Source organism: Bubalus bubalis, chromosome 16 (assembly GCF_019923935.1).
Source record: "Bubalus bubalis isolate 160015118507 breed Murrah chromosome 16, NDDB_SH_1, whole genome shotgun sequence".
NCBI lineage: Eukaryota > Metazoa > Chordata > Mammalia > Artiodactyla > Bovidae > Bubalus > Bubalus bubalis.
In genome coordinates this window covers 56,688,949-56,760,681 of record NC_059172.1, presented here as the reverse complement: position 1 = coordinate 56,760,681, position 71,733 = coordinate 56,688,949, and the positions used below count along the sequence as shown (strand labels likewise).

The 71,733-nt window shown below is 45.8% G+C and overlaps 2 protein-coding genes and 1 non-coding gene across 5 annotated transcripts in view; 2 read left to right on the top strand and 1 right to left on the bottom strand.

The window, feature by feature from the left end:
* Positions 1-1,390, top strand: part of IL10RA (interleukin 10 receptor subunit alpha) — a 13,462-nt gene extending 12,072 nt beyond the window's left edge. For all 3 annotated transcript variants that reach the window (XM_025266827.2, XM_025266826.2, XM_006044713.3), the window contains one exon: positions 1-1,390. This exon is cut by the window's left edge and continues 1,334 nt beyond it. The gene's annotated coding sequence lies outside the window, so the exon portion shown is untranslated.
* Positions 1,391-12,956: 11,566 nt separating this feature from the next.
* SMIM35 (small integral membrane protein 35) lies at positions 12,957-67,715 on the bottom strand. The gene is made up of 5 exons (XM_044929032.2): positions 67,666-67,715; positions 18,672-18,982; positions 17,385-17,418; positions 16,542-16,676; positions 12,957-15,680 (listed from the first exon to the last, which is right to left on the bottom strand). The coding sequence occupies exons 1-4, from the start codon at positions 67,713-67,715 to the stop codon at positions 16,577-16,579; spliced, it is 495 nt and encodes a 164-aa protein (XP_044784967.1). The 3' UTR covers positions 12,957-15,680; positions 16,542-16,576.
* LOC112579749 lies at positions 36,854-36,980 on the top strand. Its single transcript, XR_003104085.1, has one exon. It is a non-coding gene; the product is annotated as a small nucleolar RNA SNORA40 (small nucleolar RNA).
* Positions 67,716-71,733: the final 4,018 nt, after the last annotated feature.

Sequence of the window (71,733 nt, the reverse complement as noted above, 5' to 3'; positions counted from 1 at the left end):
GGGGCCACTTCCAGGGGAGGAAGGAGGAAACAGGAGCCAAAGGGAGCTGAGATCCAAAAGGGGGCTTCTGACTCAGAACCCTGGGGATGTTGCGTCTATCTGCAGACAGTGCCCTCTTTCGAGCAAATAGAGCAGCAGCCCCCTGGGGCACTTGGAGTGGCCATGTCACACACTGCCCTCATCCTGCTGCTCCCACCACCTTGCTGACAGAACCAGAGAAACCATGGGTGTTTGTCCTGGTCCAGACACAGCCCTTCAGTGGCTCTCTGGGCTTGGACATCACCTTATCTGCCCAGGAAGGTCAGGGTTAGGACCTGTACTTGTGTTGCTGCTGATGTCCAGCTACAGGACAGGGCACTGGGCTGGGACCTCTGTCCTCTCAGTGATCAGATGTGGTGAGCTTGGACCAGCAGCCACTTCTCAGAAGTGGACGTCGCTCAGTCGTGTCTGACTCTGTGCGACCCCATGGAGACTGTAACCTGCCAGGCTCCTCTGTCCATGGGATTCTCCAAGCAAGAATATTGGACAGGGTAGTCATTCCCTTCTCCAGGGGATCTTCCTGACTCAGGGATCGAACCTGTGTCTCCTGCATGACAGGCAGATTCTTTACCATCTGAGCCACTTATCAAAGGGCCGTGGTTATTCCATTTGTGAAATAAAGACTCAGTCTCATGCTGGGATGTTGGCCAACCTGGCTTCTGGGCTGACACCTCCAACCCCACGTGATGCTGGGCTGGGAGGAAGCCGTGTCCGCACAGAGCTGAGGGCTGAGGGCCAGCCCCACGCTGAGGGCTCGTCCACGTAGCAGGAGTAGATGGGATTGTGCTGAGACAATGACCAGACCCTGGGCCCAGGGAGTGGGCAGGTGTGGGCTCTGCTTCCCCACAGTCAGTTTGGGATCTGTCTGCACCTGTGAGCAGGGAAGCTGTATGCCCCCCGGGTCATCCTTGGCCCTGCCTTCTCCATGGCACTCTTGGAATAAGCATCAGGCCCAGTGAATCCAGCCAGAGCTCCTCCACTCCGCCAGAAAGCTCATAGATGCCAGTCTGATAATAATTCCCTCTAGAAACAGGTCTGAGGGAGGGTTTCTCAGCATTTCCTTGGAGGGTTTATTTATTTAGTTTATTTATTGAAAAGGCAGCATGGTACAGGGAAAGAGTTCTGGGCATTTCGAGAGCCTAGGAGTTCTCATTCTGACTTCACTGTTCCTAGTCATGTGACCTTGGGAAAGTCACCTTTCCTCATCTGTGAAACCAGAAAATGTTGCCTGACTTGTTTTGTTTATAAGGTTCCACTGAGAACATGAATGCGAATGTGGCTTGAAACACAAGGCTCTGTTAATGAGTTGATGTATGTTTTTTCTTCCAATAAATTATTGGGATCACAGGAATCTCGGGAAACCAGTCAGATGTCTGATGACACAGTGGCTGGTAGAGGCGTGAGGTTATTGATGATCAAGGATGATAATGAATAGGATGTGTGACATCAGTCAGATTTCAATGACACAGTGGCTGGTAGAAGTGTCAAGTTATTGATCAAGGATGAAAATGAATAAGATGTGTGATGTCGCTTTAAGGCACCAAGACTGAGGACTCAACGCTCAAATCAGGTCTAGTTCCTTGTGTTACTGTTTGTTGCCTGTGACCTTGGGCAAATTCCTTACTAAGTCCCAGTTTCCTCATCTATAAAATGGGAATAATAATTCCTCGTGGGGATGTTGGGAGGTTTAAACGAGATCATACATAAAGAGTTTAATGTCCCAGGTGTATGGTATTCCAGGCATAGGTAGCTGTCATTGACTTTGTTTTTTAAATTTTTAATTGGAGGATAATTGCTTTACAGTGTTGTGTTGGTTTCTGCTGTCTATGTTGTCGACTTGTAAAGCTGTAAAGGGAAATGAACAGTTTTTCTTGGAAACTGGTGAAAATGAAAGAGATCTTTAAAAATGTATATTAAATATATGACAAAATTGTTGAAAGAGAAGGTAAGCAAAGATAATGAAGGAATTCCCTGGCAGTCCAGTGGTTAGGACCCTGAGCATTCAGTGACAAGGGCCCGAGTTCCATCCCTGGTCCGGGAACCAAGATCCCATAAGTCATGGGGTGCCACCAAAAAAAAAAAAAAAAAAAAGAATGATAATGTAAAAATTATGTAATATAATGAGAGATAATGAAAATGGATGTAAATGAAAGAGTATGCAGAGGTTCTTTGTTGTTGTAATTGTCCAGTCACTAAGCCGTGTCCAACTCTTTGCGACCCAATGAACTGCAGCACGCCAGGCTTCCCTGTCCTTCACTGTCTCCCAGAGTTTGCTCAAACTCAAGTCATTGAGTCGGTGATGCCTTCCAACCATCTCATCCTCTGCCATCCCCTTCTCCTCCTGCCCTCAATCGTGCCCAGCATCAGGGTCTTTTCCAGTGAGTCGGTTCTTTAGGAAGACTGAAAAGGAAACCGTGGGACAGAGAACACTGTGTTTTGGATGTGAATTCTGACAACTTGAAAGGAGACCCCGATGGCCCCTCCCTTCCAGGAAGACAGCAAACCAGGTGTCCCTGGAACCCACCAACTGCTCCCCCAACCTGGAAGTATGTCCCAGAGGTGCTTCTCATAAGGGCGGAAGCCATCTGCATTCAATTCTAAAAGCAGCCTCCTCCTTCCACGAAAAGCCACATGTGGGTTTGAGGCTCTCCCCAAGCTCAGCCCAGCGGGTGGAGCAGACCCAGGGCTCGAGGCCTGAGTCTGGGTGCACTTTGCTCTCTGTCACATCCTGGATCCTCCAGGAGGTGGCCAGGGACACCGCATCTCTGTTCCACTGTGTTGTCTCCAACCACACCTCTCCCCTCTTAATCTGAGAAACTAACCAGTTCCAGGGAAGCCCTGATCCTATCACCTTCACAGAACTTGACTTATCTCACACTGTTTGGGACCTAGTCAGACTTTTCCCCAAAGGTCTTCTTGTCAGATTGGTAAGAAGTGTGAGATTGGTCACTTTCTCCTGGAACTGAGTGTTGGAAATGGAAAGGCCCCTGGGGCAGGTTGGATGAGGGCTGGCCAAGATGTTGAGTATGAAGATTGAAGAGAGAGGGGGTCTGAGGATGTGGAATGGGTGGGAGTTTGGGCTGGGTCTCCTCCCCTTTTCAGCTCAGACCGCCCAGCACCAGGGCCATGGGAGAAACTGAGAGAGTTCCTCCAAACAGCGGTGAGATGCCACCAGACTTCTCAGGAATTTGGAATAAAGTCCCCAAGAGACATCCCCGTCTGTTCCTACACTGAAAAACCTCCTGTGAGGGCTTTTCCAAGCTGAGGAATGGGTGACTCTGCGTTTCTATGAGCTAATGGAACTTCCTCTTTAAGGAGAGGGGAAATGGGTCAACTCCACTGAAGAGGAAATTCTATTGAACTGTGCTTTCCTGAGTTTGTAAATAGCTATGGTCAATGGATCTCCCTTGTCTTCCCTGATCTCCATTTCTCTCCACCCCATTCCCAATGCACACAGGGTCACACAGGTCAGGTCATGACTCCTAAGATAATCCCACCCATTTCACCGAATGGAGCCCACATGGCAGCGTGGGTTGAGGGCAGTGGTCTCTGAGCCCCACCTGCGAACAGCAGAGAAGGGGACACTAACGTGATGCCCACCTGGGACAGTACGCTGGTAACTGAGCGAGGTAGTGCTAGCAGTTAGGGCTGATGTTATCAAGCGCCAATCTAGAGGACACTAGATACTTGGAACGCATGACTCATCCATTTCCTGTGGTGCTCGTGGGCTTGGGGGTTTCTTTTAAAGCAAATCCACAATTTAAAAATTTGTATTAATCACTTATGATCATTTTTATTACTGATCCACCACACCTTTCCTCACTATCAGCTTGATCTTAACTTTGTTATCACTCCCATAAACATTCACAAAGAGTGCTGGTAAACACTGACAGGGTCCAGTAAGCACTGACAAAAGAAGGGTTGGGTGCAGTGAAATTTGTGTTTCAGAAAGATAACCCTGGTCAGCCCCCGAGGCGTGAGTCAGAAGGGACCAGGAAGAAAGCTGAGAGAAGTGGTTGGAGGCATTCTTTATTAGTATTTCATTTCTTGAAGGAGTATATTAGTAACCTCTTGCTATTCGCCCAACATGGTACTCAGCCCTGGGTCAAGAGTGGTGAACGAAGGATGCACAGCTTCAAGGAGGGCACCTTCTGGTTATGAAGGTAAGCACCAAGCTGCTCAACCACAAGTATATATTACTATAATCACTGAGAAGTGTCATGAAAGACACTGCTATCCACACAACAGATGAAGGCAAGAGGCAGAGAAACGGAACGGGAGATGTATTGGCTCAGGCTGCTGTAACAAAATACTGTAGGCTGCGTGGCTTCAACAGCACAAAATTATTTTTCATTGTGCAGGAGGCTGGGATATCCAAGACCAAACTGTTGGCAGATTCATTTCTTAGTGAGGGCTCTCTTCCTGACTTGCAGATGAGGCTAAAGATTCATGATGGGTGCTTCTCCTTCTCCTTACTGAGCGGGATGGGATGGAGGAGGGGTGGCAGAGAGCTCTGGTTTCTCTTCCTCTTCTTATAAGGACCCTTTTTTCCATTTCGAGGGCTCCATTCTCACAACCTCATCTAACCCTAAGCACATGCCAAAGGCTCCGCCTCCTAATACCAGCACTTCAGGGGTTAGGGCGTCAACAGATGAATGGTGGGACCACAAACATTCATTCCACACCAGAGGCTTAAATGATAATCCAGTCAAATGAGCAGGGACAGTGGGAATGGAAAGGAAGTGACAGATTCAAAAGACATTTTGGAAGGGAGAATTGGCAAGACTTGATGATTGGCTGGAGTGAGAGAAACAGGAACCAGAGGTATTGATACTAATCATACTTCAGTGTGGGCTTCCCTGGTGACTCAGACGGCAAAAGAATCTGCCTGTAATGTGGAAGACCTGGGTTTGATCCCTGGGTTGGGAAGATCCCCTGGAGGAGGGCATGGCAACCCACTCCAGTATTCTTGCCTGGAGAGTCCCATGGACAGAGGAACCTGGAGGGCTACAGTCCTTGAGGTCACAAAGAGTCAGACACGGCTGAGCAACGAAGCACACACATACTTGAATGTGGATGATAAGAAAAGTGAAACATGGCCATGGAAGGGAGATATATGGGCAGGGGATAGAGGGGAGATGGTAAGTCCTGGAGTCGATATGACAAGTCAGCCAAGGGAAAGTTCCTCCAGCAGTTGGCAAGGCAGACCTGGCACTGGATGAGGGCTCGGAGCTGAGGCTCGGAGTTTTCAGATGTGAAAACTTTAGTGCTGTGATACACTTAGTTTGAGTCCACATCCAAAGGTGTGGAGAAGCCCATCAAGCCCCGCTGCAGTGAGAATATTCATCTGATGGTCACTCGCCTTGAGGAAAACTGGGCTGCCATTCCTCTGCTCTTAGTGACACCTGTGCTGGGCAGCTGTCTTGCAGATCCCAGTGTCGTTGGTGCCATGTTGTTCCTTGGACAATGACAGCCCATCCATCACAGGGGTGAAGTCAAGCGTTTTTCGTAAGTCAGCTGCTCTGTAGGGCTGGCTAGTTCTGGGGTAGGAGGGGTGCCTGGTAAAGACTGGTCCATGACTGCCAGAGGACAGTCTGGGTGCCACATGGTATACTCTCCCTGTACATGGAAGGAGGGGCTGGTGGAGGGTAAGGCTTCATGATGGCCCTGGAGAGAACAGAAACATTCTTTAAGATCCTGCTATCTAGTCACCCCAACACTAGCACTATTCTTTGTCCTCCCCTTCCCACCCTCTACCTATCCCCCAGAACAGTTTCTCAAAGTATAACCTACATTTAAACCATCTGGGGCTACTTGTCTTTCTAAGCTTCTCTCCAAGGCTCAGAATTTCTAAGGCTAGTGCCCAGGGACCTGCTTAGTCAGTAAGTTACAAATAATCAAGTTTCAGGGGATTCACATACACATCAAAGTCTGAGAGTCACTCCTTTGGAGGACAGCTTGACGATTTGCTGCTTGTTCTGTTAAACTCAACCCTTCTCTCCTCACTACTCCTAGAGGATATCTCCCAGTCCATACATTTAAATGCTATCTCGATGCTGATGACTTCCAAAAGTCTGAGCAGGACTTCTGAATTCTAATGCCCCTTGAGCAGCTCCATTTAGATGTCTAGCACGCATCTCAAAAATATGCCTAAAACAGAACTCTTGACTCCCTCACACACTCATTCCTCCCCAAGTCTTCCCCTCCAAATGGCACCATCATTTACCTAGTTGTTCATAACAAAAAATCAGGAGTCATTCTTTCACAACCCACATCTGATCCACTAGGTAGGTCCTAATTATCTCTACCTTCCAAATAGGTGAATCCAATTACTTATCACCACCCCCACAGGATTATCCTGGTCAAATCCATTGTCATGTCTCACCTGGACCACTGTTCATCCCCTTCCTGCCCCTCCATTTCCACTCCTGCTCCCTTAGTCTAATCCAGTGTGATTTGTACAGTATATTCAATCTAGTACAGTAACCTACATGATCTTCATAACATATGACTCAGGTCATGTTATTCCTCTTCTGGAAGCCCTCTCCTTTGATCTTGGTAAAGTCCAGATGAGCTGGTATCTGCCCACTCTCCTGACATACCTCCTGCAATCTCCCCCTGCCCACTCTGCTTCAATCTAATGTCTATCTCAGATCATTAGCCCTTGTTCCTCCCAGGTCTTCTCCTGAATGCCCTCCTCATTTGATTCAAGTGTCTCCTCAAATGGAGCCTCCTTGGAGAAGTCTTCACTGACCACCCTATCCAAGTATCCTCCCCAACTCTGTTCTATCCCTCCATCTCCAGCTTTTTGCCTTCAGAGCACTTATCATTATCTAAAATGATATGATCTATTTATATGTTTATTTGCTCATAGCCTGCCACTCCCAAGAAAATATAAGATATGTGAAAGCAGGGACTTTATCTCTTTCATTTACTCCTACATTCCCAAACCTAGAATGTAGATGCTCAGTTTGTATTTGGGGATGGAATGAATGAGCAAGCAAGTACATAAATGAATACAGACAGGTTTGCAATATAAGGAAGTCATTACTGGCAGCCTAAACTTCTCCATTCAGAAGCAGAGCCTGATTCAAGGACTTGTGGGAAGGTAGTTTATTTAGAAGTTGAGCACAAGGAACAAGAGCAAGGGACCAGGAGAAGGAAAAGCCAAAACAAGAATAGTTTATCAAGCTGGTCATGCTGGGAGCAATTGATCCCACCGGAATGTTAATTGGAGCATATAGAGAGTCCTCCAAACATCCCCTGAGAAAAGAAGTCCTGATCCATCAGTTTCTGAATTCCCCTGCTTGAGGTTCCTGCAGAGATGTTGACTCCTCTGCATTCTCAGGGTCCTGTGCAAGGTGCTGTGTGGGCTTCGCCGGAACAGGAGGAGCCAGGGCAGGAAGCAAGTGATGTGCAGTGGGCACTGGAGAAGAGACTTATTAGCACAAAGTCAGTTGGAGCCCACTCAGAACTGGCCAGAACTAGGGGTGGAGCCAAGAAGATGTACGGGGTCATAAGAGGCATCAGCTGAACCTGCTGTGATGGAGACATGCATGGGGGTCACGGCAGGGGCATTCGGTCCAGCTAGAGTGTTCAATGCACATTTGTTGGACTGAATTGAAAGGAATAACATACACAGTTTATTAGATGATGCTAAGTGAGGTTGGGAGACTCTCCCAAAACTTGAAATATTGTAAGATCTGAGCCCACAATTCAAACAGAGGACAAAGAGACCACACATGTAGCAGAACAAGTGCTGCAGCATGCTGTAACACAGTGAAGAAAGCAAGACACTCACATGGCAGAAGTGTCCATCTGTCCACTCAGGCTGCATGGACAGGCTTCCAAGGCAAGGTGGTTGGTCTAGAGATGTCCCAAGGGTAAAAGGGAAGAGGTGACAAACCCAGGGAGTGTAAAGAGTGCTTAGGAATGGAACAGATCTCAGGAGACCTGAGTTCTACCCTCACCTGAAACTGAAAGTTAAGTCATTCAGTCACGTTTGACTCTTTGCGACCCCATGGACTGTAGCCTTCCAGGCTTCTCCATCCATGGGATTTTCCAGGCAAGAGTACTGGAGCGGGTTGCTGTTTCCTTCTCCAGGGGATCTTCCTGACCCGGGAATCGAACCTGGGTCTCCCGCACTGCAAGCAGACTCTTTACCATCTGAGCCACCAGGGAAGCCCTAGCTTAATCTTATCTTGTCAACTCTGGGCCCCAGTCTTCTCATCTGCCAAATGGAGAGAATATTCTCAATCTGACTCTGCTCCTGAATTCGCTGGGCAACTGCTGTCATGGTACCTACAACATTCAGTACTCATTTCAACCTGAGCTCTCGGAGACAGAGACTCCTCTTGGTTTGTCTCTGTATCCTTCATGCTAAACCAGTGGCTAATATATAGCCTAGGTACTCAACACATTTTTGATGAATAAGTGAATGCCTGAACAAATGGATTTCTTCATAGAGAAATGCATGTGAAATATGTCGAAGAAATAATAATATCCAAACATGAGACAGCAATGATGGTAACAGTAGCCTGGGGCTAAATGGATACTTGGCAGACATCAGCACCAAAAGGAAGCGGGTAGTACATAAATTTGATTTTGTTTTCAGGCTTATCATCTTGATTTAGTCACATTATACCATGATTATTCCCTTCCCTGCTATTTTCACCCTATAGCTCTTAGGTACTGAATGTACTCAGGGCTACAGACTAAACAGGAAGCCTAGAGCAAGGGGATGTGGTCAGGAAGCAAGGTAGGGGACCGTGAAAACATTGAGCAGGCAGCCATTCACCCCTTGAGCAAACATTCATTGAACACTAGTCATGGGCAGGCCTTCTGGGAATACAGCAGGCAACAAGACATCCCTGTCTTCCTTGGCTCACCTCTGCAGCACACACACACAAGCACACATATACAACACATTCAGGTGTCTCTGCCTACCTCCTCCCCTGCCCCCCTCCCCCAGCCCCATGGAACTGAAGTCACCCACACTCTGAAACAGCCTTGCAGCTGGAGGGGACCTCAGAATCCTCAAGTCCAGCGGCAACCTTATTACAAACAAGGCACCTGGGGCCCACCAGCTACTGGGGCTAGACCTGAAGATGAGGCTTCTTACATTTTCCACCCCTCTCCCTCCCCATGGCCCCCTGCCTGTGTATGAGAAACCTCCTCCTAGGCTTTGGAGAAGGGGAGATAGCCCCCAAGGCTCTGCAGGGACAACCCAGAAGACAGGGAGTCTGGCAGGGCCTCCAGCACCACCCCACCTGTTGTTTTGTTGACCTGCTGCTGCTCTGGGCAGGCAGAACATTTTCACTTCTAGTCCCCAAGTGTGAGAATTCACCAGGCCACTGGCTTCCTGTTTTGTACTAGAACTGCTTAAATATCACTGCTTCTAGATGGTTTTTTGATCACTAAGCATTTTTAAAAATACAGTAAGGAGAGACCCATCTGCTCCCACTTTGAGGTTCTCAGAACCCTGGGCCAGAGAGAGGAGCAGGAAGACACTGGCATGGGGCAAGGTCCTTAAAACTGGAAAGGGAGCTACAGAAGTGCAGAGCCCCCTCCTCACCTGCCCAGCTTCTTCATGGGTTTGGCCATCCCTTAGTTTAACCCTCAAATAGAAAAACTCAAATAGAAGATCTGCACTTTCTCCAGATTTGTGTCACTGGATGATCAAAGGGTTGAGGTTGGGAAGACAGAATCAAAAGTTCTGGTTTTTCAGAGCACCCAGGATTGGTCCAGGGATGAAGCAACAACCAAGATTCCCTGAAGAGACTGAAGATTCCTACAACATAATTTCCTGAGGAGTCACTGGCTATGGTCAGAGCTGTACAAGGCACCATAAAGAACTTAGAAAAGGTGTAAGATCTGAATTTTGCCAGCAAGAAGTACCCATCAAGTAGGGGAGAGTGAGGTTACTCTCAAGAGGGAATGTATTCCCTCATAGTGCCTAGCACAGTTCTTGACCTGTTATAGAAACTGTAAGAATGAATGAATACAAGGGAATGATCAATAATTAGGTTACAGGAGAGTATCTGGAATTAAGAACTAAAAGACAAGGAGGTCCATAGGTCTTGAGGGAGTTTCTCTGGAGAAGTGAAAATTGAGCTGACATAAAGAATGGGCAGAATTGGGATTCCCTGGTGGCTCAGTGGTAAAGACGCTGCCTGCCAATGCAGGAGACGTGGGTTCCATTCCTGGTCTGGGAAGATCCCACATGGCACGGAGCGGATACTTCCATGAGCCACAGCTATTAAGGCTGTGCTCTAGAGTTCATGAGCCACAAATGCTGTGGCCCATGCTCCCCCAGAGCCTGTGCTCCACAACGAGAGAAGCCACCGCTGAGAAACCCATGCACCACAACTACAGATTAGCCTCCTCTCCCCGAAACTAGAGAAAAGCCCACACAGCAACAAAGACCCAAGAATTAATAAATTATATATTTTTTAAAATCTTGCTTTAAAATTAAAAAAATAAGCAGAAATTGATGATTTGGAGGTGAAAGGGGGTATAAAAAGTAGAAGAAAGATTGAGGAATGGGTCGATGAGAAACTCACAGCTGAAGACAGGGCCTGGAGAGCCCTGGCTTCTGAGAAGTCCTTCTCAGCACATCAGGGGCTGGAAAAGCGATGAGAGACCAGAGGGAGGGGCCTTCTTCCTTTGGGGCCAGGGATCTCAGAGAGCTGCTAGCTTGGGCAGAGGCTAAAAGTGAGGAAGGGTTACAAAGAAAATACAGTCTTGCCTGGCCTTAAGCAAATCATTTCACCAGACCCTGAGCCTCTGTTCCCTCGCCTGGGAGACGGGGAGGATGAAATGAGACAGTGCATTTGAAGTCCCTGTCTTGCACTAATCCAAGGCCCGTGTTAGTGTTTCACCTTCCTGCTCAAGAAGGGATAGGTTGGAAATGGTCCAGTCTTCAGTACTCATCGGTCTTGCTGCTGCTGCTGCAAGTCACCTCAGTCGTGTCCGACTCTGTGTGACCCCATAGACGGCAGCCCACAAGGCTCCCCTGTCCCTGGGATTCTCCAGGCGAGAAAACTGGAGTGGGTTGCCATTTCCTTCTCCAATGTGTGAAAGTGGAAAGTGAAAAATGAAAGCGAAGTCACTCAGTCGTGTCCGACTCTTAGCGACCCCATGGACTGCAGCCCACCAGGCTCCTCTGTCCATGGGATTTTCCAGGCAAGAGTACTGGAGTGGGATGCCATTGCCTTCTCCGCATCAGTCTTAGCCAGGGTCAAAAAAAAGACGAAGTCATATTTAGGATCCTAAACTATCAGGGTCAAAGGCAACTGCAGCCATCAACTTCAGCTGCCACCTCCTGCGTTAGAGAGTTATCACTACACTTTATATGTGCCTCTTTTGTGTATGAAATGCACTAAACTGTGGTGGTTTAGTTGCTAAGTCATATTCAACTCTTTATGACCCCATGGACTGTAGCTCACCAGGTTCCTCTGTCCATGGGATTCTCCAGGCAAGAATACTGGAGTGGGTAGCCATTTCCTTCTCTAGGGATCTTCCCGACTCATGTCTCCTGCATTGCAGGTGGGTTCTTCTACTATTGAGCCACCAGAGAAGCAGGAATATAATTTTCCTTGACTCTGCACATGCTATATAAGGAAACACTCATTTAGCTGGAAGCACAGTTTATGATAATGTGGATGATTTTCCATCTTTTTCCTTTTTCAAAGTTCACAACGGATCCTGATGCCTGAACACCTGAGTAAGCTCTTGTTGGCGAGAAGCTGGGTGTGAAATGAGCCTGCAGGGCATTTTTGGTCAGTGGTCATGAAATATAGTACTGCCCAGGCTCTTCAGATACAGGAAGTCAGAATCCACTAAGGAGAGTGAAAAAGCTCACCTCTGGAGAATCCAGCCTGGATGGGAATGGCCAGACACCAGGGCCACACACAACTGGCTCTTCCTGGCAGAGGGCTCCAAAAGATAAGCAATGCTCACTGCAGCTCTCAGCAGATCACAGAGGAGGTGGGATTAAACGGGGAAAGCAGCACTGTCACTCCCAGAGAAGACAACGGAGTGCCCTAGGGAGTTTTCTCTTCTCTTTTCTGCTATAGGCAGCTGCTCAGATTATGGTATGCCTACTAAGTGCCAGCTCCTGTGGCACTAAACACAGAGTTGTTATTCAGTCGCCCAGTCACATCTGACTCTTCATGACCCCATGGACTGCACCACGCCAGGCCTTCCTGTCCCTCACCATCTCCCAGAGTTTGCGCAAGTTCATGTCCATTGCATCAGTGATGCCATCCAGCCATCTCATCCTCTGTTGTCCCCTTCTCCTCCTGCCCTCAGTCTTTCCCAGCATCAGGGTCTTTTCCAATGAGTCACTCTTCGAATCAGGTAACCAAAGTATTGGAGCTTCAGCTTCAGCATCAGTCCTTCCAATGAATATTCAGGGTTTCCTTTAAGATTGACTGGTATGATCTCCTTGCTGTCCAAGGAACTCTCAAGAGTTTTCTTCAGCACAACAGTTTGAAGGCATCTGTTCTTCGGCATTCTGCTTTCTTTATGGCCCAGTTCTCAGAGAGCCCAGAGATTTGGAAAAAAAAAAAAAAAAGATAGGACTCTTTCTGCTTCAAGTAAAAGAGAGGGGTCTTGAGGAAATAGTCCATTAAGTGCCAGATGCTGCAATTTAATCCCAGGATGAAGTGACCGCCCGTGACCACACAGCATGGCAGGACAGGTTCTACCCCAGACCCTGTTCTACAGTGCTCCTCCCTCCAAGCCCGGAGGTCAGGCTGTATCCAGGCGGCCTTGCCTCTGTCAGTTGCTGGCTGTGCAGCCTTAGGCAAAGAATACCAACTCTCTGAGCATCAATCTCTCTGTATGTAAAATGAGACCGATAGTCATCTCTGCATCACAAGGTTGCCACCAGGCTCAAGACACAGTGGCGCGTGTGGAAGTGCACCGCACTCTGCAGACTCTGCACTGTATAAGCAGTTTCTTCTCTTCCTCATGTCACCTGGGCATCCTTCTCTAGCACCAGGCAGGCTTCTGTGGCCACAGTGGGTGTTTCCTTCCACTCAGCTGGCATTTATTAAGCACCTCCTATTGACTCCACTTTTAATGGTTACTAAAAACCTGCGGGACTTAACCCTGCCTGCTCGGGTGGCATCAAGTCTAGAGTCCAAGGGAAGCCACAGGAAAGATGAGACTTGAGCCAACCATGGAGATTAGATGTGGCCGGGGGTGGGGGTCGGGGGGAGAAGGCATTCTAGGCAGGAGAACAGCCTTGGCAAAGACTCCAAAGAGGAACAGGGTGACAGTCAGTGGCCTGGCAATGGCCAGTCCACAGAACTGCGGCGTCTCCATGACTGCCTCCTGGCTTCTGGGGCCAGGGAGGTGAAGAAAAGTTAGGAGGAAGGGAAGGACCTGGGTGGCGGGGGCGGTGCTGGCATCGCCATGGGTCAAGGTGCCCAGCAAATAACCAGACTTGGAGCCAGATTTCTAGACATCTGCTCCCTCGCCATTTCTGAATGAGCCAGAATCTGCCCCCAACAGAAACATGTAGAGTCCAGGGTAAAGAAAGCTGCACTAGCCAGTCAGACAACGGAAGTCAGGAAAACGAGGGGGAGGCAGAGAGGACAGGGAACACGTCAGAGGACCCAAAAAGAGGAAGTGGCGGAGTCTCAGTTCCGCTCCCCAGGATAGGAAATACCCTCCATTCTCCCAGCCTAGGGCAGCTGTCCCTGTCTCCCTACCTGCAGCCATCAAACCTGGGGCCAAGACCACCTGGGCCCAGGACCCTAGCCTTTGCAGTTTCCCCAGGTCACTTTCAGGGGTTAGGAAGGCCCTGCCAGGGCTGCAGACCCAGGATCCACACTGAGCAGGGCGCAGCTGAGCGTTTACTGATACTGGACACCCCCTTGGGTTAAGCAATGGTGCTCAGCCCTCAGAACTGAAATGCAAGGAGGAAGGGCACCACGTCAGCCCGTAGCCCCTCCCCGCACCTCTCCCAATGGACCTTTGAGGAAGGGAGGGGTCCAGAGTCTAGGGGGGCCCCTCCCCACCTCCACCTACCCAGGAATAGAGGAGTTGGGGCCCAGCCAAAGACCTCCAAAGACAGAGACTTGGCTTATTAAGTTGTAACCTGGCTCTGTCGGGAGAATGGCCCCCAGGCCCTGGCGAGTCAATCTGTTAAAATCCAAAACAAGAAAGAAACCAGGCTTCAGAAAAGAGAGGACAGGAGGACAAATGTGACTTTTCTCTTCACCTATTATGGTCCTGGGCCTCTGTATATTATTGGCCTTGTTCTGGGACATCGTGAGGGAGACCCGTGGCTGGTAGCTCTAACTGCTATTTTCACCAGTGGCAGGACCCCCATTAGACCCTGCTCCATCCACAGCTGCCTCAGGAATTCAGTCCCTCTGGACTGAACAATGCTGCATAAAGTACCTACTAAACTGACATCCCGGGGCTTTCCAGGAGGTGCTAGTGGTAAAGAACCCGTCTTCCAATGCAGAAGACACAGGTTCAATCCCTGGGTTGGGAAGACCCCCTGGAGAAGGAAACAGCAACCCACTCCAGTATTCTTGCCTGGAGAATCCCGTGAACAGGAGCCTGGCAGGCTACAGTCCATGGATCACACAGAGTCAGACACAACTGAGGCAGCTTAGCATGCAAGCTGACATCCCAGTTTGGGCCCCACCTCAGGTCCAGTAGGGTATAGACTGGAGGAAGGAGTAATGACTCATGAACAAACTGTTCTCCTGTCCACTAAGCTATACCTGGTTGTTGATTTCCCATGTGCATTATCTGGTTTATTTCAGGCTAATCTATGTTCCTCTTACCCCATTCTCACCATTTCTGGTCCACTTTCCACATTAGAAGGCAGGCCTTGCACAGGAAATGGAGTACATGGGAGAGACAGCTATCTACACCAGGCCCTCCCCATCACAGGAACCTAAAAATAAGAATTTGTTTCTAGACTGTTCTCAGCACTGCCCTCAACATTGTCTGGGAGGCACAGAGGCTGGTCAGTAGCAAGGGAAACAGACACAGGTGGTGGACAGATGTGTGGGAGGGCATGAGGGGTTGGGTAGTGAGGTGGGGGGACTTGCAGAAAGTGCCAGAACCAAGGGCAGAGGGGGGCAGGGCAGAGTCAAGGCCTAAGCTCAGTATACAGCTCTCAGGAGAAGTTGGCTTATGGTAGGAAGGTTTAAAAGCATCTGGAATGACTCTTCCTCCCACATGACTTTGCCTGTGGAGGCTATGACAGGTTTTCTGGCCCCGGTGTCAGTCCCCCAGGGGAAGTGGCTGGGGATGCCCAATGGAGAGCTCCCCTCTGGAATCTCCAAGCCCCACCCACGCCGCCCAGCTGGGAGGGCTCTGCTCTCCGGGGCACCTGGAACCTGTGGCCACAGGCTCAGGGGCCCCCCAGGAACCAGCCCCTCCTCCTCAGGAAATGGCCTTCTCTTGGTTTCTGTGAGAAAGCCGCTGTGACGTCACAGACTCTGTTCCCAGAGGTCTGACTCTCCCGGGGACTCTCATGCTGCAGGCTGGGGTGTCCCAAAAGAAGACTCCTCAATGTTCACAAGAGGGGCCAGGCCAGGCCTTGAAGACCCAGGGGTTGAAGGCAGGGGAAGCCCAAGAGGGGTGGATTCTGAGCCAGGAACCTCCTCCTGCAGAAAAAGATAAGGGGACATGACAAAGAAATGAGTCTTGGAAAGGATTCCTCTAAACCAGGGCTCCTCAACTTCCGGGATCTAAAGCCTGATGATCTGAGGCGGAATTGATGTACTAATCATAGAGATAAATTGCACAATAAATGAAAATGCTTGAATCATCTCGAAACCATCCCCCATGCCCATCTGTGGAAAAATTGTCTTCCACAAACCTGGTCCCTGATGTCAAAAAGATTGGGGACTGCTGCTCTGAACCATCACATATGGGCAGAGGGAGAAACATATAGAGGAGCTGAGTGTGGGGTCCTATGTGGAGATGGGAGAGAAACCAAACTGAGGGTCCATGAGGGACTGCTGGAAGGAAAGAGTGTTTAGATGGGAGAAAGCAACTGTGATGCAAAGAGGGATGTGCTTAAAGGCAGGCAAGGAAAGGTGTGATCATGGGGTTCGCCAGCCAGGAAGCAAGGACGGCTCCTGGGCTTAGAAAGTTCAACAAGTTCAGAAGTTCTACAGCGATGCTTCTTGGAGAGGGTGGCCATCTGGAGCCTTCATCTCAGAGCAAAGGGTTGAGATAGAAAGCTCCATTCTAAAAACTTCCATCTGATTAGAAAGGAAAGAAAGGCATGAATGAGGTGGACAAGAGTAAAAGGAGCAACCCAGTGGAGCAAGAGGCAGGGACAGCATGATCCCAGATCTTTGCTCTCAAGATCATCTCCTACAGCACTCACTCCCCGGAGGATGAACCACATCATCTGTGGGTTCCAAGCCATCTTTGGTGCTAGGCTTGGGTGCCTGAACCACCTGAGGACCACACTGGGACATCAGGTTCACTCAGGAGCTCACCAATATTCCACTCACCTCTCTGGGGCTCCAGAAAGTTGACACTCCCTTCATCAGACCAGCCTGTCTGAGAACTTCATGTAGCCTCCGTCTGAACTGCTAATGTGGCCACTGATGGTGAAGGGAGGACCCATCTCCAGATCCTTCAGGTTCCTGAGAAAGACCATCCAATCAAGTTACTGGGGCTGAGAACCTGGCCTCTCTCTGGGACCAGAGCATGGGAAAAACTTCCAGCAGTGACTCGCTGACTCACTGACTTATTTTCTAGTATGAGAGTTACCCAACCCTAGGGCCAGATGAGAAGCAGGCCTGCTGTGTGGCAGAGACCAGATGAGACGACTTACCACAGGAGGACTTTCTGAATCTTCTTGCAATAACTCAAGACACTCCTTGAACCCAATTGTCTTCATTTGCTCCTCTCTTTGGACAGCATGTTATGTCTGAGATTATATCTGTAACCAGGCATGTGTCCACCACGGGCAGCTTAAAGACAGATACTATGCCAAGTTATCTTTGTACCCTTAGAAACTAAGGCCACAATACTTACTGCAATAGAATCTTTACTGAATAAATGATGGGTGAGTGAATATATGAACGGATGGATGAATGGATGATGCCGACCCAGGGGTGAATGCTAAGTAGATCACTGTCATTAGGATCTTCCATGTCCTGTCTGTGTTAAAGTTTTCTTTCATGGAACTTTCTACATGGACCCTGCTCCACCCTTTTCTCTTGCTTGCTCCTCCATGGGGAGGAGGCAGGGAAGGGAAGTAATAAGTTTGAGCTCCATCTTTGATTCTTTCTCAAGCATACATAGCCCCCCACCCCCATCCCACTCCGATCTGTCCTGAATCTACTCACCGGATTTGGTACAAGTTGAAGACAAAATTAGGCCCTAGAAAGACAATCAGAAAATAAAGGGTTGGTACCTCCAGGGAGAGTGACCCACCACTCTTCTGGGAGCATATGTTCCACCCTCATGCCTGTCTGGGAGGTGTGGATGGCTAGGCTGGGCCTCAGGATGTCATGGAAGGTTCCCAGTCTCCTTCAGTGTCTTCTTCCTGCTCCAAACTCTTGGGTACATTCCCTTCTTTCTAGACAGAAACACCAGCTCTTTGAGGATAGATCCTGCCACTGGGGATCTCTCCATTAAGGGCAGTAACGACTCTGGGAAGGAGGCTGGAATCCAGACTCCGCCACTTTCCAACTCTGTGACTCTAGCCTCATATCTTTGTTAAACACACACACACACACACACAGAGACTAAAAATTTCATCTTCACATGGAATTTTTTTTTAAATCATATTAGGCACAAGTACGTTGGCACATAGTAGGTGCTCAACAAACATCCTTGGAAGCTGTTGAATTTAACCACAGATACAGGAAATGTTCTCTGCTTCTTGGGACTCTAGTACGTGCTAAGTGACTTCGTGTCTGACTCTTTTCGACCCTATGGACTGTAGCCCACCAGGCTCCTCTGTCCACACGATTCTCCAGGCAAGAATACTGGAGTTGGTCACCATGCCCTCCTCCAGGGATCTTCCCGACCCAGGGATGGAACCCACGTCTCTTATGTCTCCTGCACTGGCAGGTAGGTTCTTTACCACTAGCACCACCTGGTAAGCCCCCAGGAGTCTAGTACACCCTCCCAGATCTCCTGGGTTCTATGGGAAATGAAGATGTGAATCAGAGTTGGGGGCACCCCCAGCAAATTCCAGGAGATGCCCAGTGGGGCTGAAGCATCAGCAAGCTCAGAAGGCCCCAAGACACACAGGCAGGAGAAGAGAGGACACGGAGCCAGGGGTAGAAAAGACATCTGGAGCTTGGGCAGTCTAGCCCATCACCCTTGGCCTTGGGGCCCACACAGGCCTGGGAGATGGACTCCTGTGAGTTCTGAGGGAGGAGGAAGCTGACTGCTTGCTGGGTGTGGGAAGAGCCCCCCATTCAATAAAGGCCCCAGAACCCTACCCCCGTCACCTCAAGGGCTCAGCCACCCCACCCAAGTCTTGGACCATTGCAGCCACCACAGGAAATATTTTTGCATGACACCATTCTAAAGAGTTTGCTGCCCCATCTGGCCTGGCCAAATACCATGGAAGAGGAGGGGCTGGGTTGAGCTGGGTCAGCCAAGGTCCGGCACTCACTCACCCTCCCAGCAGTACCCGCGCTGGTACCACTTGGCCAGGCTGTAGCCCAGGATGGACACGAGCAGCAGCGACAGCCCCACGCAGAGGATCAGGCCCAAGGTGCTGATGGAGTCGTCACCTGCAGAGACACACAGCCTTTGCCCAGCTGCCCAGAGCCCTCTCGCAGCCCCGGACTCAACTGATTGCACCCTGTTCCAAGTTTCCTCTCTTCCTACCTCACTGCCATCAAAATGACTGTCCCCTAAGAATCTGGATCTTGGGAACTTCCCTGGTGGTCCAGTGGTTAGGACATTGCCTTCCAATGCAGGGGTGCGGGTTCAATCCCTGATTAGGGAGCTAAGATTCCCATGTGCCTCATGGCCAGAAAACAAGAACATAAACAAATGAAGCAATATTCTAACAATTTCAACGAAGACTGTGAAAATGGTCTACATCCAAAAAATCTTCAAAAAAGGAAAAAAAAAAACAAAACAGTGCTGCTTTGCACATTGAGGTGCTTGTATCTTTTAAAAAAACAAGACTCTGGATCTGGGCTAGCTGGTTCACCTCAGCTATACTAAGATGTCAATGGCTGATATTTGATTTTTTTTTTTTTTAAGAGTTAGCTTGTTATTCCAAAGTAGCAGTCCTCTGACAGTAGAAATAATTTGGAGTTGGGACACCTTCCCGAAGCTGCAGCTTTCTACTTGTTGACAAAGATACTGCTCTTTGGGGAGGAGCCCAGGACATCTCTTCAGGAAGCAGCAAAGGCAGCCTGAATGCCCCCAAGAGCAAAGACACACAGATCCTCAGTCCTCTCCCCACAAGACTTTCATGTGTGGTAGCAGGGTGTTAACCCCCTGGGTTCTGTTTGCTGCTTATACTTATCATTTCTTCCCTTTTTGTGGTATGAGCTCTCAGCTAAATTTATATTTTATTTGTAAAGCCACACTGAGAAAAAGACAAAGAGAAGGAAGAAGAGAGAGAGATTGGAAACCTACTGAAGCAGAAGCAAAGTAGGAAGCCAAATTTGCAGGGAGAGGCTAACCATGGAGACAAACAGGGATGATTCAGCCCTTCCCAGGGCACAGCAGGAAGAGGAGGGACAGCCCACTCTTGCTGGGTGAGGGGCCAGGAGTGTGGAAAAATGGAGTAATTTCCCATCTACAGGGCCTGGTATCCTCAGGCTCTAGAGGTGTTGCCATGAGGCCAGGAGGTACAGCCTTTGGTGTACACCAGGCTTGTGTCTGAAGCCCACACCCATCATTTCTAAAATGTGGGACCTGAGTAAATTCCTCTCCCTCACTAGACTTCAATTTGCTCTTATGAAAAATTACTATAATAATAAATACACATGGAGTTGTGGTGGTGATTAATGGAGATGCTGTATACAGAGCACTTGGGAGCAGACCTGACATACAGGAAGTGTTCAGTTAATGTTGTGTGTGTGTGCTCAGCGGAGAAGGCAATGGCACCCCACTCCAGTACTGTTGCCTAGAAAAGCCCATGGACAGAGGAGCCTGGTGGGCTGCAGTCCATGGGGTCACTAAGAGTCAGACACGACTGAGCGACTTCACTTTCACTTTTCACTTTCATGCATTGGAGAAGGAAATGGCAATCCACTCCAGTGTTCTTGCCTGGAGAATCCCAGGGACGGGGGAGCCTGGTGGGCTGCCGTCTATGGGGTTGCACAGAGTCGGACACGACTAAAGCGACTTAGCAGCAGCAGGGTGTGCTCAGTCGTGTCTGACTCTTTGTGACCCCCTGGACTGTAGCCCACCAGACTCCTCTGTCCAAGGAATTTTCCAGGCAAGAATACTGGAGTGGGTTGCCAAATCCTCTTCCAGGGGATCTTTCTGACACAGGGATCACACTCCTGCCTCTCCTGTCTTCTGCATCAGCAGGCGATTCTTCACCACCAGCGCCACCGTCATTATCATTGTTGTCGTTACTATCATCAAGTGATGAGACTGTTTTCCTTTTTTCTAAATTTTATTTTTATTTATTTTTTTAATGCCAAAACATTTTGTATTGAGGTACAACCAATTAACAATGTTGTGATAGTTTCAGGTGAGCAGTGAGGGGACTCAGCCATGCATATAATGTATTCATTCTCCCCCAAACACCCTTCCCATCAAGGCTGGCACATAACAATGAGCAGAGTTCCATGTGCTATACGATAGGTTTCTGTTGGTTATCCATTTTAAATACAGCAGTGTGTACATGATCTTCCCAAAGTCCTTAACTATCCCTTCACCCTCGCCCGGCAACCATAAATTCATTTTCTAAGTCTGTGAGTCTCTTTCTGTTTTGTAAGTAAGTTCATTTCTTTTTAGATTCCACATATAAGGGATGTCATATAATATTTCTCCTTCTCTGACTTACTTCACTCAGTATGACACTCTCTAGGTCCATCCATGTGGCTGCAGATAGCCTTATTTCATTCTTTTAATGGCTGAGTAATATTCCACTGTGTATATATACCACATCTTCTATAAATATTTCACAATTTCCCCCACCCAAGCCTTTCCCTCTCTCTTTCCCTCTCCCATGCTCCTGACCCTTCTTCCGTTACAGCAGCCAAGTTATCCTCTGAGAGTTTGACACCCAAATGCAGAGAGATAGTGTCTCTCCTCCTATTTTTAGATTCCAAAAGCCCAGGCCCTTAGAAAAATGGATTCACAATACAGATGAGAGATGAACAGAAGCAAGATTAGCGTTCTTGTTATACTATGGAAAAATTTCCAGCTTGGGGGAGGAGAAGAAAGAAAGTGAAGTACAGTGAGAGATGGGGGGTGGGGTGGGGAACATTGAAAAGATATCGGTGGACTCTACATAGAGAAAGTCCTTATTCCCTGATCTGAAGTGGAGCCCAGAGAGGCAACAGAATTCTTAGATAGAGTTGTGGGATCTGAGAGCCGGGCTGAGTCCCAGAAAGACAGCAAGACCCCAGTAAGGAGAGTGCTAGCAAGCTCCTGGGCAGACGGAGCCTTGGACAGCCTTCGAGAGTTACGGTGACCTCTTATGCTTTTGTTACTGTTGTTCAGTCACTCACTCGTGTCCGACTCTTTGCAACCCCATGGACTGCAGCAACCAGGCTTCTCTGTCCTCCATTATCTCTCAGAGTTTTCTCAAATTCATGTCTACTGAGTCAGTGATGCTATCTAACCATCTCATCCTCTGCCACCTCCTTCTTTTGCATTCATGCATGGAAGCAATCAAATGATTTCTGGGTCCCTACAAAAGGCAGGAAAGTCAGAGAGGGGCTCTCCAGACCTGAAGGAGCTAAACACCTGGGACCTAGGAACACCTCTGTGGCACTCTGCCTAGCTGACGCTCAAAGCCCAGTCTAAGGGATTGCCGTCACAAGTGTGCCAGGTGAACAGTTGGTACAAGGGGATATACCCCTCTCCCTCACTCCTTAAGTCTCTGAGTAAAGGAGGAAACAGATCCTCAAAGCCACTGATGGCAATCTCCGTGCCAGGCACTTGTCTAGGTGCTTGTATTACAGCAATAAATAAAACACAAAAATCCCTGTTTTCATGAAGATTATATTCCAGTGGAGGGAGACAGACAAAAAAAATTAAGAAATAAATTTTATAGTATATTGGAAGACCACACATACTAGGGAGAAAGAGATAAGCAGAGGAAGAAATGGAATGCATCATGAAAATGAGAGTAGCTTTAAATAAAGGGATCGGAAATACCTGTAAAATGTGACAATTGAGAAAACCACACTTTTGGTGAGAGAAAGAACAAGCCAGGTAGATAATCAGGTAAAAAGTTTCTAAGAGGGAGCAGCAGGTAGAATTGAGGCAGGAGCACACCAAGCAGGTGCTAGATGCATCAGGGAGCCCCGAGTGATGAGTAGGGACAGGGAGTGGGGAAGAGCAGTGAGAGATGGGGTGGAAGGAGCCAGATCACTGCAGTGCTTTGAAGGCAATAGGGGAATTTGGTTTTTCCTCTGAGCAAGACAGAGAATTGTGAGCAGAGAAGTGACATGATCCGAGGTTTTCAGAGGACCACTCATCAGCTACCATATTAAGGGTAGATGCAGCAGGGAATAATGATGAAGGGAGACAAGTCAGAAGGCTATTGCAAAGATCCAAGCAAGAGATGATCATTGAAGAGAAGTAGCGCCAAGATACTGAGAGGCCAAAGTCAGAGAGAGATCATCTATGTGGTTAAGAGAGAGCATAACAGTGACCCAACAGCTCAAGTCCAGAGGCAGGTCGACAGATAACTCAACAAGGCATGGTGGTAACATTGTGGTGTTTATGGAAGCTGGGGTTTTGAAGGGTTCCATCAAAGAGAAATATTAATAACCTCAGATACACAGATGATACCACACTTATGGCAGAAAGTGAAGAGCTAAAGAGCCTCTTGATGAAAGTGAAAGAGGAGAGTGAAAAAGTTGGCTTAAAACTCAACGTTCAGAAAACTAAGATCATGGCATCTGGTCCCATCACTTCATGGCAAATGCGGAAAAATGGAAACAGTGAGAGACTTTATTTTCTTGGTCTCCAAAATCACTGCAGATGATGACTGCAGCCATGAAATTAAAAGATGCTTGCTCCTTGGAAGAAAAGCTATGACCAACCTAGACAGTATATTAAAAAGCAGAGACATTACTTTGCCAACAAAGTCAAAGCTATGGTTTTTCCAGTAGTCATATATGGATGTGAGAGTTGGACTACAAAGAAAGCTGAGTGCCGAAGAATTGATGCTTTTGAAGTGTGGTGTTAGAGAAGACTCTTGAGAGTCTCGAGGACTGCAAGGAGATCCAACAAGTCTATCCTAAAGGAAATCAGTCCTGAATAACCATTGGAAGGACTGATGTTATAGCTGAAACTCCAATATTTGGCCGCCTGATGAGAAGAACTGGCTCACTGGAAAATGACCCTGATGCTGGAAAGATTGAAGGCAGGAGGAGAAGGAGACTACAGAGGATGAGATGGTTAGATGGCATCACTAAGACGATGAAGATGAGTTTGAGTAGGCTCCAGGAGTTGGTGATGGACAGGGAAGCCTGGCGTGCTACAGTCCATGGGGTCACAAAGAGTCGGACACAACTGATCAAAGAATTCTGCCCAGGAGTAGAAAGTACTCATAGGAAAGCACCACCAGGTAAATCACAGCCTGCCGAGACCTGGCCGGTGAGAGAAGAAGATGTATTATTTCTGTTTGCTACCACTTGGTCCCCACGCCCAACAGTGCCATCTGGCTTAGATGTGGCTTACAGACACATTTAATTACTATCCTATTTTACCTCTTTATCTTTCTAGAATACTCCTTTAACTAATACTCTTTACTTATTCTCCCTTTTGCATACCTTTAAATTTTTATTATAAAATATTTCATGCACACAAGAAGTATATAGAAAAACATGGTGAATATCCCTGTGCCTACTACTAATCTTCAAAGAATTCTAAAATTTTACCATTCTTGCTCATTATCTCAATTTCAGGGCAGTTTTCTGCTATCTCTCCCTCTAAGTAACTTTTCTCCCAAATTTGGTGTTCAGCTTCCCTATGCATGGTTTTTATACTATTAGCTCATTTTCCCCAAACTATGTCTATATGAATACATATTTATTTATGTATAGAAAGGGGGGGATATATATGTGGCATTGTTTTGCATGTTTTCAAACTTTATAAAAATGACAGATTACTTCTACTTTCAGCTGCCATGGAACAAAGGAGGCCAGATTTGCTCTCTCATCTTAAATAACTAGAAACCCAAACAAATACGTAAAACAGCAGAGAATGGTAGTGCAGTGCACGATAGTGCTGTCTGAAAAAAGAAAATGAAATGAAGTGTGATCCATGATTGTTGAGCTTATTGCATGGGGTGAGTTTCCAACTCACAGTACGGGGGGACCCAAAGAGAGTCTTGGGTCCTGCCAAGGGAGTAATAAGGACCATAAAGAAGACAGAGCACCAAGAATTGATGCTTTTGAACTGTGCTGCTGGAGAAGACTCTTGAGAGTCCCTTGGACTTCAAGGAAATCAAACCCTGAATATTCACTGAAAAGACTGATGCTGAAGCTGAAGCTCCAACTTTGGCCACCTGATGTGAAAAGCCGACTCATTGAAAAGACCCGGATGCTCAGAAAGACTGAAGGCAGGAAGAGAAGGAGATGACAGAGGATGAGCTGGTTGGATAGCACCACTGATTCAATGAATATGAGTTTGAGGAAACTCTGGGAGATTGTGAAGGACAGGGAAGCTTGGCGTGCTACAGTTCATGGGGTCACAAAGAGCTGGACACGACTGAGTGACTGAACAACAACAACATTAAATGCTCTAAATGTATTTCTAAATACCACTTTAGCTTCATACTGTTATATTTGATATGTAACATTTTTACCTGTGTCTGATCCAGATGTTCTGTCATTTCAAGCAGAATTTTTCTCTTTAATCCAGGAATTCTTTGGCAGTGCCTTTTTAGTTTCTAAATATATGGAATAAGGTCTTTGTCTTTTTACTGTTAATTTGGATAGATGTTGGTTATAACATTATGGCTGATATTCTATAAGAAATTAATTTAATTTAAATTAATTAAAATTAAATTAATTTCAGCAATGGCTCAATATTTCCATCTAATTCATGAAGTCAAAGTAAAGCTTTTAGAAGTTCATTTTGTATAAGGTAAAATGCCTGAGATCATTGTGAATGTTATTGAAAATTTAGTTTAAGAGTTTAATGTTAATGATAAAGTTCTTTTTTCATTTTTCGTACTTTTTTCATTCTGTGCTTCAGTCTTGGATATTTTTTCTCACCTATTTTGTACTTGACTAATTCTCTCTTAAGAGAAAAAAAGTGAAAGTGAAGTCGCTCAGTTGTGTCCGACTCTTTGCGACCTCATGGACTGTAGCCTATCAGGCTCCTCCATCCATGGGATTTTCCAGGCAAGAGTGCTGGAGTGGATTGCCATTTCCTTTTCCAGGGGATCTTCCTGACCCAGGAATCGAACCCGGGCCTCCCGCATTGCAGGCAGACGCTTTACCGTCTGAGCCACCAGGGAAGCTTTTAATTCTCTCTTAAGCTGCATCTAACTTGTTATTAAACCATCCTTTGTGTTCCTAATTTCAGTTATTGTACTTCTCATCTCCAAAATTTTGACTTATTTTTTTGGCTTATTTTTATAATTTTTAATTATTTGTCAATTTTTCCATCAAGTCATTTATTTGCTATACCACTTTCATTTATTTTTTTATTGGTTGTCCTAAGGCTTATAATAGGAAGTCAGGATGGCTGAGCAGTCTAAGGCGCTGTGTTCAGGTCACAGTTTCCCCTGGAGACATGAGTTTGAATCCCATGAAATTAAAAGACGCTTACTCCTTGGAAGGAAAGTTATGTCCAACCTAAATAGCATATTCAAAAGCAGAGACATTACTTTGCCAACAAAGGTCCATCTAGTCAAGGCTATGGTTTTTCCAGTGGTCATATATGGATATGAGAGTTTGACTGTGAAGAAAACTGAGCGCTAAACAATTGATGCTTTTGAACTGTGGTGTTGGAGAAGACTCTTGAGAGCCCCTTGGACTGCAAGGAGATCCAACCAGTCCATCCTAAAGGAGATCAGTCCTGGATGTTCATTGGAAGGACTGATGCTAAAGCTGAAACTCCAATACTTTGGCCACCTCATGTGAAGAGCTGACTCATTGGAAAAGACCCTGATGCTGGGAGGGATTGGGGGCAGGAGGAGAAGGGGACAACAGAGGATGAGATGGCTGGATGGCATCACCAACTGGATGGACATGCGTTTGTGTGAACTCTGGGAGTTGGTGATGGACAGGGAGGCCTGGCATGCTGCTATTCATGGTATCGCAAAGAGTTGGACACAACTGAGTGACAGAACTGAACTGAACTGAAGGCTTATAATATGAATCTTTAACTGATCACAGTCACATATAAGTTTAAAGTAAATGATGAAGATATATCATGCAAAAAATAATCAAAAGAAAGCTGAAGAAGGATAAAAGAAGACATTTCATAATGATACAAAGACTGATTCATCAAAATGGAGCCCTAAATGTGCATGCATCTTTATTATACAGTTTTAAAACACAAGAGGAAAAAATGGACAACTAAAAGAAAAACTAGACAAATCCTTAATTGTCATTAAAGAACCTAACTCTTCTCTCTCAGTAATTAATGGAACATGAAATCAGTAAGTATATTGAAGACACAAACAACACTACCAGCCAACTTGATCCAGTAGACATTTATAGAACACGACATCCAAAATCTGTTAGAATACATTTTTTTCAAGTAATACATGAAACATTCATCAAAATGGATCATGTACTAAACTATAAAACAGTTTAAATAAATTCTAAAAGATTAAAATCATATGGAGTATATTCACAGACCATAGAATTGTATGGAGATGAAAGTCTAAAATAAAACCTGGAAAATTCCTCAATATTTGGAAATTAAACAACACACATCTACGTATCTCATGGGTAAAAGAAGATATCACAAGACAAGACCGAAAATACTTAGAACTAAATAGGAGTGAAAGCACAACATATCAAAAATTGTGGATGGAAGAGACAATCTAGAAAGATCAAGACAGTGGAGTTCACAGGATGAAGGTAAGAGCTACACAAAGAGAGAACCCAGGGATGTGCACAGGATCCCCCTAAAGTATTCACTAAGGCATGGATCAATCATGTGTGTGAACAAGCTACCTGAAGCTGGAGAGAGAGCCATCTAAGAAGAATAGCAGGAACAGTATTCAGCCTTCAAATGGGGCTGATATTAACAGCTGTGTCTGTTCCCATAACCTAGACTGGCAAAACTCATAATTCACAGGGCATTGACTAGAGAACTCAGGAAGGTCTTAGCTCAGTAATGGGAAATAATTAGCCCCATACTGAGCACTGTTCCGGACTCACCTAACACGTCACCACAGGAAGACCAGAAGGGACCAAATTTCTTCCAAGAAACTTAACTGCTTCCCAGAATATTTATAGAAAAACAAAACTATCTGCATTCAGCAGGGTAAAATGTACAATGTCTGGAACCCAATCAAAGATTACCAGACTTACAGAGGAGCAGAGAAACCTGACTCATAATGAAGAAGGTAAGTAATCAATTGAAACCCACTCAGAACTGACAAGAATGTTAGAATTGGCAAACAAAGACATTATAACTATATTTCACTTGTTCAAAATATAGGCAGAGTCATTCAAGATATTAAAATACCAAAGATATTTGGTATGCAAATATGAAATGTGATTAACAGCAGATCAGTTATTAGAAAGGAAAAAATAATGCACTTGAAGACATAGCAACAGAAACTATGAAAAATGAAGCACAGGGTATAAAAAGAATAAAACAAATGAAAACAGCACCAGTGAGATGTAGGACAATTTTGAGCAACCTCATGCATGTGTAATTAGAGTCCTCAAAGGCAAAAAGGGGAACTGAAAAAATATTTGAAGAGATATGACCAAAAATTTTCCAAGCTTGAAAAGCCCTTCAAATTATTTATTCAAATGATACACTTTCTTCCCTAAAAGGAGTTATGGTATCCATGGTTGATATCATAATCAATTTTCTTTTTCATTATATTAAGGAAAGTCTAAACTATGCTAAAGCCTAAACTGTGCTGTGTCTAAGGGTCTCTTGCAGAGGTACAGATCAGCGGTGGACTGCCACAGGGGCAGGGGCTCTGGGTGCAATAGGCCTGGGATGGCATAAGACCTCCTGGAGGAAGTCGTCATTAACCCCACCATAGAGCCACCAGAACTTACACAGGACTGAGGAAACAGACCCTTGGAGGGCACAAACAAAAGCTTATGCACACCAGGACCCAAGAGAAAGGAGCAGTGACCCCACAAGAGACTAACCCAGACTTGCCCGTGAGTGTCCAGGAGTCTCTGGTGGAGGCGTGGGTCCATGGTGGCCTGCTGCAGGGTTAGTGGTGCTGAATGTAGCAGTGTGTACATGGGACATTTTGAAGGAGGTGACCAATATCTTCATTACCTCCACCATAGTTCGGCCTCAGGTCAAACAACAGGGAGGGAACACAGGCCAGCAACAGAAAATTGGATTAAAGATTTACTGAGCATGGCCCCGTCCTTCAGAACAAGACCCAGTTTCCCCCTCAGTCAGTCTCTCCCATCAGGAAGCTTCCATAAGCCTCTTATCCTTCTCCATCAGAGGGCTGCTGCTGCTGCTAAGTCGCTTCAGTCGTGTCCAACTCTGTGCGACCCCATAGACGGCAGCCCACCAGGCTCCCCCGTCCCTGGGATTCTCCAGGCAAGAACACTGGAGTGGGTTGCCATTTCCTTCTCCAATGCATGTAAGTGAAAGTGAAGTTGCTCAGTCGTGTCTGACTCTTCGTGACCCCATGGACTGCAGCCCACCAGGCTCCTCTGTCCATGGGATTTTCCAGGCAAGAGTACTGGAGTGGGGTGCCATTGCCTTCTCCGCCATCAGAAGGCAGACAGAATGAAAACCACAACCACAGGAAACTAACCAATCTGATCCCATGGACCACAGCCTCGTCTAACTCAATGAAACTATGAGCCATGCTGTGTAGGGCCACCCAAGACAGATGGGTCATGGTGGAGAGTTCTGACAAAACGTGGTCCACTGGAGAAGGGAATGGCAAACCACTTGAGTATTCTTGCCTTGAGAATCCCATGAACAGTATGAAAAAGTGAAAAGATAGGACACTGAAAGATGAACTTCCCAGGTCAGTGAAGAAGAAGTGAAGTCGCTTAGTCATGTCCAACTTGTTGCGACCCCATGGACTCTAGCCTACCAGGCTCCTCCCTCCATGGGATTCTCCAGGCAAGAGTACTGGAGTGGGTTGCCATTTTCCTTCTCCAGGGGATCTTCCCAACCCAGGGATCGAACCCCGGTCTCCCTCATCCAGGCAGATGCTTTAGTCTCTGAGCCACCAGGGAAGCCCTTCCCAGGTCAGTAGGTGCCAATATGCTACTGGGGATCAATGGAGAAATAACTTCAGAAAGAATGAAGAGACAGAGCTAAAGCAAAAACAACATCCAGTTGTGTATGTGACTGGTGATGGAAATAAAGTCCAATGCTGTAAAGAACAATATTGGATAGCAACCTGGAATGATAGGTCCATGAATCAAGGCAAATTGAAAGTGGTCAAACAGGAGATGGCAAGAGTGAACATCGACATTTTAGGAATCAGTGAACTAAAATGGACTGGAATGGGTGAATTTAGCTCAATGACCATAATATCTACTACCACGGGCAAAAATCCCTTAGAAGAAATGGAGTAACCATCATAGTCAATAAAAGAGTCCAAAATTCAGTACTTGGATGCAATCTCAAAAATGACAGAATGATCTCTGTTCATTTCCAAGGCAAATTATTCAATATCACAGTAATCCAAGTCTGTGCCCCGAGCAGTAATGCTGAAGAAGTTGAAGTTGAATGGTTCTATGAAGACCTACAAGACCTTCTAGAACTAACACCCAAAAAAGATGTCCTTTTCATTATAGGGGACTGGAATCCAAAAGTAGGAAGTCAAGAGATACCTGGAGTAACAGGCAAATTTGGCCTTGGAGTACAAAATGAAGTAGGGCAAAGGCTAACACAGTTTTGCCAAGAGAATGCACTGGTCATAGCAAACACCCTCTTCCAACAACACAAGAGAAGACTCTACACATGGACATCACCAGATGGTCAACACTGAAATCATATTGATTATATTCTTTTCAGCCAAAGATGGAGAAGCTCTATACAGTCAGCAAAAACAAGACCAGGAGCTGACTGTGACTCAGATCATGAACTCCTTATTGCCAAATTCAGACTTAAATTGAAGAAAGCAGGGAAAACCACTAGACCATTCAGGTATGACCTAAATCAAATCCCTTATGACTATACAGTTCAGTTCAGTTGCTCAGTCATGTCCAACTCTTTTCAACCCCATGGACTGCAGCATGCTAGGCCTCCCTGTCCATCACCATCTCCCAGAGTTTACTCAAACTCATGTCCATTGAGTTGGTGCTGCCATCCAACCATCTCATCCTCTGTCATCCCTTTCTCCTCCTGCCTTCAATCTTTCCCAGCATCAAGGTCTTTTCAAATGAGTCAGTTCTTCGCATCAGGTAGCTGAAGTATTGGAGTTTCAGCTTCAGCATCAGTTCTTCTAATGAACATTCAGGACTGATTTCCTTTAGGATGGACCAGTTGAATCTCCTTGCAGTCCAAGGGCCTCTCAAGAATCTTCTCCAACACCACAGTTCAAAAGCATCAATTCTTCTGTGCTCAACTTTCTTTATAGTCCAACTCTCACATCCATACATACTACTGGAAAAACCATAGCTTTGATTAGACAGACCTTTGTTGGCAAAGTAATGTCTCTGCTTTTTAATAGGCTGTCTAGGTTGGTCATAATTTTTCTTCCAAGGAGTAAGCGTCTTTTAATTTCAAGGCTGCAGTCACCATCTGCAGTGATTTTGGAGCCCAAAAAATAAAGTCTGTCACTGTTTTCACTATGTCCCCATCTATTTGCCTTGAAGTGATGGGACTGGATGCCGTGGTCTTAGTTTTCTGAATGTTGAGCTTTAAGCCAACTTTTTTACTCTCCTCTTTGACTTTCATCAAGAGGCTCTTTAGTTCTTCTTTGCTTTTTGCCATGAGGGTGGTGTCATCTGCATATCTGAGGTTATTGAGATTTCTCTCAGCAATCTTGATTCCATTTTGTGCTTCTTCCAGCCCAGCATTTCTCATGATGTACTCTGCATAGAACTTAAATAAGCAGGGTGACAATATACAGCCTTGACGTACCCCTTGCCCTATTTGGAACCAGTTTGTTGTTCCATGTCCAGTTCTAACTGTTGCTTCCTGACCTGCATACAGATTTCTCAAGAGGCAGATCAGGTGGTCTAGTATTCCCATCCCTTTAAGAATTTTCCACAGTTTGTGGTGATCCACACAGTCAAGGGCTTTGAGATAGCCAATAAAGCAGAAATAGATGTTTTTCTGGATGATTATACAGTGGAAGTGACAAATAGATTCAAGAGATTAGATCTGACAGACAGAGTGCCTGAAGAACTATGAACGGAGGTTTGTGACTTTGTACAGGAGGAAATGTATGAAGACCATCCCCAAGAAAAAGAAATGCAAAAAGGAAAAATGGTTGTCTGAGGAGGCCTTACAAATAGCTGAGAAAAGAAGAGACGCTAAAGGCAAAGGAGAAAAGGAAAGATATACCCATTTGAATGTGGAGTTCCAAAGAATAGCAAGAAGAGATAAGAAAACCTGCTTCAGCGATCCATGCAAAGAAATAGAGGAGAACAATAGAATGGGAAAGACTAGAGATCTCTTCCAGAAAATTAGAGATACCATGGGAACATTTCATGCAAAGTTGGGCACAATAAAGGACAGAAATGGTATGGACCTACAGAAGCAGAAGATATTAAGAAGAGGTGGCAAGAATACACAGAAGAACTATACAGAAAATATCTTCTTCCAAGTTTAAGTTATTAGTTCAAAACTGAATAAATGTAGATGACATCTCCAAAACTATATCACCTTTGAAATAGTTTATATTAAGTTTCTTTATATCAGTAGTTAAACAGAATTAACTGATTATTTAAACTAACCCTAACTCAATACACCCATTAGCATCAGCTTGCAAGAGGACTCATACCTCCATTATCTACAGCAGGGAGGTATGCATCCATATCCAAAAGCAGTTTCAGATCACAAGGATGTTTGCTTAAAATGAGATTATTCAAAATGGGAGTCCCAGTTTGTACTCCTCCTAGTCGTTATTTGATAGGGGGTGGGGCATATCTCTTAACCTCCACTGTTACTGTTAAGATGCAAATCTAATTAGAAGTCAGTAGCCATGTAGTCAAAGGTTAAAATAAAAGTATAATTGTGATCCTTTATGAGTCCTGGTCCCACAAAGGACCATCAGGCTCTAGGAGAAGAGATACATTGAGGACAACCCTTCCCTCCCCTTTCCCCTCCTGCTTTACTAGCATCCCTGAGCCATGCTAATTGGCCCAAGTTCGCTAGCCAACTAGTGAGTCATAGTTGTGACACTTCCCATGCTACTTCCTCCCTCTAGACATCTGGAGGGGCAGGCATCCAGTCTACCATCATGCTTTTCTCATTCATGCCCACATACTCTCATTATGACAGTTTCCTGCCCTTGCATGCCAGAGCTGGTAAGTTTCAGCATTTGAATTGGGACTAAGAAAGATATAAGCATCTGAATGCAGAGTTCCAAAGAATAGCAAGGAGAGATAAGAAAGCCTTCCTCAGTGATCAATGCAAAGAAATAGAGGGAAACAACAGAATGGGAAAGACTAGAGATCTCTTCAAGAAAATTAGAGATACCAAGGGAATATTTCATGCAAAGATGGGCTCAATAAAGGACAGAAATGGTATGGACCTAACAGAAGCACAAGATATTAAGAAGAGGTGGCAAGAATACACAGAAGAACTGTACAAAAAAGAGCTTCATGACCCAGATAATCATGATGGTGTGATCACTCACCTAGACCCAGACATCCTGGAATGTGAAGTCAAGTGGGCCTTAGAAAGCATCACTACAAACAAAGCTAGTGGAGGTGATGGAATTCCAGTGGAGCAATTTCAAATCCTGAAAGATGATGCTGTGAAAGTGCTCCACTCAATATGCCAGCAATTTGGAAAACTCACCAGTGGCTGCAGGACTGGAAAAGGTCAGTTTTCATTCCAATCCCAAAGAAAGGCAATGCCAAGGAATGCTCAAACTACCGCACAATTGCACTCATCTCACACGCTAGTAAAGTCATGCTCAAAATTCTCAAAGCCAGCCTTCAGCAATACGTGAATCGTGAACTTCCAGATGTTCAAGCTGGTTTTAGAAAAGGCAGAGGAACCAGAGATAAAATTGCTAACATCCTCTGGATCATGGAAAAAGCAAGAGAGTTCCAGAAAAACATCTATTTCTGCTTTATTGACTATGCCAAAACCTTTGACTGTGTGGATCACAATAAACTGTGGAAAATTCTGAAAGAGATGAGAATACCAGACCACCTGACCTGCCTCTTGAGAAACCTATATGCAGGTCAGGAAGCAACAGTTAGAACTGGACATGAAACAACAGACTGGTTCCAAATAGGAGTACGTCAAGGCTGTATATTGTCACCCTGCTTATTTAAGTTCTATGCAGAGTACATCATGAGAAACACTGGGCTGGAAGAAGCACAAGCTGGAATCAAGATTGCCAGGAGAAATATCAATAACCTCAGATATGCTGATGACACCACCCTTATGGCAGAAAGTGAAGAGGAACTCAAAAGCCTCTTGATGAAAGTGAAAAAAGAGAGTGAAAAAGTTGGCTTAAAGCTCAACATTCAGAAAACAAAGATCATGGCCTCTGGTCCCATCACTTCATGGGAAATAGATGGGGAAACAGTGGAAACAGTGTCAGACTTTATTTTGGGGGGGCTCCAAAATCACTGCAGATGGTGACTGCAGCCATGAAATTAAAAGACGCTTACTCCTTGGAAGGAAAGTTATGACCAACCTAGATAGCATATTCAAAAGCAGAGACATTACTTTGCCAACAAAAGTCCATCTAGTCAAGGCTATGGTTTTTCCAGTGGTCATGTATGGATGTGAGAGTTGGACTGTGAAGAAAGCTGAGCACCAAAGAATTGATGCTTTTAAACTGTGGTGTTGGAGAAGACTCCTGAGAGTCCCTTGGACTGCAAGGAGATCCAACCAGTCCATCCTAAAGGAGATCAGTCCTGGGTGTTCATTGGAAGGACTGATGCTAAAGCTGAAACTCCAATACTTTGGCCACCTCATGCAAAGAGTTGGCTCATTTGAAAAGACCCTGATGCTGGGAGGGATTGAGGGCAGGAGGAGAAGGGAACGACAGAGGATGAGATGGCTGGATGGCATTACCGACACGATGGACATTAGTTTGAGTGAACTCCAGGAGTTGGTGATGGACAGGGAGGCCTGGCGTGCTGCGATTCATGGGGTCGCAAAGAGTAGGACACAACTGAGCAACTGAACTGAACTGAAGAAGGAGAATAAAATGCCCCAGGGGTCTTCAGCCTTGCTGTTTGCTTCATCCAAGTTTGCAAGACATGTCTGTGTGAACTTGAGGCACAAGATCTCTGCTATAATGTTACTTCATTTTTAACATTGATTTGTCTCTTTTTTTGTATGTCTGTATCTAGATGGATAGATAGATAGTTAATCTCCTCCAGAGATTTTCTATAGAATTTCAGCATTCCTGGAGACAACCAAAATATCATCTAAATTCCATCAATACCCCCTTTTTAAAAAACCTGTACATACTGATTTTACAAAGAACCTTTAGCTTGTCCTTATATAAAATATTAACCAAGGAAACTCAGATTTGTAGTTTGTAAAGAAGAAATTGGCATGAAGTTTACTTAGAATAATGAAGAAGAAAAGAGGATATGATGAAAAAGAAAAAGAAGACTGAGAACAAAGTAGGGCAAAAAATTAAAACTAGGAGGTGGGGAAAGAGAAGGAAGAGGAGGGAATTGAGAGGAGAAGAAAAACTAATTAGTGAACATGTAGTTTGGGATGAAAATAGTAATTTCCCTTTTTGAAAACAGAATCAAAATGCAGAAGAATATGGCCAATCAATATGTCAAATAGAATATAAATGGCATAGCAACCACATAACTAAATGGCATAGCAACCAAAGTGTAGCATGAGTATATAAATAAAACCATATGCAAAAGAGAGGCAAAGACCTCTGCCTAGAACAAAGTATTACTCAGAGAATACAAAAAAATTCTTCAAAATCACTTCATTCCCTAGAACCACTTGCTTAAAACATGCATTAAAATAAAGGAAGTTTACAAGAAGAGAAAGATTAAGGAAACAAATTGAAGAGCACATAATACCATTATGGAGATAATAGATCCAATAGAAATAGAAAGTAATAAAATAGAGGTCATTAAAAACTAAATTACTAACAGAGGAAAAGCTTGAGAAAAGCACAGAGAATGGGGAGGAAAATACAAAATATTAAAGAAATTAGAGAAAAAGCTAATACCTATGGAAGACCAAGCTAATCCAACTAAAAAAAAAAGTTGACAAGCCTGAAGTAGAAAATCCAATAAATTAAATAGAAAATACTTTCAAAGATACAATACAAAAGAATTTCCCTGAATAAGGCAGGATGGTCTAGAGAATGGCATCTGCAGTTTAAGTATAATACACACTGGGTTCTATTAATGAGTGAAGTCGCTCAGTCGTGTGTGACTCTTTGCGATCCTATGGACTGTAGTCTACCAAGCTTCTCTGTCCATGGGATTTTCCAGGCAAGAGTACTGGAGCGGGTTGCCATTTCCTTCTCCAGGGGATCTTCCTGACCCAGGGATCGAACCCAGGTCTCCTGCATTGCAGGCAGACGCTTTACCCTCTGAGCCACATTAGAGTTAAAGTTTTGTTCCAGTTATTAAGCTATTGTTTCTCAGCTTCAAGCCCAGCGTCTATACTCAGGTTTCCGAAGCTGCTGCTGGGACTCTGTAGACCATACTTCTTGGCCAGCTGGGGAGGTTCTGCCAATAGCAGATGACAGAAGGAGACTGAAGGACTCAAGGGTAAAGACGGGACTTGCTCTGTTCTGCCTGCTTCCCATCGTCTTCCTGTAGATGCCCTAGTACTGTCAGTAACACCCTTTGCTTCTTTCTCACCCCAGAAGTTTTTTCTACAAGTAGTTGGGTACAGTTTTCAGTTTTTCCAAGTTCGTAAAACCAGTCTCATTATTTCCTATGCTCCACTGCAGAAGTATGAGTGCTCAGTTGCTCAGTCATGTCTGACTCTTTGCGACCCCATGGACAGTAGCCTGCCAGGCTCCTCTGTCCATGGAATTTTCCAAGCAAGAATACTGAAGCAGGTTGCCATTTCCTATTCCAAGGGATCTTCCCAATCCAGGGATCAAACCCACGTCTCTTGTGTCTCCTGCATTGGCAGGCGGATTCTTTACCACTTTACCACCTGGGAGAAGTATGAGCACCAGATGGCCAAAGACCCCTTCCCCAGAGGTCTGAGGTTCTCCTCCAAGCTCCATATCTTAATACTTTCAGATTCTTTCTTTTGCTTTCCCAGTCCTAGCGGTGGTAGCTCTTCCTGCAATTGCTACTTCCATGATACCTATCTGCCTTTTCAGTTATCTAGTTAGCAAGTCTCTATAATAAAAATACCTAGTAATAGCACTTGTGTTTGTTTTTGTTAAGCTTGTGAGCAAAGACTTATAGACAGATGTGAAAATAAACCCTCTTTTGCAACCCAGAACTCATTGTTTGGTATGAGTTTTGATACAGATAAGAAGGAACATGATACCTAAAACAGATTCAAATGATAGGGGTGTATTGATGAACTTAAAGATTGCTTCCAGGACTATAGTTTTTGTTGTTCAGTCACTAAGTGGTGTGTGTCTCTTTTTGACCCCAAGGACTTCAGTATGCCAGGCTTCCCTGTCCTTCATCTCCCAGAGTTTGCTCAAACTCATGTCCATTGAGTCAGTGATGCCATCCAACCATTTCATCCTCTGTCATCCCCTTTTCCTCCTGCCCTCAGTCTTTCCCAGCATCAGGATCTTTCCCAGTGAGTAGGCTCTTAACATTGGGTGCCAAAGTATTAGAATTTCAACTTCAGCATCACTCCTTCCAATGGATATTCAGGACTGATTTCCTTTAGGATTGACTGGTTTGATCTCCTTGCAGTCCAAGGGACTCTCAAGAGTCTTCTCCAGCACCCCAGTTTGAAAGCATCACTGGGAGGAGAAGGCTGCAGCACTCAGCCTTCTTTATGGCCCAACTCTCACATCCATACATGACTACTGCAAAAACCATGCAGTTTAGTGCTCAGTCATGTCCGACTCTTTGTGACCCCGTGATCTGTCCATGGAATTCTCTAGGCAAGAATCCTGGAGTGGGTTGCCATTCCCTTCTCCAGAGTATCTTCCCAACCGGGATCAAATCCTGGTCTCCTGCATTGCAGGCAGATTCTTTACCATCTACACTAATAGGGAAGCCATAGGAAACACTAGGGAAAACCATAGCTTTGACTATAAGGACCTTTGTTGGCAAAGTGATGTCTGCTTTTTAATACGTTGTCTAGGTTTGTCATAGCTTTTCTTCCAAAAGCAAGCGTCTTTTAATTGAGGGCTGCAATCACCATCTGCAGTGATTTTGGAGACCAAGAATATAAAATCTGCCACTGTTTCCACTTTTTCCCCATCTATTTGCCATGAAGTGATGGGACCAGATGCCATGATCTTCGTTTTTTGAAAGTTTGTTGAGTTTTAAGCCAGCTTTTTCACTCTCCTCTTTCATCCTCAACATGACGCTCTTTAGTTCCTCTTCACTCTCAGCCATTAGAGTGGTATCATCTGCACGTCTGAGTTTGTTGATATTTCTCCCAGCAATCTTGATTCCAGCTTGCGATTCCTCCAGTCCAGCATTTTGTATGATGTACTCTGCATGTAAGTAAGCAGGGTGACAATATGTAGCCTTGATGTTCTCCTTTCCCAATTTTGAACCAGTCCATTGTTCCATGTCTGGTTCTAACTGTTGCTTCTTGACCTGCATACAGGTTTCTCAGGAGACAAGTAAGGTGGTCTGGTATTCATTTCTTTAAGAATTTTCCAGAGTTTGTGTGATCCACACAGTCAAAGTCTTTAGCATGAAGACAAACACGAATGGTGTGCCTTTTGCTAGGATGCCATATGAAGAACACAGAATCACTTCCGTGACGAGTTTGCCAAAGATACAAGACCCGAGTCCAAGCATGAAGAGACATTATACAAGCCCAAACTGAGGCCATTTTAGGAAATAGTTGACCTGCAGTCTTCCAGTGTAAAGGTCAAAAAAAAAAAAAAAAACACCAAAAGAAGATTGAGGAAATGTTCCATACGGAAGCAGGCTAGAAAGACCAGAGAACTAAATGCAAATTTTGATTCTAAACTGGATTCTTTTGCTATAAAAGCCATTACTGGGGCAACTGACAAAACTTGAATAATAAAACGTTTAGATAGAAGTAATACATTTGATGTAATTTTCTGATTTTGATCATCGCATTGTGGCTATGCAGGGAATTGTCTTTGTAGGCAACAGACTCTAGAGTATTCAGGTGTAATGGGGCATTAGGTCAAAAACTTACAATTAAATCATTCAGGGAGAAAAAGTTTTGGTTTACTTTTTTAAGATATAGTTCCAAATTTTCTGTAAATTTTTAATCATTTCAAAATAAAATTTGATAATTTTTATATGCAGTTGGTCTCTATTTACTGATTTACAAATCTCCAAGACATTTTATAAATGAAAAAGCAAAGTTTAAGTGGATATAGTATGTCTTTTGGTATACTTTTCAAATATATGTATTTATATTTCATCATATGTATATATATATAATTTTTTGGAAAAATGAAGAAGAAAGATTTTGTGATGATCTGGGAGGGGGTGGTAGTGGGAAGGAGCTTTCATTTTTCATTTTATATCTTCCTGCATGATTTGGATTTTTACTACAGGTACCAGGTACATTACCAGGTACCAGAACTGACTCATTGAAAAAGTCCCTGATGCTAGGAAAGATTGAAAGCAGGAAGAGAAAGGATGAGATGGTTAGATGCCATCACCAACTCAATGGATGTGAGTTTGAGCAAACTCCGGGAGATAATGAAGGACAAGGAAGCCTGGCGTGTGCATCATGAGGTCACAAAGAGTCAGACACAGCTGAGCAACTGAACAGCAAGATACATGTATTAGTCTAATTAAAAAAAAAGAAAAACAGGAGTTTTCTGGAAGATGAGATTATGTTCCATTTTTGTTTTTCTTTATATTCTTACAAAATCAAAACTTAATAAATACTATATAAACATTTGGGTGTACATACATTATAAATTCTTTTCTGTTTATAATTAGGGTAAAAGGTTAACAAGGATCAGATAGCATCATCAGTTAAGCCATTCTGAATAATTTTGATGGCAGAAAGTCTTTACCTGGAGTTTTATTTACTTAGGCTTTTTAACTTAAAGATCTGTATGAAGAATTGTCCTTGGCTACTGAATAGCAAGGATTGTATTTTTTATTGAAGTACAGTTGATTTACAATGTTGTGTTAGTTTTTGGTGTATAGTAAAGTGATTCAGTTATACAAATATACATATTCTTTTATATTTTTTCCATTGTGGTTTATTATAGGATATTGACAATAGTTTCCTGTGCTATAAGTAAGACCTTGCTTTAACTATTTGATATATAGTAGTTCCTACTTCAGAGAAGGCAATGGCACCCCATTCCAGTACTCTTGCCTGGAAAATCCCATGGACAGAGGAGCCTGGTAGGCTGCAGTCCATGGGGTCACTAAGAGTTGGGCACAACTGAGCGACTTCACTTTCACTCTTCACTTTCATGCATTAGAGAAGGAAATGGCAACCCACTCCAGTGTTCTTGCCTGGAGAATCCCAGGGACGGGGGAACCTGGTGGGCTGCCGTCTATGGGGTTGCACAGAGTCAGACATGACTGAATCGACATAGCAGCAGCAGCAGCAGCAGTTCCTACTTGCTAACCCCAAACTCCTAATTTGTCTCTCCACCAACCTCTTTCTCCTCTGGTAAACATAAGTTTGTTTTCTATATCTGTGAATCTATCTCTGTTTCACAAGTAAGTTCATTTTTGTCTTATTTTAGATTTCATGCATGTAACACATACAGTCTTTGTCCTTCTCGTTCTGACTTCCTTCAGTCAGTATGATGCTTGCTAAGTCCATCCATGTTGCCGCACATGGCATTATTTCATTCCTTTTTATGACTGAATGGATTCCCTTGTGTGTCTCCCACCGCGTCTTCTTCATCTGCTTGCCTGTCAATGGACGTTTAGGTTGTTTCCATGCCTTAGCTACCCAGTTAGCAAGGATTCTAGAACACATAGACTTCAAGGCAGTTATCTCAGAACTGTAAGAAGAGCATTTTCCCACTTATTAATTTAGATCCATACCTCCAATTGCTTCACTCACCAAAACCTCACTCTGTGGGATATGTTTTAAAACCTACTCTCTTGCTTGACAAGCACACTCCAGTGATTTGGGAGGTAATAAGTTTAAATAGGATTTAGATTTGATAAACTCCTGTGTGTTTTCGTCCATATCCCTTTATGTGCTGCCTTATTAACACAGTCAAGGGGCTTTTCCCATTATTGTTCTTGTCACTGCTGTTTTGATTTCCTGATAATGTCCATGTAAAATCAAGAAACTCTGGAGCAAGACTCACATTTACTCAAACATGGAATGGTTAAAACAGATTTTAGCTTTTGGTGATCTTTTGATAAGAGATGAAGTGAGAAGCCTCCTTCTCTCAAGCCACTTAAAGATGAAAGTTTTCAAAAGGCACCTCAGAGGAACGTTTACATGAAGTTTCAGAAGACTGTCAGCAAGAAATCACTTGCAGAATTCTAGAATCACTTTGCAATATCAAACAGAGATTAGAAGAGAAAGACAAATGCCATATAAAGCACTTATATGTAGAATCTAAAACATGCACAAATGAACCTATCTATAAAACAGAACCAGACTCACAGATGTAGAGAACACACTTGTGGTTGCCAAGGGGGTCAGGGGAAGGACAGCCTGGGAGTCTGGGGTTAACAGATGCAAACTATTACATTTAAGGTGGATAGACAACAAGATCGTACTGCATATCACAGGGAATTATATTCAGTATCCTGTAATAAATCATGAGGGAAAAGAATATGAAAAAGAATGTATATATATACATATATATGAAAAAAGTAAGGAAGGTGATACTTGCTCAGTTGTGTCCGACTCTTTGCAACCCCATGGGCTGTATGCAGCCTGCCAGGCTTCTCTGTCCATAGGATTCTCTAAGTAAGACTAGTGGAGTGGGCTACCCCATTCCAGTATATATAGAGATATTCTGGTGACTCAGATGGTAAAGCATCTGTCTGCAATAGAGGAGACCTGGATTTGATTCCTGGGTTGGGAAGATCCCCTGGAGAAGGTGGCTACCCATTCCAGTATTCTTGCTTGGAGAATTCCATGAACAGAGAAAAGTGGCAGGCCACTGTCCATGGGGATCGCAAAGAGTCAGATACAACTGAGCAACTAACCCTTTCACTACTTTTTTTCAGGATATACATATATATATCCATTCTTTTTCATACTCTTTTCCCTTATGGTTTATCAGAGAACACTGAATAGAGTTTCATGTGCTATACAGTAGAAACTTGTTTAATCTGTTCTAAATGTAATAGTTACCATCTGTTAACACCAAACTCCCAGGCCGTCCCTCCCCCGCCCCACCTTGGCAGCCGCAAGTATGTTCTCTACACCTGTGAGTCTGTACTTCAATTTAAAAAAAAGAACAGAGATCAAGAGTTTGGGCGCTGGTGCCAAAAACACATGAGTTTGAGTCTCAGCTTAATATTTACAATGTGTCTTTGAGCAAGGAACTTAATCTTTGCAAAACTCAGTTTATTTATGTAGAAAATGGAAATAAAATTATCTACTCTATGAAATTATTATGGAATTTTTTGGAAATAATATTATCTACCACAAAGAAAACACTTAATCAGTACTAACAGTAGTAAGTATTGTTGTTGCTGTTGATTACTTTTAAAAAATAATTGCTTTCTCAGTTTATATTCTCAATATCATGAGCTCATATATGGATTAAAACAGACTCTCAGGCCACAGTGTCAAGAGTAAAAGGCCATTTTTCATATGTGCCATGATATTCATCACAAGAATCTTAAGAAAGAGGGGCCAGCCACATTATCACAACACTAGCCCAAGGATAGAGATGTTAGTGAAGCTTCCTTTGGAATAAGTGTCCACCAGTCTGCTCATCACTAAGATCGGGTTTTATAAATATAAATATAAGTGGGGAGGAGTTTTCTTTTTAAATTTACAACTTTTCCTCTGGTTCCATATGAGCTGTAAGTAGAACCCCCAAGGACCACCCTCACAACTCTGGCATTCAGTGCCCTAAAGAACATTGTTCCCACACTCAGCAAGTGTTTGTGGAGTCCCTACTCTGGGTCAGGTCTTATGCTAAACACTGGGTCAAGGCAGATAGAAACCCTGCCTTCATAAGCTAGTATGCTATGGGGAAATGGAAAGTCTGACTCTTTGCAACCTCATGAACTGTAGCCGCCAGGCTCCTCTGTCCACGGAATCCTCCAGGCAAGAATACTGGAGTGGGTAGCCATTCCCTTCTCCAGGGGATCTTCCCAACCCAGAGATTGAACCAGTTCTTCTGCATTGCAGGCAGATTCTTTACCATCTCGGCCACCAGGGAAGCCCATACTATGAGGAGGGGTTTGCTAAACAGATAATCATCCTATGAATCAGTTGATCAAAAACACACATTTTAGGGACTTCCCTGGCAGTCCAGGGATTAAGAGCCCACACTTCCGCTGCAGGGGGTCTAGGAACTAGACCTCACATGCCACAAGTAAGATCCGGTGCAGCCAAATAAATAAACATTAAAAAAAAAATTTCTGTGAAGAAGTAGAAGGTGTCAGGGTATCATTAGAATAGGAATACCTGAACTATTCTGGGAGGTTAGGGGAAGTTTCCTAGAGGAGGTGACATTTAGGTAAGATCTGAATCAGGAAAGAACAGCACGTAAGGCAAAGAACATGTGCAGTGGGCATGAAATAGGAGAGAGTATGTTAAATGCACAATAAAAATTTGCAAGACTAGTGTGAGACTAGTGAATATGTTGGTGAAAGGCAGAGGGATGGGGTGAAACAGGAAGTGGGGCTCAGAGTGACTGACACATGAGAAGAAGTGAAAGAGAAAAATGGGGTCTTGGAGACCATGTTAAGGACTTTTGTACTTTATTGTAAGAACAATGGAAAATCACTCAAGCAGCTAAGTGGTATTATATTATGACAAAATGAGCTCTTTCTAAAAACCACTCACTCTGACTGCCATGTGCAGAATAAATTAGAGAGCAAAAACAGAAGCCAGGTTGACTGGTTGGGTAGCAAGAGAACTTAGGTAATTATTGTCTCTGCCTAGCAACACATAGAATAAGTAATCTAAACATCCAGACATCTGAACAGGTAGCTTTGGTGGAAATACTATTGGGGTCACAATCAGTTAATTAAGAAACTAGGTTGGATCAAAGCATGATTTTATTGCCTTAGTCCAGGAGCTACAGGGCAACCTCTTTAGGTTTCCTCAAGAATAAAGGAGCCAGAGAGGTAAAATTCTAGCACAAGATCTACTGACCCACACCCATTGCAACTAGTGAAAAATATTTTGAATAAACAATCATTTAAAACTCTCTAAGATCTTCCCTGATTGTCCAGTGGTTAAGAATCTGCCTGCCAATGTAGGGGACACAGGTTTGATCCCTGGTCCGGGAAGATCCCACATGCCAAGGGACAACTAAGCCCGTGACCAGGGCTACTGAAACCCAAGCTCTAAAGCTTGTGATCTGCAAAAAGGAAACCCATCACAAGCGTGTGCGCTGCAACTAGAGAAAGCCCGTGCACAGCAGCAAAGACCCAGCGCAGCCAAATATGAAAATAAGAATAATTTTTTACAAGAACTCTGTAAGCAGTTCTAAGGCTTCAATTACTGTTTAGTGTGTGAAGAAACATCCATTTGAGGAAATCTATGAAAATTTGGTAAGAAAAGCAAGAAGTTGTGGTATCTGAACCAAGGCCTTGGTCTCCCTCCTTTCACTCAGCTCAGCAAGACAGAAACTCCACTCCAGGCTGCTGCTTTCATGAACACAGGACTTCCTCTCCCCATGACAACCAATTACAGGACTTTCTTCTTAGGAGGACATTTCTCATTTGAGGACATTTGGCATTTTTCATCCCGTCCCCAGCTACTATTGCTAAGGCTAAGTCGCAGGCAAGTCCAGTTGAGAAGTGGTGGGTCTCCCTCTTCCACCCACTCCCGTCTCGTGAGATGGAGGCTCTAGCTTGGGTATGGCATGCTGAGACTATTGTAGCCTCAACTGCCCTTGATTTAACTCATGAGACAGTGGCTTCACATGAGGAGAGGCCAGCCCAGAGAATCTCAGACTGCTTGCCCTCACCTACTGATTATTCAGTTCCTCAGAGAGAGAGTTGCCATTGTTTCCATCCCCAGCTGCACAGCTCCAAAGATTTTTCGGAGGGAAAGCAGACCATAAAACAGATCATCAGGTCTTCTCAAAAGAACTGACTTTCTTTGCAAAAGAGCATGGAAAAGTTCAAACCTAATGTTTGCTCTCAAGACAGTGGAGGTTATAGAGAAAAGAAAATAGAGAGATTTAATGGATTTAATGAATATATAACCCAGAATACAGGCTGGATAGTTTGTAGGAGAGAATCAGGAAATAAAACAGCTAAGAGGAACCCACTGAGGTCAGAACAAATCTCAAACACATACTTCAAAAACTATTCCTTCAAAAGAGTCACAGTTTGATTGGATTCATTTATAGAGCAGTTTGCGCTGCAGAGCACTATTGAAAACATTAGAGCTATTAACCAGCAGTTAGTGGAATTTAACAGCTGGGTGTAGTCAAGATAAGCAAGAAAGTTCTACAAGTACCATCATTCAGGGAACTGTGGGCACACTCAAAGCTACATCTCCCCAAGGAACAGCATCAAAGGCCAAACACTGATGCAGAAAAATAGACTTCACTAAAACCATTACTTAACTAAAACCAGGTAATTAAGAATCCACCTTCCAATGCAGGGGATATGGGTTCAATCCCTGGTCAGGGAACTAAGATCCCCCATGCTGTAGGGCATCTAAGCCCATGTGCCACAACTACAGAGCCCACTTGCTCTGGAGCCCATACTCTGCAACAGGAAAGGCCCAGGCACCACAATAAATGATCCTGTGTGTGCCAAAACTAAGACCTGATGTAGCCAAAAATGAATAAATAAAAAGTTTTTTAAAAGAAGGAATATTCAGAGAACTAAAGAAAAGCATGTTAAAGAAGTAAAGAAAGATATGATAACAATGTCTCAGCAAATGAAGGATATCAATAAACCAATGAAAATTGTTTTTTTTTTAAAAAAAAACAAATTGAAATTCTGGAGTTGAGAAATACAGTGAATGAAATAAAAAATTCTTTAGAAGGGTTCAACATATTTGAACTGGCAAAAATAATTAAAGGACTTGAATCACTAGAGTAATAGAGATTGTTGTTGTTTGGTTGCCGACCCCATGGACTGCAGCATGCCAGGCTTCCCTGTCCCTCACTATTTCCTGGAGTTTGCTCAAAATCACATCCATTGAGTCAGTATTGCCATCCAACCATTTCATCCTCTGTCATCCCCTTTTCCTCCTGCCCTCAATCTTTCCCAGCATCAGGGTCTTTCCCAGTGAGTAGGCTCTTCACATTGGGTGCCCAAAGTATTGGAAGTTCAGCTTCAGCATCAGTCCTTCCAATGAATATTCAGGACTGATTTCCTTTAGGATTGACTGGTTTGATCTCCTTACTGTCCAAGGGACTTTCAAGAGTCTTCTCCAGCACCACAGTTTGAGAGCATCAATTCTTCCACGCTCAGCCTTCTTTATGGTCCAACTCTCACATCTGCACATGACTACTGGAAAAACCAAAGCTTTGACTAGACGGACCTTTGTAGGCAACATGATATCTCTGCTTTTTAATATGTTGTCTAGGCTGGTCATAGCTTTTCTTCCAAGGAGCAACTGTCTTTTAATTTCATGGCTGCAGTCACCATCTGCAGTGATTTTGGAGACCAAGAAAACAAAGTCTCTCACTGTTTCCATTTTTCCCCATCTATTTGCCATGAAGTGATGGGACTAGATGCCATGATCTTAGTTTTTTGAATGTTGAGTTTTTAAGAAAGCTTTTTCACTCTCCTCTTTCACCTTCACCAAGACACTCTTTAGTTCCTCTTCATTTTCTGCCATTAGAGTGGTGTCATCTGTATAGCTGAGGTTATTGATATTTCTCTGGGCAATCTTGATTCCAGCTTGCGCTTCACCCAGCCGGCATTTGGCATAATGTACTCTGCATTTAAATTAAATGATCAGGGTGACAATATACATCTCAATAGATGCAGAAAAATGATCTGACAAAATCTAACACCCTTTCATGATAAAAACACTCAAAAAACTAGGAAGAAACTTCCCCAAACTTGATAAAAGGCCTTTATGAGAAACCCGCAGCTAATACCAGGTGTAATGGTAAAAACACTGGATGATTTCCTCCGGAGATTAAGAATAAAACAAAGATGCCCATTCTTGCCACTCCTATTCAACATTGTACTGGAGGTTCTAGCCAGGGCAATTAAGGTAGTAAAAAGAAGTAAGTGGCATTCACATTGGAAGGGAAGAAATGAAGCTGTTTCTAGCCACAGATTATATCTTATACATAAAAAAACTAAGAAATCCACTAAAAAAAACCCATTAAAACTAATAAGCAAGTTCAACAGGATTGCAGGATAGAAGAGCGATATACAAGACTGCTGTCGTCACATACACTTGCAATGAAAAATTCAAAAATGAAATTAAGAAAATACTAATTCACAATATCATCAAAAAATAAAATGCTTAGAAATAAATTTAATGAAATAAGTGTAAAACTTAGACTCTGAATATTACAAGTCATTGTTGGGGAAAAGATAAAGATCTAAATAAAAGGGAAAACATCCCTTGTTCATGAATCAGAACACTTAACATTAAGATGGCAGTATTCCTCAAAGTGACCTACGGATTCAGCACATCCAATCAGAATCTCAAAGACTTCCTTAAAGAAATCGACGAGCTGACTCTAAAATCTACACAGAATTGCAAGGGACTTGGAATGGTTAAAGCGGACCGGAAAAATAAGAGAAAAGTAGAGGGACTCAAACCTCCCAATTTTAAAACTTACTACAAACCAGTGCTAATCAAGACAATGTGGTCCTACACAGGGATAAACACATCAATCTGTGGAATAGAATTGAGAATCCAGGAATAAACCCGTGCACATATAATCAATTGATTTTTTTTTTTTTTTTTACAAAAATGCCAAAGCTATTTAATGGAGAAAGAATGGTCTTTTCATCAATGACACTGAGACAACTGGATGGCCACATGAGAAAGAGTGAAGCTTAGCTCACACCGTATACAAAAATTAACTGAAATGGGCCAAAGACCTAAATGTAAGAACTAAAACTATAAAACTCTTAGAACAAAATAGAGGAAAATTTTTATTACCTTGAATTTGGCAAATAATTCTTAGATAAGACACCCAAAGCATAAGCAGTGAGAGAAAAATAGATAAATTGAACTTCATTAAAATTCAAAACTTTGGTGCTTCAAAAGACAGCATGAATAAAGTGAAAGATGCCCCACACAGACTGGGAGAAAATATTTGCAAATTATGTATCTGATAATAACTCTTATGACTTAATAATAAAAAACAATTTTAAAAGGAACAAAGGATCTGAATAGATGTTTCTATGTGCTTAGCAGGTGGTATTAGTGGTAAAGAATCTGCTTGCCAAAGCAGGAGATGCACAAGACACAGTTTCGATCCCTAAGTCGGGAAGATCCCCTAGAAGAGGAAAATGGCAACCCACTCCAGTATTCTAGCCTGAAAAATTCCATGGACAGAGGAGCCTTGCAGGCTACAGTCCATGGGGTCATAAATAGTCGGACACAACTGAGCGAATGAGCATGCATACATGCATAAGGAAGATATGTTCATGGCCAATGAGCACATGAAAAGATACTCTCAACACTATTAGTCATTAGGGAAATGCAAACGAGAACCACAGTGAGATACCATGTCACATCCACTAGGATGGCTAGACTCCAAAAGTCAGATAGTTAGCGTAGATGAGAATATAGAGAATCAGAACCCTCATAGAGAGCTGTTGGGAATGTAAAACGGTGCAGCCGATTTGGAAAATATCTGGCCATTTCTCAAACATTGTGTCATCCCATGTTCCAGCAATTCCACTCCTGGATATACACCACAAAGAAATGAAAGCTACACCCACACAAAAACTCAGATATGATGTTTTTAGGAGCATTATTCATCCTAACTGAAAAGTAGGAAAACCCCAATATCAATCAACAGACAAATGGATAAACAAAATGTGGTATGTCCTTACAAGAAAATGTTATTTGGCCAAAAAAAAAAAAAAAATGAAGGGCTAATACATGCTACAGCTTGGATGAACCTTGAAAACCTTATGCTAAGTGAAAGAAGACAGTCACATATTATATGATTCCATTCATTTGAAAGTCTTAAGTAGGAAAATCTATAGAAACAGAAAGTAGATTGTTGCTTGCTTTAGGGTGGGAAGTGGAAGGGAAGGGGGTTTATAGCTAAAGCGTTTTTGGGGGGAGGGGTTCTAAAATCAACTTTATGTCCCAAATTGTGTGAGAGTGAGGCAGTTCAGTTCAGTTCAGTTGCTCAGTCGTGTCCAACTCTTTGCAGCCCCATGGACTGCAGCACACCAAGCTTCCCTGTCCATCATCAACTTCTGGAGCTTACTCAAACTCATGTCCATTGAGTCGGTGATGCCATCCAGCCATCTCATTCTCTACCATCCCCTTCTCCCGCCTTCAATCTTTCTCAGCATCAGGGTCTTTTCCAATGAGTCAGTTTTTTGCATCAGTTGGCCAAAGTATTGGAGTTTCAGCTTCAGCATCAGTCCTTCCAATGAACACTCAGGACTGATCTCCTTTAGGATGGACTGGTTGGATCTCCTTGCAGTCCAAGGGACTCTCAAGAGTCTTCTCTGACACCACAGTTCAAAAGCATCAATTCTTCAGCACTCAGCTTTCTTTATAGTCCAACTCTCACATCCATACATGACTACTGGAAAAACCAGAGCATTTTTGGGGCAGTGAAAATATGCTGTATGACCCTATAATATTGAATCCATGTCATTTATATATCTATCAAAACCCACAAAATGTACAACACCCAAAGCGAGCCCTAATGTAGATTGTAGACCTTGGGTGATATTGATGTGTCAACATAAGTTCATCAGTTACAGGAAGTGTCCCCTTCTGGTGGGTGATGTTGATAATGAGGGAGGCTATACATTATAGAGTCAGGGGGAATATAGGAAATTTCTGTACCTTCCCTTCAATTTTGCTGTAAACCTAAACTTGTCTAAAAGTAAATTCTCAATTCAAAATAAACTAGACTGGTTTGCTTACTGCCCTCCCCTCACAAATTTTAACCTCATTTCCCCCTATCATTCAATCCAATTTCATGAATGACCAGATAGAGAACTTCAGGCAGATCTTCCTAACTCTTCTTGGCCACAAGACTGCTGGCTTTAGTGGTATGAGATCATGGAATGAGACTTGGAGTTGAGCCATCTAGAGGGTGAAATTTTTTTACTTTGGGCAAGATCAAGTTTCCATCCTCATCTTTGTCAACATGGAGATAAAAATTTTACCTCTGCATGGTTCAGTTCAGTTCAGTTCAGTCGCTCAGTCGTGTCCGACGTTTTGCGACCCCATGAATCGCAGCATGCCAGGCCTCCCTGTCCATCACCAACTCCCGGAGTTCACTCAGACTTATGTCCACCGAGTCAGTGATCCCATCCAGCCATCTCATCCTCTGTCATCCCCTTCTCCTCCTGCCCCCAATCCCTCCCAGCATCAGAGTCTTTTCCAACGAGTCAACTCTTCATATGAGGTGGCCAAAGTATTGGAGTTTCAGCTTTAGCATCAGTTCTTCCAAAGAAATCCCAGGGCTGATCTCCTTCAGAATGGACTGGTTGGATCTCCTTGCAGTCCAAGGGACTCTCAAGAGTCTTCTCCAACACCACAGTTCAAAAGCATCAATTCTTCAGTGCTCAGCTTTCTTCACAGTCCAATTCTCACATCCATTCATGACCACTGGAAAAACCATAGCCTTGACTAGATGGACCTTTGTTGGCAAAGTAATGTCTCTGTTTTTCAATATGCTGTCTAGGTTGGTCATAACTTTCCTTCCAAGGAGTAAGCGTCTTTTAATTTCATGGCTGCAGTCACCATCTGCAGTGATTTTGGTTACTGTGAAGAAAAAGTGAGATGTGTGTGCAAAGAGGGGAGTAGTACAGTTTCTGACACAGTATACACTCAATGTTACTTTCATTCTCTGAAGATGGATATTTCTAGGACAGCATTAGAGTGTTGGCAGCTTTGCATCTCAGAGAAGGCAATGGCACCCCACTCCAGTACTCTTGCCTGGAAAATCCATGGATGGAGGAGCCTGGTGGGCTGCAGTCCATGGGGTCGCTGGGAGTCGGGAACGACTGAGCGACTTCACTTTCACTTTTCACTTTCATGCATTGGAGAAGGAAATGGCAACCCACTCCAGTTTTCTCGCCTGGAGAATCCCAGGGACGGGGGAGCCTGGTGGGCTGCCATCTCTGGGGTCGCACAGAGTCGGACATGACTGAAGCGACTTAGCAGCAGCTTTGCATCTGTTTAACAACTACTGCCTCTGACCCCCAGAACAGAAATCAGCTGACACCAAGCCATGTGATCCACACAGATCACCACCTACTGAAGTTGCTCAAAAGTCTACTTTTGAACCCTAACACAAGAATGAAGGTGGGCAGAAACGGTCTCCTGAGAAATCACCATCTCCATCAATGCCAAATGGGGCTGAGTGCTGGGCCCCTTTCTCTTTAAGTAATGTGACATGACCAGATATTACTTTTAGATTAGATGGCTGTGTGGTGTCTGCTGAGGCACACAGGAAGATAAACATCACCTTCTGTACCAACGGTAGAGCATATGAAGAATCGGGAGGTAACCTCGAGAAATTCTAAGTGCTGGTTCCCGCCCATGCAGAAGAGCAGTTTAAAGTCAAGTGGTTCTCTGCCTACACAGCCCTGAGCCTCAACACGCCCCTGTGTATCTTGGATCTCAGCTGGAGATGGAGCCAAGTTTCCCCCATGATTTAGACAAGTTGAGGCAGGTGCAGGGCAGGTGTTCCCAAATGCTTAAGGATCCACCAAGGATCTTTCAAGGTGGAGCTACTCCAAATCTGTCCAGTCCACCTCTGCAGAGACAGAGCCCAGGAACCTGTCATTTTCAGTAAGTTCCCCCAGGGGATTCTCTTGAAGCCAGGCTGCCACTATTTGGGTCTGAAAATCAGGGGACTGGATCTGTCAACGTCTATCATAGGAGAGTCAGTATAGGGAGTTTCCCAAAGAAAATAGTTCTGATTATTTCACATTGAAGAGGAAGACAGTGAGAGTCATATTGAATATACTTAAGGTTAGACACAAAGATATTTGGGTTTGGAAATGTATTGTTTTGAGTAAGAGTTTAAGATAAATAAACACTTTAGATTTCTTGGTAGATGCCAGTCCCAAGAACACTTGGTTTTAGTACTTTCTGAGCAAGATAAAGTCAATGAGGGACTTCCCTGGTGGTCCAGTGGCAAAGAGTCCATGCTCCTAACGCAGGGGGCCCAGGTTCGAACCCTGCTTAATGAACTAGATCCCACATACCATAACTAAGAGGTCCCATACCACAACTCAAGATCCTGCATGCCTCAATAAGACCAGGCCACAGCTTAACTAATTAATAATTTTTTTTAAGTTACAGTCAATGAGAAAAGTAGAAGTCAGCCTCATTTCTAATAACTGAGCCTTGGGAGTAAATGGACAGCTGAGGGTCAGCCCCCACTCCTAACACGGTGATCAGAGAAAAATGATCCAACAGGTGTCTGACAACAGAGAGAAAGAGACATAATGCATCCCTTTGGTAACCAACAATACATTTATTAACTCCAAAAAGTGTTATTTCACTAAACTTCCCATGCGACATTGCAAGCACGAGCTGTAGCAGCAACAGGAAATGGCCCTTCCATGCCAAGCACAGGCCCTGGACATCAGACAGCTGCAGGCTGGAGGGCCCTTCACCAGTCTCAGTAGAGCAGCCATGGCCATGACTCTGGCAGCAACAGGGGGCATTGGCACCATGAACTGGTGGAGGGGAATATCTCTGCCAAGAGGTGGCCAAGGGTGCTGGGGTCCAAACAGTGAATCTGCAATGCCATCAATCTTGTATTTATTTTTTATTAGAGTATAATTCTTGGAGAAGGCAATGGCAGCCCACTCCAGTGCTCTTGCCTGGAAAATCCCATGAATGGAGGAGCCTAGAAGGCTGCAGTCCATGGGGTCGCAAAGAGTCGGATATGACTGAGTGACTTCACTTTCATTTTTCACTTTCATGCATCAGAGAAGGAAATGGCAACCCACTCCAGTGTTCTTGCCTGGAGAATCCCAGGGACGGCAGAGCCTGGTGGGCTGCTGAATATGGGGTCACACAGAGTTGGACACGACTGAAGTGACTTAGCAGCAGCAGCAGAGTATAATTGCTTTACAATGTTGAGTTAGTTTCTGCTGTACAACAAAGTGAATAAGTTATAAGTATACATATATCCCCTTCCTCTTGAACCACCCTCTCACCAACTTCCCTCCCACCCACCTAGGGCATCACAGAGCACCAAGCTGAGCTCCCTGTGCTCTACAGCAGCTTCCCACTAGCTGTCTATTTCACAGAGGGTAGTGTATATATAATGCAACTCCCCCAATTTGTCTCACCCTCTCTTTCCCCCAACTTCATGTCTACAAGTCCATTCTCTACATCTGGAAGCTGTAATTCTCACATGTGTTTCTCCTTTTTTCTTATTTTTAATTATATTTTATAATGCTCATATATACTAGAGTGGCCTTCCCTGGTGGCTCAGTTGGTAAACCATCTACCTGCAATGCAGGAGACCCAGATTCGATCCCTGGTTCCAGAAGATCCCCTTAGAGAAGAAAACTGCAGCCCACTCCAGTATTTTTGCCTGGGAAATCCCATGGGCAGAAGAGCCTGGCAGGCTGCAGTCCATGGGGTCACAAGAGTCAGACACAACTTAGTGACTAAACCACCACCATATACCAGAGTATAAGTACAAATACAATTTGTAAAGACATAAATACCCTCGTAAACACTGACAATTGTTCATGTCTAGGAGGCAGGAGTTATGACCAACCTAGACAGCATATTAAAAAGCAGAGACATTACTTTGCTAACAAAGGTCTGTCTAGTCAAGGCTATGGTTTTTCCAGTAGTCATGTATGGATGTGAGAGTTGGACTATAAAGAAAGCTGAGCGCTGAAGAATTGATGCTTTTGAACTGTGGTGTCAGAGAAGACTCTTGAGAGTCCCTTGGACTGCAAGGAGATCCAACCAGTCCATCCTAAAGGAGATCAGTCCTGAGTGTTCATTGGAAGGACTGATGCTGAGCTGAAACTCTAACACTTTGGCCACCTGATGCAAAGACCTGACTCATTTGAAAAGACCCTGATGCTGGGCAAGATTGAAGGCAGGAGGAGAAGGGGATGACAGAGGATGAGATGGTTGGCATTACTGACTCAATGGACATGAGTCTGAGTAAACTCTGGGAGTTGGTGATGGACAGGGAGGCCTGTCGTGCTGCAGTCCATGGGGTCGCAAAGAGTCGGACATGACTGAGTGACTGAACTGAGGAGGCAGGATCCAAAAGTTTGGCTACTTTATACTCCTACTTTACTCACTAAGTGTTAATTGCTGTCAACACTTCCTCTATGTACCTCCTACACTAGGTGCTGAGGGAGGAGGTTTGGGGAGTTTTTGGTGGGGGGACCTGTGCCACTGAGTTCAAACCAGCTTATGCTGTAGAGGCATCTCTGGGGCCTGGAGGGTTCCCAGGGGCCCAGGATCCTTAGGAGGAGCAGGAATGGGAAAGGCTTTGTAAAACTGAGAATCCTGGAAAGAGCACAGGGTTTGCCTTCAGAGAGACCCTTCAGGGAGCAGCCCCAAGCCCTAGCACACACCAGCTGTGCCATCTTGGGTGACCACTCTCAACTTCAAGCTTGTCTTCTGTGAAATGAAGAACTCATGAGTGGTATGCACCTCACACCATCTATGCAAGGCTCACATGAGGCTTTGGGGAATCACAGAGCATCTTCCTTCTCCCAAGCAGTATCCCAGAGGTTCCCAAGCTCCAAAGCCTGTCAGGAATGGGTGCTGCCAGGTCAGCAAGGGGAGCTTGTGCCAAGGCCCCTGCCCAAACAAAGCCAGGTCTCTGCTCAGATGAGCCAGAAGTCACACACGGCCCAGGTGACCCAGCACCCAGCCGCCCACACCAACCATCAGCCACCCCTGCTGTCTCCGGGCTCCTGCAGCTGCTGGGAAATTTCAAGGCCAAGTTGGCTGTTACATTTTGAGTCTTTGTGTTGATCTCTGCCAGACCTCTGCAGGGAGGAGAGGAGACAGCTAACACGCGCACAGTAGCAGGAACTCATTCTGAGCACCCAGGGGTCCTTCGGCCTCAGAGCCCCCAATTCCTCTCTTCCTCTGTTTCCTGGTCACAACCACAAGCAGATTCATGCAGGTTGCAGAAAATAGGATAAACCAGAGCTGGTTTGTGTGGTTACAAGTTCAGAGGCTTTGGGGTTTTTCTGGATCTGGCCTGGAAGCATCTAGAAACATCTGACCACTTGGATGACTCCCACCTCTCTTTTCCTCTGATGGGTACTGAACTGAACCCCAGACAAGAGCTTCCCAATCCTTCCCGTACCATTCAGAGGAAATTGTTTCACTGACTCCTCCAGTTCATTCCCATTTCCTCTAAATCCCTGCAAAAGCACTTCCCTGGGAGCAGGAACATGCCTTTGGCCCATTCCATTCTCCCATTTCTGACTCTTGCCATTTCGGAAAGCAGGAGCTTGGGTTCTGCTGTGCACTTTGAAGGAGATGCTTAAAGGAGGTAGAAGCCAGCTTATCAATGCCACATCCAGGGCCAAGAAAAAAAGTCAGCTGAGGTCAAGGCACTGCCTCCCACTCCAGCTTGGAGTACAAAAGCAGAGAAAGTATGCTTCCCAGTTTTGAACAGACTATGCTCTGCCTTTTACCGTTCTCTGCTGAGACCCTGAATTGGACTGTGAGCTTCCCATGCCCAGGTTCACAGCTGTTCATCCATCTCCATGTCTCCCCACCCAGCTGAGTACCTGGCACAGGTAGATGCTGAAGGGAGCCATGTGGACAAGGGCATGGCTGATTTGGCTCTATCCTGCTGGGGCTAGCACCGTGTCTAACACAGCGGATGCTCAGCACAGCTTGATTAAAGCTACTGAAATAAGCAGGCATCTCTCTCCCCTACCTGCCCCAGCAGGGACTTAAACACGGGCTTCGGACCCCTCGGCAAATCAGTGTTGAGTCTCAAAGATCCATGGCCTGGGTGGAGCCTTGAGATGGAGGTTTTACCCAGGTGTGAGCTCTCCCAACAGCCCAGGAAGAGGGTGAAGGTGAGAACCCTCTCTCACCACAGTACAGATAGGGTGAAGGAAAAAAGCTGTCAGCTCCACCCTACCTGTGCCTGCCCTTACCATCAGAGCCGATGCAGGAAGGGGTGGGGGACTACCAAAGCCAGCCAAGTCACTTGTGGTTTCACTATTATGGTGAATCAGTTCTCTGTACAGGGGGCCAAGAGGGCAAGCTTGGGTTTAAATATTGTTGAACCAGTAGTGAAAGGGAAGCACCAAGGGCAAGTAGGGTGTGAGGTCCCAACCTACGGGGGTTCAGCCAGGTGTCCTTAGGCCCAGTCGTGAGCCTTGGTGGAGGGAGCTGTTTACCTGCCTCACCAGGATGGGGTGAGAACGACATAAAGATGAAAGCGTCTGGCCAATGCGAAAAGCCTCCATACCTGTGCATCGCTGTTGTTATTGTTAAGTCGCTCAGTCGTGTCTGGCTCTTTTGCAACCCCATGGACTGTAGCCCACCAGGCTCTTCTGTCCATGGGATTCTCCAGGGAAGAATACTGAAGCAGGTTGCCATTTCCTTCCCCAGGGGATCTTCCCCACCCAGGGCTCGAACCCGGGTCTCCTGCATTGGCAGGCAGATTCTTTACCGCTGAGCCACCAGGGAAGCCCCACCTGTGCATTACTTAAAACATTAACAGGAGTTACGGTCAGATTCAAGGCCACCCCTTGGAACAATTTCGGGGCATTATTTGCATAGACTCAGTATGAAAAGTCACCCGCACTGACCTCCTCTTACCCTGACAGAGCAGCTTGGCCTCCAGAGGAGACCACAGACTCGGGTTTCCTGAATCCAGTCTTGACTAGCTGCTCAGGGGTCCAGGGCTCCCCAGAGGAAGAGAGAAAGGAAAGAGAGCAAAAGCGGTTTGCTGCCAGGTTTTTACACAAAGCTAAACAGTGTCATATTTTATTTTTGGGGCTCCAAAATCACTACAGATGGTGACTGCAGCCATGAAATTAAAAGACGCTTACTCCTTGGAAGGAAAGTTATGACCAACCTAGATAGCATATTCAAAAGCAGAGACATTACTTTGCCAGCAAAGGTCCGTCTAGTCAAGGCTATGGTTTTTCCAGTGGTCATGTATGGACGTGAGAGTTGAACTGTGAAGAAAGCTGAGCGCCGAAGAATTGATGCTTTTGAACTGTGGTGTTGGAGAAGACTCCTGAGAGTCCCTTGGACTGCAAGGAGATCCAACAAGTCCATTCTAAAGGAGATCAGCCCTGGATGTTCTTTGGAAGGACTGATATTGAAGCTGAAACTCCAGTACTTTGGCCACCTCATGTGAAGAGTTGACTCATTGGAAAAGACTCTGATGCTGGGAGGGATTGGGGGCAGGAGGAGAAGGGGATGACAGAGGATGAGATGGCTGGATGGCATTACCGACTCAATGGACGTGAGTTTGAGTAAACTCCGGGAGTTGGTAATGGACAGGGAGGCCTGGCGTGCTGAGATTCATGGGGTCGCAAAGAGTCGGATACAACTGAGTGACTGAACTGAACTGAACTGAATAAGTTAAATGTCAGGTCCCTCACCTGCAAGGACCTCGCCAAACCACTCTATCTAATTTTGGATTTATTTCTGTATTCTTGCTTTAAGAAAGGCTGCAAAACCATTGAAACTTCAGGCCCCCAGAAAATGTGGGTCTGCTCTGGCTCCCAAATAGGACTCTTTGCTCATCAGAGAGAGGCAAGCACCCATCATTCCCCAGCCTGATAGCCTCCACCAGCCAGCCTCCTCCCTTGATGTCCACCTGTCTAGCCAACTCGGACAGGCCTCCACGATTTGGCATTCTCCAGCCAGGACTACATTTTCCCTAACATTTCAGCTCGTTGCCCTGTTGCCTAGTCCCCCAGCAAACACTACCAACAGTAGGAAGCTTTCTCCCAAGTCTCAGGCAAGTTCACCCCGCCCTCCTAGGTGTCCCCACTGCCTTCAGTGTGTCCCTCTGTCACAGCAGAAATCCATCCCAGGGAGGCTTCAGTTTTGAGGGTCTACCTCTCTGCCAGGGTCCAAGCAAGTTTATCTGATTCAGGTCTCCAGAGCCCACCAGCTCAGAACTGGCCCCTCCCAGGTGCTGGGCAAATGTTTCTTGAATAAATGAATTGAGTAATGCTAGTGCTGGGGACAATAACAGAGTGATTTTAAAAGGTCAAGTTCAGTGCTGGGACCCAGCTGCAGTCTTTGCTCTCACGCTCTGGCCACCCCCTACTGATGATACCTTATCACTCTCCACCAGGCAAACTGAACAAGGAGAAATCATTCCTGGAGCCTGTTTGCCCCCTGGTGGCTGAATAGAGGCAGCAAGTGAAAGTAGGAAAGTACAAGTCCCATGTCTGACTCTGCAAACCCAGGGACTATACAGTCCATGAAATTCTCCCGGCCAGAATGCTGGAGTGGATAGCCATTCTCCAGGGGATCTTCCCAACCCAGGGATTGAACCCAGGTCTCCCGCATTGCAGGTGGATTCTTTACCATCTGAGACATCTGAGCCACCTGGGAAGCCCAGGTGGAGCCCAATCCTTGGACGACCTGCACAGATGCTTGACACACCCCACCTCCACCCTCAAGAGCAATATGTTCACCATGGTCTTACTCACGCGGAGGCTCATGTCCTACAATTTCTGTAATTCCTTGGTCTATAAGGGGCTATAAGGACTCCTCTCACCTGCGGTCCCCAAAACCCCACCCTGGACCCAGTTCCCTTGAGTCACGGTGGTCTCCATACCTGTCCAAGAGATCTCAGAAAAAGGAAAGCCATCCTGCTTCCTGTGTCTCTGATCTTACATTCTTGCCTGTGCCTTCCAAGGCCCTCCAAGACACCTGGAATGTGTGCCAGAGCCAGGCTGAGCTGTGGGCCATCCCACAGAGTCAGCATGGCAAAGTCACGCCCTACTTCCTGGCTTCCAAAGAAACTCACCAGCTACTTTATTGCTACAGGCTTCCTCACTCTGGACCACACGGTCTCGCCGCCCCTCCGGTGCTGGCGCCTGGGACCATGGGCGGCGAGCTACTGTGCCTTGTGCAGCCTGTGCGGTGTTGTGTTCATGGTGGAATGTGAAGATTTTCAACGGGACGTGCCTTCTGCTGGTGTCTCCTGCCCTCTGTTAAATAGATGTACAGATCTTCGTCCACAGTGAGGTTATGTCCTGATAAGCTCATCCTAAGTTGAAAGTATAATAAGTCAAAAATGCATGTACTTAAGAATGCATTTAATATACCTAGCCTACTGTTAAACATTTCTCTGGACAACATGAGAGTTGCAAGTTAAGTTTTATTTGGGGCCAAATAAGGAATGCAGCCCAGGAGACAGCATTTCAAATAGTTCTGAGAAACTGCTCTGAGGAGGTGAGGGGAAGAGCTAGAACATATAAGAGTTTTGTGACAAAGGCCAGGTAGTTGGGAACATCAAAAGATTTTTGTTAATTAAAGAAAACAGATATCTCAAGTTAAGGACTTTAGTGCTTTTCTACGCATAGGAAGATGCAAGAGTCTGGGCTCACTAAAATCATTCCCTTGATACGTACCTCAGCTGTGTGGGGCCAATATCCTGTGTTTTCACATCCTAAGTTCCTCAGGGCTCATCATAGGGAGTGGCTGCAGTCTGAAGGCTGCTCGATGGCAGGTATTCTTTCCTTCCTGAGTTCCCTCAGGGCTCACCAGCTCAGCGTCCACGGTGGCTGCAATTGCTGGTGACTATAGCATTGGCCCCCACTCCAGTCCTCCTGCCTGGAAAAGCCCAGGGACGGAGGAGCCTGGTGGGCTGCAGTCCATGGGGTCGCTAAGAGTCGGACACGACTGAGCGACTTCCCTTTCACTTTTCACTTTCATGCATCGGAGAAGGAAATGGCAACCCACTCCAGTGTTCTTGCCTGGAGAATCCCAGGGACGGGGGAGCCTGGTGGGCTGCCGTCTATGGGGTCGCACAGAGTCGGACACAACTGAAGCGACTTAGCAGTAGCAGCAGCAGCATAACATCTTTATTTCAGAGAAGGCGATGGCACCCCACTCCAGTACTCTTGCCTGGAAAATCCCATGGATGGAGGAGCCTAGTGGGCTGCAGTCTGTGGGGTTGCTCAGAGTCGGACATGACTGAGCGACTTCACTTTCACTTTTCACTTTCATGCATCGGAGAAGGAAATGGCAACCTACTCCAGTCTTCTTGCCTGGAGAATCCCAGGGGCGGGGAGCCTGGTGGGCTGCCATCTATGGGGTCGCACGGAGTCGGACATGACTGAAGCGACTTAGCAGCAGCAGCATAGCATCCTTATTTACTAGTATGGCAGGAAATATTGCATTTCTCACTACCAAACGTCATAGCTTAGCCTAATCTATCTAAAACATGCTCACAACACTTAAATTAGACTCTAGCTGGGCAGAATTATCTAACACAAAGCCTAGCCTATAGCTAGGCAGAATCGTCTAACACAAAGCCTAGCATATAATGAAGTGTTGAATATATCATGTAACCTACTAAATACTATACTGAAAGGGAAGAATACACTGGTTATTTGGGTACAGAGTGGTTATAAGTGTACTAGTTGTTTACTTCCAGATCTCGTGGCTGACTGGGAGCTGTGGTTGCCACCACTGTCCAACATCATAAGAGAGTATTGTGGTACAGCTCATCACTAGCCAGGAAAAGCTTCTGCTGAATAAGCATTGTTTCTGCACCATCATAAAGTGGAAACATCTTAAGTTGAACCATTGTAAGTTAGGGACTATCTGCCGTCATTCCTCCTAGTTTCTCTTAGTCCTGAAGGATCTAAGTTAGAGACTCCCGCTCTGTACAGTTCATTCACAGCCTCCTTTCCACACCATTTCCTGTCTACTTACAAAATGTACTTAAAAACTGCCTCTTCTAGGAAGTCCTCTTTGACCTATCTGTTCAATAATCATTGTTTTGACAAACAGTCCGAGCATATGGAAATAAGATTTACAGCCCGAGACCAGGAGGGTAGAGGAGTTGTATTACTAGTAAGTGCTTTGGGAGGATATGCCACATGTAATCACACATGCACACACACACACACACATTATACTAAATCTGCTTCACACCAACCTCTCCCCACCTCCTTCTCTCCCAGAAGTCTGAGGGGGTGCTATCGTTAAGATGATTAATAATAATAGGAAAAGGTAATGAGCATTCACTGCAACCAAGCACAGGACAAAGGCTCACACCTGACTTGTACGTGCCCCTGAGCACAGAGACCTGTGGGATCCACATCTTAAAGGCAAGGCCTACAAGAGTAGGAAAACGTCAGCGTGGAAACCATAAGCATGGAAACCAATGACCCATTAGAAGGGGTCCACCTGTGGAACACGAGTCAAGTAGAAGCAGACCCAACGCCATGCTTCTTTTCCTTTTCCCAAGTAGTCCCCCATAATGTCTGCTGCATGGTGCAATTTTTGTGGGATTAAACGTGAACGGCTTAAAAATAAATCATTACATTTCCATCTTAGTTGATCTAAGCCTATAATTTGACACCTGGCCACAAGAGCAAAGTAACAACAGGCAAGGGATTAAATGACCTTGTGGCATAGCTGGGAGTTGATCCTCCCTAATTAGAACAATTTTGTAATTGTTTTACAAAAATATCTCAGGCACCCACACCATTAACAGGTCACCCCATTACAGGGGGCTATTATGCTAGAGGCTAGGAGAGCAGTGTCCCTGAAACAGGGAGGTACCCCTCCTGGGCTTACTTGCTTTAGCAGCTAAGTCCCCCTCAGGACTTTCCTGCAGCCCCCAGGTGGTCCACTGTCCCTGATTCCTTGGTCTACCCCTCCTTCCTTTGAGTTTTCTCTCTTCCAAGCCCAGTCTCAAGTTCAGGATTCATGCCAGGGCCAGGCTAGCAGAGGAGGACTGGAGCTGGAAATGGACCCAAGGAGAGGGAGGGGCAGGCCTCGGCCACTGGGACAGCTGTGGACAGGGGTCTGATAGGCAGCCATGGCCTGGGTACCAGGAGAAATGATGGACGTGGGGATGGAGGCCCAACAGGAGGGTGAGAGGCAAGTGCCAGGGGTCAGGGCAGCCTGAGTGCAGAATTCTGGAACAAGGCCTTGGTTAGGGACCAAACCAGAAACCCACTTGTAAGAACTAAAGAAAATACAGAACATGAGGAAACTCTGGGGTGGGTACCTCTGCATTAAAACAAGTTGGGGAGCCAAGAGTCAGTAGAGCCCTTAATTGGGGCTACCTATTACTCGAATCCTGGAATGCTGAGTGTCCTTCCTCAAGATTCTCCGGAATTAGACCATGACCTCAACTTCAGGGACCTGGGGAAGAAATGGGGGAAGGGGTCCTTCTGCAGAGGAGGCAGCAGCAGGTTCCGAGCATCCCCACACACACACTTTTCCTGGCCCTAAAACAGAGCACTGTGCTTCTGAGGTTTTGCTGGAAACTAAAGGGAGAAGGCAATGGCACCCCACTCCAGTACTCTTGCCTGGAAAATCCCATGGACGGAGAAACCTGGTGGGCTGCAGTCCATGGGGTCGCTAAGAGTTGGGCACAACTGAGCGACTTCACTTTCACTTTTCACTCTCATGCATTGGAGAAGGAAATAGCGACCCACTCCAGTGTTCTTGCCTGGAGAATCCCAGGGACAGAGGAGCCTAGTGGGCTGCCATCTATGGGGTCACACAGAGTCGGACACGACTGAAGCGACTTAGCAGCAGTAGCAAAGGGAACCAGGAGAGAGGTCAAGTTAGGACAAATCACAAGTTAGGGCAAGTCACAAGTTGAGCAGAAATGTCACCAGAGCCCCAGCATAGCTGGGGTGAGGCCTCACTCCTGGCCCGGGGCCTCTACCCACCTCTCTCACGGGGTGGGGTTCTTATCTGGAGAGGCGGGGCCCTCGGGGCTCCCCAACACTGGGTCCATCCCAAGCCGGTGTTTCTGGGCACCAGCTGGGGCACTGAAACCTCTGGGAGACCCTGGCCATGCGGTAAAGGTGTGAGAAACCAAGAGGGCCCCTGGACGCTTTCAACGTCAGTGCCCCCCATCACACGGAGACCATGTGAGGAGTGAGGGGGACGTGAACATGAAGCCCTGTCGCCTGTGAAGCCTGGGACAGGAGCACGGTGGGCCTCGGTCTGGGGAGGGGAGCGATGTTTTCTATCAAATGTGCTGGAGGGGGCTTCCCTGGTGGTCCAGTGGTTAAAAATTCACCTGCCTATTCAGGGGACACATGTTCAATCCCTGGTCAGGGAAGATCACACATACCACAGGGCAACTAAGCCTGTGCAGCCTAACTACTGAGGCTTCATGCTCTAGAGCCTGTGTCCCTCAACATGAGAAGCCACCCCAGTGAGAAGCCCATGCACCTCAACTAGAGAGCAGCTCCTGCTCGACACAGCTAGAGAAAGCCTACACACAGCAATGAAGACCCGGTGCAGCCCAAAATCAATAATTTTTTTTTTTAATTTTATAAGCCTTCTTTTAAAAAAAAAAAAATGTGTTGGAGGAAGGGAAACATCCCCAGAGTGGTACCCTCAGACCCATTCGGGTCCCACCTCATCCACTTACTAAGGGGTCACCTCCATGTTTTGAAACAATGAGCAGCCCTGTAGGAGCTATCTCCTGGATTGCCTTAAGATGTAAATGAGAAAATGTGTGAAAGAATGTTAGCCACCTTTGTTGAAAATACAAAAATACATCATGCGAGCTCCACTACCAAGAAGAGCAAACTGATGCAATTTTTGGGGTGCACTGGAGCCCCTGGCCCCCCGGCCTTCTGGATGCATCTCCATTCCTTTGCTGCTCCCCCTGCGGCAGCATTCAGGGCTCCCCCACACTCTGTCTCACTCTGGGCCCAGAAAAAGCCTTGGAGGATCGTTAGGAATGCCCAGATCTGGGGTACAGGTTCTCAGCTTCTGCTGGGTGAGCTGGAATAAAACTGTGGTTCCACCCAGAGCATCAAGGTGCTGCTGGGGTTTGCGGCCCCCTACTCCTTCTGTGACAGGGACAATGGAAGGAGAATTCTCACTGAACCAAGACAAGCTAAGAACCTGCAGGCACGGAGTCGTTTTACAATTTGTTGTTGCTGTTTAGTCGCTCAGTCATGTCTGTGTCCGACTCTTACAACCCCATGGACTGTAGCCTGCCAGGCTCATCTGTCCATGGGATTTTTCCCGGCAAGGTTCCTGGAGTATAATAGCCAAAGCAAACTTGAGGGTCGAGAAGAGTTCCATTAGCATTTTATCTCTTCACCCTGAGCTTGGGAGCCTGTCAGGAGAGGTGGAGGCAGCCCTGCCCTGGCAGACAAACCTGCAGACCCACCTTGATTGGGAGGCAGCCAGGGCCCCTAGCCACCAACCCAAGTCCCACGCTCCAGGGCTCTCCCAATTTACCTTCCCTCTCACGCCTCGCCCCCGGGAAGCCTGCCTGGAGCCTCCATCCAGAGCCCAGACAACCCATCTCACACCCTTCCTGGTCATCAGGGACATGGAGAAAGGCTGAGGACTTCCTCCACCAACGGGAGTTCCAGGCTTTTCCATCTCTGAGTGTTAACATCCCCTCTCACCACCCTCCACCCCCAACAGCCCTCTTGTGATGAACTCTCAGTGCTGATGAAAGAGCTGGGAGATCCTAAAATAAGATCTTCTGGCTTTGGAAAACATGAGTCAGACTTTTGTTACAGCTCTGTTTTGCTGCGGCAAAGGTTATAACCAATTTGCTGTCCCCAGCTGGCAGAGGAGGGTGGACGGGGGTGCAGGCAGCCCTGGGAAGCTTTCGTGGTGGAAAGCCAGAGGTGGCTGACCTGCTTCCCTAAGGGATTATCCTTGACCTCCTTTCCCTTCCAAGCATGGGCTCCTGTGAGCCTTTGGGTCGCAGGTGGGGAGAAAACAGCTGCCATTGGTTGGCTTGAGTCCCCTGAACAGAGCTGGAACTTAGAGGGATTCCTCTTTTCTTTACCCCTAGTGATCGCCTTCTCCCTTCTCTTCCTCTAGCTCCCTGCCAGCTCTAAGTGGACTGGAATGTGGCTCCATTCTGGCCTGCAAATCTCTTTTTGGCCCTGAGGACAGACACATAGCCTCCCAGGCAGACATCCACACTGGCCTACCTTTATTTTCCCTTTATTGATCCAAGAAGAGGCAACAGAGAAAGTGCCTCCGCGCTGCTCTTCCAGTTCTGTGACCTCCCATCAGAATAGTCCTGGTTACAGGTTTGGGGGGCTCCAATGCAGAGACCCTAGGGCCAGCAGAGCCTCCCAGAGCCACCACTTCTGCTGAGTCACTCATTCGCATACTCGCTTGTCCAGAGATGGGACTGCCTGCATCACCAGCTCAATGACAGACTCGCCTGCCCACCGCACCCCGCTGCTAGCTCAGTGTGGATGACACAGGGGCTGGAGAGGGCCAGAGCTCTGAGCCTGCATCACCCTCATCCCCAGCTCCTCCAAGGAAGGAGAAGTCAAGAGACTAGACTTTGGTCTCTGGGAGGTGGCTGCAAACCTCAGATTTAGACCCATTTTCCCATCTATATGATGGAAGCAATGATGCTCATTTCTCACCATTAATGGCAGCATAGGGTGATAGAGTCAGCATTCAGCAGAGCCTGGTAAGTGCTTGCTCAATAAGAGGCATTTCTTGCTACTATGATGCCAATGAATGATATATTTTTATAATTAGCAAATGATTTCAGGGACTTGTGTGGTGAGACCCCACCCCTCAGGTTATCTTCTTACTGGCATCGAAGTCCCAGGGAAGCAGAAACAGTAACTATCAGATGAACAGGATCAAATCAAAGGAAGTGGGAAAGTGGGGGTGGGGGTGGGAGGACTTTCACCTGTGCTCTGGGAAGGCCCCACAAGCACCTGTAGCCTCCACAGAGGATTCCCCTCTGTAAGTAGAACTTGCTAGTGCCCGCTCACTCCCAGGCCCCGTCCCCCGACCTGGGCTGGCTAGGACCCTCCATACCCCAGGAGTCATCTCTGTACCTTGGGCCACCAAGATGGTGTTTCTCTTCTCGTTATGAGTTGACTTCACAAAAGCAGCCCTCACTGCTCAGGGACTTCCCTCCTTCACAGCCCACAGCCTGGCTGATGGTGCGCAAGTAATAATGCCACAGGGCATGACTGTCACCAACTGCTTCTGCCCTACTCGCTATCTGGGCTAAGCTTCCTACAACTCAGTCTCTGTTCTCAACAATTTCATCACATGGACGTATAAATCTGTTCCATCACAAAGAAAAAGCAAGTCTGGGGAAGCACCCAGAGCTGAAACATCAAATCGGATGTCTCCTTCCCCAGGTCAGCCCCTGCTGGAGGGCCCCAGCCCAGCAGAAGCAAAGGTGACAGCTGCCTGTCACTCTTCCTGCAGTGCAGCTGGGTGTCAGAAGTAGAAACAGCCATTCACAGGGGCTCTGGCTCTTTTGATTTTGTGATTGAGAAGCAGGCAGATGGGTAGGGAAGAAAGGAAGGTGGAGGACCAGGGCTTCATCCAAGCAGGACTCTCTCTCTCTCTCTCTCTCATTCCATCCCTCCTTCCACATGCCTGACCCCTGCCCTCCATGTCTCTTGACCCTTGTCTCCTCCATGTCTTTGAGTTTTCTGCCACATCAACCTCCATTTGTGTCCTTGTTCATCTCCCTCACTTTCTTGTCTTCCCTCTGTCTTTTTTTTTTTTTTTTTAGCATTTTTTATTTATATTTATTTATTTAGCTGCATTGGGTCTTAGTTGCGGCACGCAGGATCTTTGATCTTTGTTGTGGCATGTGAGATCTTTACTTGTGGCATGTGGGATCTTCAGTTGCAGCATGCAGACTCTTAGTTGAAGCATGTGGGATCTAGTTCCCTGACCAGGGATTGAACCCTGGCGCCCTGAGACCACAGGGAGCACTGGGAGTACGGGTGCCTTCTGAGCACTGGAAGCAGGAGTCTTAGCTTATGGATCATCATGGATGTTCTATCTTAATCCTACTCTTCTTTCTCTTCTTCCAGTTGGTAATCTTCTATATACCTTTCTGCTCTCCTTTCTGTTTTGTCTCTCCTGTCTCTCTCATCTCTCATCTTCACTGTTAATTACTCAGTCTTTTTGTTATCTAGATCTCCCTACTTTTCCCTTCCAAAGAAAAATACTGATGTGGGAGATAAGATACTCACCTACCTTCCATCGATGACACACCCACCCCACCCCCACAGACTCAGACCCCAAGATCCTGCCAACAGCTCAGGCTGGTAGTTCTGGGGCCCCATCATCACTGATAAAACTGCTAACCTTCTCCACATTGAGCCTCAGGAGGACTGTTGGGCAAGCCCATTAAATTGGGGCAGCCCTGATATACCAGTTCAGGAATGATCAGACCAGGACAGAATGAAATACATCTATTCTAAAACGTGATCCCCCCAGTGGGTCCCTTCTCAGTGGTCCCACACCTGTCCTGCCTGGGCAACTGCAGGACATCCACACCCTACCCCGCCTCACCCAGCTGCATCCCTGCCCTCTATTTTGCTTATCTTAGCACCTGAAGATGATAGCAAGGACACAGCCAGCCTAATCAGCCTTTCCCAATAACAGGCCTGGAGTTCGATGGGTAGTAGCCTGGTCACCTCCTAAGATGGCTCAGAGGAGGAGGATAACCAGGGTACCTACAATTTGGGTGGTTCCCAGAAGTGAAATATGAGGAGTGGTCTGGGTGTGATCCCTGGGACATGGAGCCCAGTGGCCAGACTAAAATCTGGAAGAGTGGACAGAAGTCACCACTACTGCCCAACTGACCTTTTTCGTGTCCTTCGAGCGCTACCATCACCATCACTCACCTGGGCCATGCCTCGGGAAGGGGTGTCTGCAGCCCCGAGACCTCCAGAAGCCTGACCAAGCGGGCCAGCTCCAGCCAGGCTTCTCTCTGGCGTGTATGATTTAACCTGCTCAGATTCTTTATCTTCCTCCCTAACCCACTCCTCGCTTATGTTTGCATCCTCGGTGTATGGTGCCTCCATTTGCCCAATCACCCAGAGAACTGAGACTCTCCTTACTCCCTCCACCTGCCTTGTTCTCCAAATCTAATTAGTCATCAACTTCCATCACACCTAAAACTTCTCTCTGCTCTTCCGGTTCCATCCTCCCACTGGGACTTCTGCCAGCAAGTCCCTACAAGTGTCTCTAGCCGTATGTGTCACTCCATGCTGCTGCTGGGTGGAGAGTCTTCCAAAATTAACAAAACAAGGAGAAAAAGTCATCTCTACTTGAATAACTTCTACTGGCTTTTACTGCCTAGAGCTGGTCTCCAAGCCTCTTTGATGCTTATTAATACCAAAATAATTTTGGCACCCACTTCTAACATAGGTATATTTCTTTACATAAAAATTGTATTTCCATATTCTACCATCATTCAGTTCAGTTCAGTTGCTTAGTCGTGTCCAACTCTTTGCGACCCCATGAACTGCAGCATGCCAGGCCTCCCTGTCCATCACCAACTCCCAGAGTTCACTCAAACTCACATCCATCAAGTTGGTGATGCCATCCAGCCATCTCATCCTCTGTCGTCCCCTTCTCCTCCTGCCCCCAATCACTCCCAGCATCAGAGTCTTTTCCAATGAGTCAACTCTTTGCATGAGGTGACCAAAGTACTGGAGTTTCAGCTTTAGCATTATTCCTTCCAAAGAACACCCAGGGCTGATCTCCTTCAGAATGGACTGGTTGGATCTCCTTGCAGTCCAAGGGACTCTCATTAGCCAATATCTAAAGGATAACCAACCTTTAGAAAAAGAGTATCACCAACACCAAGAGATTTAAGTCTATATTTCAAATAATCCTGATAATTTTTAACAGTTCTAATCAGCTTCCATTAATAGTGATTAGATTGTTACAGTTTTTAACTCAAGACTAAAAGGTAACAAGGAGCCTATTTGAAGAGTGGGTTGCCATCTGCTTGGACCACTGGCTTTCTCTTCAACCGCCACCGTCTTTTCAGGAAACTTGCTATTGTCCATTGCATGTGGGTCAATTTAGTTAAAACTAGATGAAAGTGTTAGTCACTCAGTAATGCCCGACTGTTTGAGATCCCATGGACTGTAGCCCACTGGACTCCTCTGTCCATGGGAGTCTCCAGGCAGGAATACTGGAGTGGGTTGCCATTTCCTTCTCCAGGGAAACTTCCCGACCCAGGGATTAAACCTGAGTCTCCTGCATTGCAGACAGATTCATTAACATCTGAGCCATCAGGGAAACTTTTTTTTTTTAACTAGATGAACTCACCCCTAAATCTACTTTGTGAGCATGTGTAAGTGTGTCACAAGATGCTAAAAGGGAGTGAAGGTGGAAGGACCCTTCTGCCCGTTGTCATGGAACTCTGCATCCCCTGTTTCCCTCAGATCCCCTCAGACACACACAACATGCATGACACAGGGGCTAAGTACAGGCACCAGGGTCACCTCACACAGAAAATATTGGAAAAACTCAAATTCTTCCTTTGATTTTCATTTTTAAACACACATAAAAATTTCATTATTTTTCAATATTGAAGTTTCAATATATTTTCCTCCTATCCCAGTGGATCCTCTTGCATAATCCCCGGGTTTAAGAACACTTATTTGGGAACTTCTAAGACTAGTACATGGGCCTGTGTCCAAATTCCTCATTTCGTGCACAGGTTCTGCAAAAGAAGATATCTTGTGAGTTTCACTGGAACTCTGCAGCTTCCCAGCCCCAGTTGAAGGCTGGCATGGACAAAGTGCTCAGTAAATATTTGTGGAATTAAGAGCTCCTTCCCCAGACACCCAGCCTCCCCTCTGTGCTACAAATGCTCTTCTCCCCTTTGGCTCCCACTCTTCCACCTGACCGCATCCTGCTCATCCTCATAAGCTCAGCACAAATGTTACCTCTTCTGGGGAGGCTGCCAACTCTGGCTCTGTTTGCTCTCTCAGCTTAGCCTCCCAGGCAGATCACAGAACCATGGGGCAGGGAAGTTGCCTGATTCACCACGTCCCCAGACTGCAGGTGCTCAGTAAATGGCTGATGAGTGAGAGAATCCCACAGAGCCTGGGGTGAGGTCAAGCGATAGTCTGGGCCAGAGACTTTCAGATTCTCTGGGTAATGGACAGGGAGAGGATGAGGGCCAAGAGAGATTGTGTGAGGGGCGTCCAGGACCGTGTCTGCATGCCGAACCTCAGGAGGACTCCTCACTGATGGCCTTTCAGGTGGGAGACGAACCTACTTTAAAAAGAAATGGGGACCCTGGGGTGAGGGAGCGAGCTTCCAGCACCTGGCAGCATGGTCAGCATCGGGCAATCCTAGGGAGGCAGAGCAGCTTCCAGGAGCCAGGCAGCCTCTCCCCAAGCACCACTCTGGCCAGAAGCGCTCAGTCAAGCCAGAGGCACCAGCATTCTCATTAAGTGCTCATCTGCGGGATTTGGGAAGGCCTGGACACAGACCATCTAAGAGCATTTCCTCTTCCAACAGGGTCAACCCATTGAACCCAATTGTTAATGGCGCACCATAACTCCATCACCCACAGAGAAACCTCAGAGTCATCCCCAATTCCTCCCACAGCCAGTCCGTTAGTCTGTGTCGGCCATGTTTCTAAATCCTGGCACCGATCTTGTGCTCTGCGTTTCCCTGCCAAGTATGAGCTGAGTGGTGTTGGGTCAGTGACTTCAGTTCCCTCAGCCATAAAATGGGAGCATTTTATGAGGGTGAGTCTGCAAGGTTATTAGGACAAAATAACTTAGATATAGCACATAGGATAGGGCCCAACACAGAGTAGAAAATTAATAAAGAGAGCCTTTCTTTTTCTTCATCATCTGTAGAACTTCTCCATTTTTGCCTGAAATATTGCAACTGCCTCTCACCTGGTCTCCCCACCACTGTCCTACATGGCTGCCTGAAGCACCTTCCTCTGTGGCAAGAGTTACATTTTAAACTAAATTTACTCAAGCAACACTTAAGCACGTTGTGTGCCAGGCATTGCACCAGTGCTACAGATATATAAATAAATGAGCTCTCTCACAGGGAGCCCAGCACAGGGTTCCATAAATACTAATGACTTTTTCACCTAGGAGGTCATTAAGCAGGGACTCAAACTCATGGACACTGAACCCATGGTCTTTCTGATTTACCCCTGATCTCCATCACCCTCACCTGCCTTCCTTCCTCCCTCCCTTTCCCCCAGCCACTTTCATCACAAAGATGTGTATGTGTGCATGCATGTGTGCCCAGCCGTTTCAGTCGTGTCTGACTCTGTGACCCCATGGACTGTAGCCCACCAGCCTCCTCTGTCCATGGGATTCTCCAGGCAAGAATACTGGAGTGGGTTGCCATGCCCTTCTTCAGGGGATCGTCCCGATGCAGGGGTCAAACTTGCATCTCCTGTTTCTCCGGCACTGCAGGCAGATTCTTTACCACTGAGCCCCGTGGAGGCACTCATCACACAGACAAGTAGCAGAAAGTCCCTGCATAAAGACACGGTCTAAGCATGTGACAGAAACAGTCAACAGGCAAAGATCATGACTCAAATATCTGCAAGACCTGGCTCAATGGCTCTAGTGGAGGAAATGCCTCTCTTGGTGGGGGTTGGGTGGTCAACTCCTTTCTCAATATTTTCCTTTACGTGGCAGCCTAAACAAGATAAGATCCTCGGGCAGCATTGGTCCAGCCCTCAGTTGAAGGCCAAGAACAAGATCCAGCTTGAGCCCTCAGCCCCAGCCTGAGACCTCCAGCCCCAGACAGATGGGCTCTGAGGGTCTGCCAGACAAAAACTTGTTCCCCAGGGCGTGATGGCCACACCGCCTCCTACCTCCCCTCCCAGACACCATCACGCCTACAAACACAGGCAGGCACACTCTCAGA

Excerpts from the sequence above, each read along its gene's own strand:
- SMIM35 (XM_044929032.2), bottom strand. The coding sequence starts at position 67,715 with ATGGCCCAGGTGAGTGATGGTGATGGTAGCGCTCGAAGGACACGAAAA. Across the intron at positions 18,983-67,665 it reads GCTCGAAGGACACGAAAAAG|CACCCCTGCATTGGAAGGCA; the intron begins GTCAGTTGGGCA and ends GGATTGAACCCG. Across the intron at positions 17,419-18,671 it reads GCGCGGGTACTGCTGGGAGG|GGCCTAATTTTGTCTTCAAC; the intron begins GTGAGTGAGTGC and ends TTGTCTTTCTAG.